Source organism: Lissotriton vulgaris, chromosome 4_1, assembly GCF_964263255.1.
Source record: "Lissotriton vulgaris chromosome 4_1, aLisVul1.2, whole genome shotgun sequence".
NCBI classification, from domain to species: domain Eukaryota; kingdom Metazoa; phylum Chordata; class Amphibia; order Caudata; family Salamandridae; genus Lissotriton; species Lissotriton vulgaris.
The window spans coordinates 868,578,776-868,650,864 of NC_141691.1; positions in this window are offsets into that span (position 1 = coordinate 868,578,776).

Below are 72,089 nucleotides of genomic sequence, written 5' to 3' on the forward strand. Positions count from 1 at the left end.
GACTTCATGACCCTCTAGGCTTGCTTGGGTGTCCTACAAGGACCCTCAAGGACTAAAATATATATATATATATTTATATTTTAGAAAATTGCGTGATATGCGTACTGTACGCGTAGGACGTGAAAAAGAAACAAAAAACAAGCCCACTTTATTGTTAATTAGCCCCCTTGCCAGAAGTGCGCCAGTAGCAGCATTTACAGAGTGGTGTAAAAAGGGGCGTAGCCTTGGATCACCTTTCTGCAATCCAGCTGTGTAGCGATTACTGGAGGTACCTGGTCGGCTAGTTGCCCCAAGGGACATTCAGTTTACAAGGGGACCTAATTTTCCAACTCAGAATTCACCAAGGGACACGTTTGCAGAGTGGTGGGGAAAGGAGGCGTGGCCTTTGTCCACCTCTGAGCAATCCCACTGTGTGGGTAAGAGGTAGTCTAGTTGGCCTCTAAAGAACCCCCAGCAATGAAGTGAACTTCAATGCCTATCTAAGAGTGCACCAGGGAGTGTGTTTACAGAGTGGTGGGCAAAGGGTGCGTGGCCTGCTATGAGAATTTAGCAATCCTGCTGTGTGGGACTAACTGGAGGTAATAGGAGAGGTAGTTGGCCCCCAAGGATGTCCTTGGGTGCCAAGTACTTCTCTTGTTACCTGCAGTAAGTCCCACACAGTGGGATTGCGAAGACCTCTTTGGAGGCCATGCCTCCCTTTCTTTAACACTCTGCAAACGCCCCTCTTAGCAGACTAAGGGATGGGGATTGAAGTCCAATTTACTCCGGCGGGACTAAAAAGCCCTCCTAGTACCTCCTGTAAGTCCTACGCAGCGGAATTCCTGAGCGCTGGTCGGAGGCCCAGCACCCTTTCTTCACCAGTCTGCAAACGTGACTACCAGTTAAAGAAGTGTTTGCCACTCAATAGGTTTAGCATTTGCGAGAATTAGAGCTATTGACATTGTAAATTCGAACGTTTTTTACTAATGTTTTTTGGAGGGGATGTACATTGTGTGAAGTGGAATTATGTGGTATGATGTGCAGTGAAATTATGTGGCTAGAAAGTATGTGGTATTTAGTGTATAGGAATTATCTAAAGTGGGAGTATGTGTTATGGAGAGTAATTTTGTGGTATGGTAGTTTGTGTTGTGGAGTGGTAACCTCAGTTGTAGTCTTCCTCATTTCCATAGAAGCTCAAATATGAACTGATACAAAAAAAGGAATCACTGAGGAGCACTTGTGGACCTAGGCAGTGGTATGAGTGGGGCCTCTGGAATTATGTGACTGTTTGGCTGCATCGACTTTCTCATAATTATACATTTTCTGCATTAGCCACATAATTCATTATCTGCTCCGCAATCTGCAGGTTTGAACAAATAAATCCTTGTTTCTACATCAAACGGCTCAAACGTTACCAAAAATACAATGACAAGTGTTACAGCATGGTGAAAGGCCCTTTGCAAACCTAGAATGGTCACCTGTTACTTATTGCTAAATGTGGGTATTAAAGTAGTACTAATGGTGTGCATGCCACTCTTGCTTCCTTCTGTACCTCTCTTGCCTCTTTCTGCATTTCTGTTGCTTCGTTCTGTACAGTTCTTTCTTTTTCTGCACTTGTCTTGCGTCTTTCTGTAAATCTTTTGTCCTTTCTGCACCTCTCTTCCCTCTTTCTGCATGTCTGCTGCCTCTTTCTGTACCTCATTTGCTTCTTTCTGTACCTCTCTTGGCTCTTTCTACACCATTCTTTCCTGGTTCTGCACCTCTCTTGCCATTTTCAGTACCCCTCTTATGTCTTTCTGTACCCGTTTTGCCTCTTTCTGCACCTCTGTTCCTTCTTTCTGCACTTCTTTTGTTTCTTTCTGATCTGTCTTGTTTCTATCTGCACAACTCTTGCATCTCTCTCCACCAGTCATCCCTCTTTCTGTACTTCTGTTACCTCTTTCTGCACGTATCTTGCTTCTTTCTGCAGGTCACTTGCCTCTTTCTGTACCTCTAATGCCTCTTTTTGCAGTTCTCTTGCCTCCTTCTTCACTTCACTTGCCTCTTTCTGTAACCCTCTTGCCTCTTTTTGCACCTCTCTTGCCTCTTCCTGCATCTCACTTGCTTTTTTTCTGCACCTCTTTTGCCTGTTTCCTCACCCCTCCTCCCTCTTTGTGCAACTCTCTTGCCTCTTTCTACACCGCTCTTCCCACTTTCTGAACCACTCTTGCCTCTTTCTGTACCTCTGTTTCTTCTTTCTTCACCTGTCTTGTCTCTTTCTGCACCCTTTGTGCTTCTTTCAGCATCCCAGTTGCGTCTTTCTGTACTTCTATTGCCTCTTTCCGCACCTTTCCTGCCTCTTTCTGTACCTCTGTTGCCTCTTTCTGCACTTCTCCTGCTCTTTCTGTACCCTTTGTGCCTATTTTAGCACCTCTGTTACTTCTTTCTGCACTTCTATGCCTTCTTTCTGTACCCCATCTGCTTCTTTATGTACCTCTCTTGCCTTTTTGTGTACCCCTCTTACCTTTTTCTGCACCCCTCAGGCCTCTTTTTGAACCTCTGTGGGTTCTTTCTGCACTGCTCTTGCTTCTTTCCGCACCTTACTTGCCTCTTTCTGCACTGCTCTTGCTTCTTTCTGCACCTTACTTGCCTCTTTCTGAATTTCTCCTTCTTTCTACACCTCTGTTGTTTGTTTCAGCAATTCTCTTGCCTCTTTCTGCACTTCTCTTACTTCTTTCTGCACCACTTATGCCTCTTTCTGTACCTCTGTTGCTTCTTTCTGCACTTCTTTTGCTTCTTTCTGCACCCTTTGTGCCTCTTTCAATACCTCAGTTGCTTCTTTCTGCACTTCTCTTCTTTCTTTCTACACACCTCATGCCTCCTTCTGCACTCCTGTTGCTTCTTTCTGCACTTCTGTTGGCTCTTTCTGCCCTGCTCTTGCCTCTTTCTGCACCTCTGTGGCTTATTCATACACTTCTCTCTCCTCTTTTTGCACCCCTATTGCCTCTTTTTGCACCTCTGTTGCTTCTTTCTGAACTTCTATTGCCTTTTTCTGCACCTCAATTGCTTCTTTCTGAACGTCACTAGCCTCTTTCTGTACCCCTCTTTTCTCTTTCTGCATCTCTTTTGTCTCTTTTTGTACCTCACTTGCCTCTTTGTGCACCTGTCGTACCTCTTTCTAAACACCTCCTGCCTCTTTCTGTACCTCTCTTGCCTCTTGCTGCACCTCTGTTGCTTTTTTTGCACTTCTCTTGCCTCTTTCTGCACCTCTCAGTTAGAAGTAGCTTTAATCCCCTTGCCCTATTATGTAGTAGGGCCTTACATGGGAGGTCATGCCAATCACAGGTGAACCCCAACCCACAGTGTACCCTACTGTTGTAGGTGTTTTCACTGTATTCCAAGTGTCTTTCAGCATACCACTAGCTCCGGGCCTGGTTAGTCAGAGTTAGTTACCACCAGTACCAGCCAGCAATAAGCTGGGTCACAGGATGACTTTGCAACAAGGCCTCTTTCTGCGCCTATGTTGGTTCTTTCTGCATATCTCTGGCTCCTTTCTGCACCGTTCTTCGTCTTTCTGGACTTCTGTTGCCTATTTCTGCATTTCTCTTGATTTTTTCTGCGCCTTTCTGCACATGTCCTACCTTTGTAGGTATAGTTAGAAATTAGCATTTAAAAAACCTTTGAAATTCACTGAAGAAACCATAGGTTTCAGTGACGTTATAGTTTGAAATTAACAAATAAAAAACCTTTGAAATTCACTAAAATAAACATAGGTTTCAGGGACGTTATAGTTAGAAATTAGCTTTTAAAAAACCTTATAAATTCACTGAAAAAAACCACAGGTTTCAGGAGCGTTATAGTTAGTGGGACATTTTACTCATACAAAACCAGAGAAACTCAGCCAGTATAGTTAGTTGAGCTAACTATAACTCACACCCCCTCAATGCACTGCTGATGATGTCACATATTACATCATTCATGACATGGTTAGTGACATCACTGATGACATCACTTATGACATCTCAAATTACATCATCATCCACAAGAAAGTGGAGAGGGTCAACTCTATATACAACTCCGCCACCCCGAACCCCCTAAGCTACATATACACACAAAAAGGGGTGGAGAGAATACAAAAAGCACAACAAATATTACCACAAAACAGAGAAAAATTCATCCCTTTTGGAAAACTGCCCTCGCTCACACACCGAAGTGTCTGACATGCTTCATCATCGGGTCTGCTTACAAAACGCCCTGGTGTAGCCACACTCAGGACGGAGCATAAGGGAAGGAGAGAAAAAGCAAAAAACCACAAGACACAATACAAGAACAAACACAACATAAATAGTGATTGATCAGTGAGTGTCACCCTGTGACTAGGACTAGTGATTCGACAAAGTGGAGATAATGGAAAAGTGCTCTAAAACTGGTTTGAGGATACCTTTTGAGCCTTTATTTGTGGGTTCCGCAACAAGGATTAAAAGAAAAAGGATCGGTAGTGTTTGATGAAGAAGATTTAAGTTCTCAAAACACCCCTCCTGGTGCTGCTTGCGTCGCCAACATGTTTCGACCAACTTACTGCTCCTCGAATGGTCACCCCGGTCTTCTTCAGGATGTGTGTTGTTTCCTAGTCCTGGTTATGGCCCAACCGCAATTCAGTCCAGGTGCCAAAGTAAACTGATCTCAAAAGTGATTTCAAATCTATCATCACGTGTGGAGACTCCCAACAGCGCGGAAAACAAATACTGAAACAACATGTAACAATATACATGTAAACATGAAATTGCCTGCATACTTCAGGGACACTTTGGATATTCTGAATTTGCTTAAAGACATCTCCTTTGATCCAGACACAGATTTTCAATAGGTCTTGATATAGAGGCATTGTATACAAATATCCCTCAGAGAGAAACCTTAAGAATGTTGGAGACTATTTTGTTTGATGAGGAGTGGCCTTACCAGACACCTAAGCCTTTGTACTACATCTAGCTGAAATAACTTTAACCAAAAATGTCTTTGAATTCGAGGGCACGATGTATTTACAAACACATGACACTTCTATGGGTAGTGTCTTCGCACCCAGCATGGCCGGACTATATGTGGGGGCTTTTGAACATCTGACGATTTTTGACACCACCGGTCCATGGTTTACCCACTTGAGGTTATGGCTACGTTACATTGATGACGTCTTGGTGATTTGGATAGGCGATGAACTATCAGCTGTCCGCTTTGTTGATTGGTTAAACAAGAGAAATCCCCTTCTCCACTTCACCTCAACGGTCACTAAAACAACCCTACCCTTCTTGGATCTATTGATTGAACCTAGTGAGGGAATTTTGAAAACTAAATTGTTTCTCAAACCTACAGATAGGAACGCCTGGTTGGCGTTCAAAAGCTTCCATCCTAAATCTCTACGGGAGAACCTGCTGGTGGGCCAGTTTTTTCGAATACGCCGTAACTGCTCAGACAGGGCTGACTTTATCAAGGAGGCTGGTGCCTTGTCCCATAAATAACAGCTTAGGGGATACCTGCCCAGGATCATCAAGAGAACCAGAAAACAGGAGTTTAATGTCGATCGTGACTCCCTCCTTTCCAAAACAATCAGACCTAAGACAAACAAACCAGTATTTGTATCAACTTTCAATACAGCATCCCAACAGATCAGACGTCTGGTTTTAAGAAATTGGAAAATCCTTAATAGAGGGGGATAAAGCATGGAGAAGCCTTTATTTTCCTTCAAACAGAGTCAGAACTTAAATGACCTTTTGGTGCATACGAGACCTAGAGCTCCTACTTGCACAACGGACACCAACATATCGTCAGGTTTACCTAGGTTGATGGGCCACACACGGTGTGGCTCATGTAGTGTATGCTACCTCACCTCTAGCACCAAACACATCGACATGGAGCTCCCTACTCCTTGGGAACAGAGGTCCCATACAAACTGTAATTTACAGGGGGTCATTTACTTGATTACATGCCTCTGTAATAAATCGTATGTGGGCTTGACAAGTAGGAATGTGAAGACAAGGATAACAGAACATCGAAGCAAAGCTAGATGTGCCAGGTTTAACACTAAACTGACAGCCCATTTCCTAGAGTTGGGACATATTGCAGATGATCTAAGGTGGACTGTAATAGAAAAACTACACATAGGAAGTGTGGTAAATAAATATTTACCGTCGGAATTTCTATGCGGTAAAGTTCAATAAAATAACTCAATCGGAAATGAGAGGCAGAATCCGTGGTATCTGAGTTTATAAGGGTTTTATTCCATAAAATGGAATGGTTCGAACCAGGGTATCATGTTCCTTTCACCATTAAGGATCAGGAAGGGATAGACAATTCTTTATTAACAGAGTACAATATATATAGTCAATGCATATAATGGTGATGGATACAGAAGGCGTAACAGCTGAGAGAAACGAGATAAGAACACATGTGCGTAACAGAAAGGCGTGCACGAGGGCGTACACAGAGGTGTGTGCTAGAAACGTCACATGAAAGTGTCACAAGTGGGTGGATTCATAGTGGAATCTTGCAGTGTCAGCAGAAATCTGTAGCAAGGATGCGCGCGCAGCAGCATGACGTGTAACTGACGTGAGGCTGGAGGGTGCAGGGGACTTGACATTTAGCACTAGAGGAAAGAGACAGAAGTCTGGCATGTCAGATCGACTCGTTCCTAAATCATATCTAATATCTTGTGTTTGGGGAACTATATTATCTAGAAGGAAAAGGTCTCTTGGGCAGAGACTACTCTATACTGACTATTAATGCGTGCATATGTGACTACGTGTCTGCATGTAATGCGAGGGGCCATGGGCCTACCATGGTAACGGGAGCAATGAATTACTTGCATGGAGACAGAGAGACCGGGCCCTTTGCTCTGCAGCCGGGGAATTGTTTATCTATTCTGCTAGACTGGAATGTGTTTTCGAGGAGCTGAGCTCGGCTATACTGATAACTTGAAGGCAAAATACTGTCTTTGGCAGGCAAGCAGGCCGAGCCGGGCACCGCTCGCCACGCAGGGAGTAGAACAGAGGTCAGGGATGTATCCCACGTTGCAGCTTTCAGGAGGCAGAGAGCAGAAAGGCCTCGATGGCAGAAATCAGGGCCTAGCTCTGCAGGGCTAGGAAAACGAGAAAGTGCACCATGAAAAGACGTTGGCAAGGCATACTTAGGAACTGAATTATCGATCCATTCATGGTGGATCTGAAAGAGGACATGTTAACGTTGGACGCAAATGTATTTGCGTCTTCATAGCTGGTCGAGGAGGGAAGTTACATGCACTTTAAGCTCGTACATGGAGACGGTGGGGTTCACGTTAGGGGACATAATTGACCATAAAAATTCATATTACCTCAGAAGGCATAAGGCGGATGACCAGCGGATTTTACTTCTCCGTGAACAGAAGTGGGTCTACCGTCTTCAGAGCCATTTTGTGGGACTCAACAATGACATACCGTAGCAGATCTGGGGTAGACAGTAGATGATCTGGTAAAATCTATGCATAGAGTACTTCTGTTGCCACACTGTTCTGGGAGCAGGACAGATCTGAACCAGAGAGGGGAGTCTTGTCCTAATGAGGGGAGATTTTTCATGTGGATATTGATGAACTGCAACTTCACACCTCTTTGTCCCAACCCTTCATTTAATTTCCTTTCTGTGAGTATATATAGTTCCTCCTTTTTGACACCTTAATATCTTGGTGTCTTGAGAGAATTTCTGCTCTCTTTGGCTAGCCGCCTCAATTATGAATATATAGATTATTGACAATCTCTCTACATATATGCATATAAATCTTTATACACCTAATGGGCCGGCGGAATGATCCTTTCCTTTTCAGTCTTACCGATCCTGAGGGGGCGCATATGCCTGAGGGGCACTACACTTTCCAGTATGTGGAATTTGATGAGCTGTGACCTTACACCCCTGTGGCCTAGCCCTTCATTTCCTTTCTTTGTGTGTGTATATGTATTTCTCCCTCTGTGACACCTAACATATCGGTGTTGCTTTAAAGGATTTTTTGCCCGTTTTGGCTGACCATCTTAATTATGAACATATGGATTATTATACTGGGCTTGAATTAATATATATACATATAAGTGCTCGCACATCGATGGGCCGGCAGAATCAGCCTGTATTATTCAGCGGTAACGTTTCCTAATGGAGCGCACAGGCTTGAAGGGGACTACATTTCCCAGCTTTATTCGTATGACGCCGGTGACGTCAGCACGCCGCACGTGTGATCATGTGGTGCGAGCAGAAACCATCGGGAACGCTACTAGGGGACTTTATATGCCAAACTCCCGGAGCTGCCATTGTCTGCGCAGCGCCATGGGAGCAGGCAGTGTGGTGAGGTAGTCCTACCGGAACAGTAAGGAGCTTGTTTGTTGCGCACAGTGTGTGTGTGGGGAAGGCTGCCCGGGTTACCATTTATATTGCGCAGCTTACCAACTTCAAGCTTGTCATATTTTCGACACCTGGCAATATGATGAATAGACGCCCGGGGCAGTGGCGGTTTGTATATTTAGACTTATGTTGATAACACCGAGAAGAAGAGTTTGATGTACGAACTTTCTCTTGTAATATGGAATACAGGTTGTGTTCTTGGGAGACATCCCTGCCGGGCGTCTTGTCGAGCTTATTATTATAATAGACTCGGTGAGTACACGTATGAGTGGGGTCCTTCTTATACAGATATACTTTTGACATACACCTAGGGAAATTTGAGATATATTGGAAGAGGCGTAGACATTTTGAGATATGACGACTCATTTTAATGCAGCACTATACTTATAAATATACTTTTTTCTTTTATACTTAATGCCCGGGGATGAAATGCATACAGCTCGAGGGCTTTGGAGTAGGATAACTAATGTCACTACGGATCATTGAAGGGGCACAAGTCATTACAATGAACGGGGTTGCTTGAGGGGTTACTTAGTCTCTGGCACAGAAATGTAAATATACATGTATATTGTTACATGTTGTTTAAGTATTTGTTTTCCGCGCTGTTGGGAGTCTCCACACGTGATGATAGATTTTAAATCGTTTTTGAGATCAGTTTACTTTGGCACCTTGACCGAATTGCGGTTGGGCCATAACCAGGACTAGGAAACGACACACATCCTGAGGAAGACCGGGATGACCTTTCGAGGCGCAGTAAGTCGGTCGAAACATGTTTGCGACACAAGCAGCACCTGGAGGGGTGTTTTGAAAACTTAAATCTTCTTCATCAAACACTACCCATCCATTTTCTTTTAATCCTGGTTGCAGAACCCACTAATAAAGGCTCGAAGGGTATCCTCAAACCAGTTTTAGAGCACTTTTACATTATCTCCACTTTGTCGAATCACTAGTCCTAGTCAAAGTTTGACACTCACTGATCAATCACTATTTATGTTGTGTTTGTTCTTCTATTGTGTCTTGTGGTTTTTTGTTTTTTTTCTCCTTCCTTTATGCTCCATCCTGAGTGTGGCTACACCAGGGCGTTTTGTAAGCAGACCCGATGATGAAGCATGTCACTTCGGTGTGGGAGTGAGGGCAGTTTTCCAAAATGGATGAATTTTTCTCTGTTTTGTGGTATTATTTGTTGTGTTTTTTTGATTCTCTCCTCCCCTTCTTGTGTGTATATCTCAAATGACATCACTGATGACATCATCCAGTGACGATGTGTGTCTATAGAGTTTAAATAAGTTATATATATATATGCCAAGGTGTGTTGAAGAATGAGTGGGTGTATCAGTGTCTGAATGGGGAATATGTATATATATATATATATATATATATATATATATATATATATATTCACTGAAAAAAACCATAGGTTATAGACCATATATAGTTAGGAATTTGCATTTACAAAACCTTGAAAATTCACTGAAAAAACCATAGGTTAGAGACCATATATAGTTAGCTGGACATTTTATTGGCAAAAAACCAATGAAATTCCATATATAGTTAGTTGCACTAACTATATATCGCGCACCCGCAATCCACTGCTGATGATGTCACATATTACATCATTCATGACATGGTCAGTGACATCACTGATGACATCACTGATGACATCTCAAATGACATCACTGATGACATCACTGATGACATCTCAAATGACATCACTGATGACATCATCTAGTGTCTGTGTGTTTTTGTAAAGTTTAAATATGTTTTACATATTGAAGAATGAGTGGATGTATGGAAGACTGAGTGTGTGTGTGGCTGGCTGGGAGGTGTGTGACTCTGTGCATATCAATGTGTACTTGTATCAGTGATTGTATAAGAGAGTAAGTATGTGTTAGTATATGTGTGAAAAGTATGGTGTTCTGTGTTTAACTGTATAGATGAGGAAATCAAAGTGTGATTGATTCTTCACAGGACTGACTAGGTGTATGAGTGCATATGATAGTGTTGTAATAATGAGTGACTGTATGTATGAGTGATTGTATGGGTGAATGGGTGAATGAGTGAATGTGTGTGTAGACGTAGGAATCAGTGAGTGCGTATGTAGTAACTGGTATTGGTGTGTCATGATGTCATCAGTGATGTCATTTGAGATGTCATCAGTGATGTCATTTGAGATGTCATCAGTGATGTCATCAGTGATGTCACTGAAGTATGGTGTTCTGTGTTTAACTGTATAGATGAGGAAATGGAAGTGTGATTGATTCTTTACAGGACTGACTAGGTGTGTGAGTAACTCCATGGATGAGTGGCAGTGTGTGAGTGTCTGCATAGGTGTATGAGTGCATATGATAGTGTAATAATGAGTGACTGTATGTATGAGTGATTGTATGGGTGAATGAGTGAATGTGTGTGTAGACGTAGGAATCAGTGAGTGCGTATGTAGTAACTGGTATTGGTGTGTCATGATGTCATCACTGATGTCATTTGAGATGTCATCAGTGATATCATCAGTGATGTCATTTGAGATGTCATCAGTGATGTCATCAGTGATGTCACTGACCATGTCATGAATGATGTAATATGTGACATCATCAGCAGTGGATTGCGGGTGCGCGATATATAGTTAGTGCAACTAACTATATATGGAATTTCATTGGTTTTTTGCCAATAAAATGTCCAGCTAACTATATATGGTCTCTAACCTATGGTTTTTTCAGTGAATTTTCAAGGTTTTGTAAATGCAAATTCCTAACTATATATGGTCTATAACCTATGGTTTTTTTCAGTGAATTTCATTGGTTTTTTAAAAGCTAATATCTATAGCTGTAAAATATATTCTTTATTACGTGACGTATCACGTAGCCACGTGAGACGCCTCATGACGCGTCGCATAACCGTGACGTATCGGTTCTGCAGCGCAAACAAAACCCGTAACGTAAGCGTGCCGGAGCACGCTTACAGATATATATATTTTTTTTAACCTTAATTAGACAAAATCCACACGTGCACATATCTTGAGGCCTTGCAAAGGCACATCAAACAAACAGTCCCTACAATTTTGCCAAGTTTGCTGGAAATCTATTCCCTTAATTTTTTTTTTACTGTTTCTCTTGGTTTTCCCCTTGTTACGCTTACCGGGACGCTACCCGGTACGCGAACCGGACGCTCCAAAAACACAAGATGGCGGACTCCCGTTACGCTGCCGGTTAGCTGCCCGGTTCGCGTACCGGGAAGCGCCTCTACCGCGAAAAATCGCGGGGGACTTTAATATCCCCCTCATAAATCCTAGGGGGTCAGGAGGGGTTTACCTTGCCCCCTTTCCTTCATTTCCGCCTTCTTTTTTCACCACATCTTGTCTCTCGAACCTACCGAGAGACAAGATGGCGGCCGCTCCGGACTGTTTACAATGTTGACAGCTACGCTGCCGGTTAGCTGCCCGGTTAGCTGCCCGGTGAGCTGCCCGGTTCGCGTACCGGGACGCGCCTCTACGGCGTAAAATCGCAAAATTTTTTGCCCCGCGGGGCACTTTAATATCCCCCTCATCAATCCTAGGGGGTCAGGAGTGGTCTACCTTGCCCCCTTTCCTTCATTTCCCCCTTCGTTTTTCACCACATCTTGTCTCTCGATCGTACCGAGAGACAAGATGGCGGCTGCTCCGGTTTGTTTAGAATGTTGACAGACACCGGAGAGCCAATCAGATTCGCTTCGCGAAGTTCCGTTACGCGTCAGGTACGCGAACCGGGGCGCTAACCGGAGCGCTGTCACAGATATATATATTTTTTTAAACGTTAATTTCTCAAAATCCACTGGAGCACATATATTGAGACATAGCAAAGGCACGTCGGGCAAACCATATCTACAATTTTGCCAAGTTTCATGTAAATCTATTCAGCCGTTCGAGCTAAAAGTGAGTCCAACCGCCCTATGGAAAAATGAATGGGAAAAACGCGTTTTGGGACCCCCCTTTGTTCTCGGCCCCCCCTTGACGAAACCCCACCAAATTTTCAGGGGCTGCTCAGAAAAAAAATGTGCCATTTTCCTGAAAATTTCAGCCAATTCCGTCCACAAACGCCAAAGTTATTAGACATAGAATTTTCAGAAATCCCATAGAGAAAAAATCCTAACTATATATACCCACTGGCTATCGCCAGTAGGTAATATACATATATAAACATATGTAATCTGCATATCTATATAAATATAAATGCATGCATACATATACATATATGCATACATATGCATGTTATTTACATGAAAGTTTTAAAAACACTAATAAAAGCAAAGCTAAAAAGCCACCTCATTACAAACAGAATGGCTTTAACTTAAACGAGGGCGAGATCTATTGCATTTTCAATGCTTGTTTACTTTGGTTCTATCAAGAAGGCATTCAGATGTGTCACACATTTGCCATAAATTCTGAATGTTAGCACTCTAGTTGCTCATTAGATCACTGTAGTAAAGCTAGTGCTCACCAGGGAAGTCTGCTGCTAATCATGGTTTGCAGCCATTTTCCCGCATTTTTTATCCCGCAGGCTTTCAGTCCGCATACCATTATCCCGCAAGGTCATTGAGCTCGCATACCATTATCCCGCATTTTTTCAAAACGCATGTGCATTTATCGTGCATGCCTTTACAAAGAATTACGTTTTAAAGGCATGTATGGTAAATGCATTTGCGTTGTGAAAACCACGATGACGAGAGAGGTAAGTGGGTTTGTGTTAATTTTTTCGTGGGTTAGTGATTGTGTAGTGTAGTGTAGTGTTGTGTAGTGTAGTGTTGTGTTAGTGTAGTGTAGAGTTGTGGTGGTTGTTTAGTGTAGGGTCATGCTGGGGGTAGTGTTTTAGGGTTTAGGGTTGTGTTGTAGTGTTTGCGTAGTGTAGGGTCATGCTGGGGGTAGTGTTTTAGGGTTCAGGGTAGTGTTGTAGTGTTTGCGTAGTGTAGGGTCATGCTGGGGGTAGTGTTTTAGGGTTTAGGGTTGTGTTGTAGTGTTTGCGTAGTGTAGGGTCATGCTGGGGCTAGTGTTTTAGGGTTTAGGGTAGTGTTGTAGTGTTTGCGTAGTGTAGGGTCATGCTGGGCGTAGTGTTTTAGGGTTTAGGATAGTGTTGTAGTGTTTGCGTAGTGTAGGGTCATGCTGGGGGTAGTGTTTTAGGGTTTTGGGTAGTGTTGTAGTGTTTGCGTAGTGTAGGGTCATGCTGGGGTGTAGTATTTTAGGGTTTAGGGTAGTGTTGTAGTGTTTGCGTAGTGTAGGGTCATGCTGGGTGTAGTGTTTTAGGGTTTTGGGTAGTGTTGTAGTGTTTGCGTAGTGTAGGGTCATGCTGGGGGTAGTGTTTTAGGGTTTTGGGTAGTGTTGTAGTGTTTGCGTAGTGTAGGGTCATGCTGGGGTGTAGTGTTTTAGGGTTTTGGGTAGTGTTGTAGTGTTTGCGTAGTGTAGGGTCATGCTGGGGTGTAGTGTTTTAGGGTTTTGGGTAGTGTTGTAGTGTTTGCGTAGTGTAGGGTCATGCTGGGGGTAGTGTTTTAGGGTTTTGGGTAGTGTTGTAGTGTTTGCGTAGTGTAGGGTCATGCTGGGGGTAGTGTTTTAGGGTTTTGGGTAGTGTTGTAGTGTTTGCGTAGTGTAGGGTCATGCTGGGGGGTAGTGCTTTAGGGTTTTGGGTAGTGTTGTAGTGTTTGCGTAGTGTAGGGTCATGCTGGGGGTAGTGTTTTAGGGTTTTGGGTAGTGTTGTAGTGTTTGCGTAGTGTAGGGTCATGCTGGGGGTAGTGTTTTAGGGTTTAGGGTAGTGTTGTAGTGTTTGCGTAGTGTAGGGTCATGCTGGGGGTAGTGTTTTAGGGTTTAGGGTAGTGTTGTAGTGTTTGCGTAGTGTAGGGTCATGCTGGGGGTAGTGTTTTAGGGTTTAGGGTAGTGTTGTAGTGTTTGCGTAGTGTAGGGTCATGCTGGGGGTAGTGTTTTAGGGTTTTGGGTAGTGTTGTAGTGTTTGCGTAGTGTAGGGTCATGCTGGGGGGTAGTGTTTTAGGGTTTTGGGTAGTGTTGTAGTGTTTGCGTAGTGTAGGGTCATGCTGAGGGTAGTGTTTTAGGGTTTAGGGTAGTGTTGTAGTGTTTGCGTAGTGTAGGGTCATGCTGGGGGTAGTGTTTTAGGGTTTAGGGTAGTGTTGTAGTGTTTGCGTAGTGTAGGGTCATGCTGGGGGTAGTGTTTTAGGGTTTAGGGTAGTGTTGTAGTGTTTGCGTAGTGTAGGGTCATGCTGGGGGGTAGTGTTTTAGGGTTTTGGGTAGTGTTGTAGTGTTTGCGTAGTGTAGGGTCATGCTGGGGGTAGTGTTTTAGGGTTTAGGGTAGTGTTGTAGTGTTTGCGTAGTGTAGGGTCATGCTGGGGTGTAGTGTTGTAGGGTTTTGGGTAGTGTTGTAGTGTTTGCGTAGTGTAGGGTCATGCTGGGGGTAGTGTTTTAGGATTTAGGTTAGTGTTGTAGTGTTTGCGTAGTGTAGGGTCATGCTGGGGGTAGTGTTTTAGGGTTTAGGGTTGTGTTGTAGTGTTTGCGTAGTGTAGGGTCATGCTGGGGGTAGTGTTTTAGGGTTTAGGGTTGTGTTGTAGTGTTTGCGTAGTGTAGGGTCATGCTGGGGGTAGTGTTTTAGGGTTTAGGGTAGTGTTGTAGTGTTTGCGTAGTGTAGGGTCATGCTGGGGTGTAGTGTTTTAGGGTTTTGGGTAGTGTTGTAGTGTTTGCGTAGTGTAGGGTCATGCTGGGGGTAGTGTTTTAGGGTTTAGGGTAGTGTTGTAGTGTTTGCGTAGTGTAGGGTCATGCTGGGGGTAGTGTTTTAGGGTTTAGGGTAGTGTTGTAGTGTTTGTGTAGTGTAGGGTCATGCTGGGGGTAGTGTTTTAGGGTTTAGGGTAGTGTTGTAGTGTTTGTGTAGTGTAGGGTCATGCTGGGGGTAGTGTTTTAGGGTTTAGGGTAGTGTTGTACTGTTTGTGTAGTGTAGGGTCATGCTGGGGGTAGTGTTTTAGGGTTTAGGGTAGTTTAGTTGTTTAGTGTATGCTAAAGGCATATTCGTTCTAAAAGTTTTCGTTATTTTAATTTGCGGCCTAATAGTACATGCAGGATTTTTTTTGCGGACTGATGGTATGCGGGATTTCGTCATATATTCGCTAATCATACTTTCTATGGCAAAATGAACCCCCTCATTTTGTTCCTTTTTAAATTAAATGTTTTAAGAGTTACCACTTTATTCCAATCAAGATGGCTTCAGGTGTGCCATACCTTTGTAATAAGTAGGACTGTTAGCACTCTAGTTGTTCTTTAGAACACTCTGGGACAATCTGTCATTGGGCTATAGTTGGGCTACATCTGGCTGATATTTGGGCTACATTTGGTTTTTTGTCTCTGGTGGCCATCTTTGGGCTACATTGGGCTACATTGGGCTACATTGGGCTACATTTGGGCTCCAACATATATATAGCCCAATGTAGCCCAATTTATATTTTTCAAAGTTAATTTTCGTAAAAACCACTGGAGCCTATATCTTGAGACATAGCAAAGGCACATCGGGCTACCAGTCCCTTCAATTTTGCCAAGTTTGGTGTAAATCCATTCAGCCGTTCAGGCTAAAAGTGAGGCCAACCGCCCTATGGAAAATTGCATGGGAAAAACACGTTTTGGGACCCCCCTTTTTTCTCGGCCCCCCCTTGACGAAAACCCCCCAAATTTTCAGGGGCTGCTCAGAAACAAAATGTTCCATTTTCCTGAAAATTTCAGCCAATTCTGTCCTCATAAGCCAAAGTTATTCGACATAGAATTTTCAAAAATCCCATAGGAAAAAAATCCTAACTATATATACCTACTGGCTATCGCCAGTAGGTAATATATATATATATTTATGTACTGGCGACTGCCAGTAGGTAGTTACAGTTCAAACCTAGTTTCCATAGGAAATCCGCAACATTCTATTTGGAATAACTTTGGCGCCGGTGGACGAATCTTCGTGAATTTCTCCAAGAAAATGCCCTGCTCCGCTCCTGAAAGTTTGGGGGGATTCGTGAAGCGGGGGCCGAGAAAAAGGGGGGTCCCAAAACGTGTTTTCCCCATGCAATTTTCCATAGGACCTTTAGCCAGGGCTACAGCCCGAACGTCTGAACGAAATTACACCAAATTTGGCAAAAAGGTAGAGTTCAGTTCACAGATCATGCTTTTTGTTCAATGGTGTAAATCCGTTCAGTAGTTTCTGAGAAAATCATAAGTAAAATCATAAGTATATCTATAGGAGCTTACTGTAAGCTTACTGTAAGCTTACTGTACTCTGTACCTTCCCGAGCACGAGCGGAATGCTAATTGGTTGTCAACACTCCAAACCAGGAACTGTTGGCAGCCTTCGGGGGCCTCTGTAGAACCGAGGCACAAGAAAGCAGAGAAACAAACGTGGAAAATGCAAATAGGGGGCAGGGTAGAAACACCCTTACCCCCTAGGCCTGCTCAGGGGGTCCCACAAGGACCCCCAAGGCCCCCCCCCCCAATTTTTTTTGTTGTAAATCGCGGGGTCCGCGTATGGTACGCGAACTCAGCGAAAAAAAAAATCCCTGTCTGCTTTTTTTAAAATTAGCCCCCGGGGGACCAAATCCCAGGGGCATATTTAATAAAAAGTGTGGGTGGGCCCCAATCCCGCCCCACACTGCCCCGGGGACCGCCACCCCCCCGGGGCAAAGGTATTATGCTAGCGGGGGGGCACACAGCCCCCACAGCCCAGGGGACCGCCATCCCGGGGCAAAGACATTATTGATGGGAGCCTCTAAGTCCCCCCGAGCCCTAGGGACCACCACCCCCGGGGCTTCATTTTTAATAACAAATCTTGTGTCGGTGGGGCTCAAGCCCCCTACACACCCCGGGGACCACCACCTTCCTGGGGCAATAATATGCAAATAGAGGGGTCCGTGACAGACCCCCCACCCCCCGGGGCTTATTACATGTTGGGAGCCCTCAATGGCCCTGGGGCCACCACCCACAGGGCTGGCTCCTGCAGTGTCCCGGGGGTGCCTACCCCAGGACACTGCTGTTTGCTGTGGTAGGACGGGAGCCTCGCGGCTCCCACCCTACCACAGCAAACTGCTTTGATTTTTGAAAGAGAGAGCAGGAAACCTGCTCTCTCTTTCAAAAATCAAACCCTATTGCTTTTCTGTATGGGGAGCAGCATGTTAGCTGCTCCCCATGCAGAAAAGCAATGCCGGCTCCTGCAGGATGCGAGGAGCCGGCAGGGACCGTGGGGGGCTTGGGGACCCCTCACGGCCCCCAACGAGGAAGGCCAGGCCCCAAGGGATGGGGCCCCCGGGGCCAGAAGTGGCCCAGGAGGGGGGCCTTGCGGCTGCCCCTCTCCACAAAAAAAAGAAAATATTTTGGCCATGCCCCAGGGAATGGAGTCCCCAGGGCCGAAATAGACCACGGGAGGGGGGCCACGTGTCCCCCTTCCCTATTAAAAAAAATATATAGTAGTAATTTGGGGCAGGCCCTGGGGGATGGGGTCCCGAGGGCCAAAAAATAAAAAAGGAGGGCCGATACACAGTCCCCCTTCTTAAAAGTTTTTTTTAAAAACAACAGGATCGGGAGGAGGCCACGCCACCTTCCTGCACCTCTCTGCAAACACGACTCCAGTGTGGGCCAGGGGGCTCCCTTCCAGAGACCTGCCTGCAGTCTCGCTGTGTCTGCCTCCCTGTTCCCAGCCCCTTCGCCGCATTTTGCGTGCGTGTGTTTTGCGTCAACTGTATTTGACCTATATGTTTTTCCTTTTCTAATTGTTTATTTCCTTTTTGTATTTAACCTATATATTTTCCTTTTCTAATTGTTTATTTCCTTTTTGTATCTCGTCTCTGCTGTCCCCTGCACGCTGTTGGGTAGGCTTTGTTGTTGTTCCCCTGTGCCCGCCCCGCTCCCCGCTTCCCGCCGCCGTCCAAGCGGCCATGCCCCCTTTTCATTCTGTGCCCTCCCCGCTCCCGCCTCCCAGCTGCTCCTCCCTCCCTCCCACTTGGCCATAAATGGCGGACGCGCGGCGCAGGTGAGTGTGACCTGTTCTCAGGACACCCCTGCGTCGCGAGGCCAACAGCTGTGTGTGTCCCTCGCCTCGCTGCTGCCCGCAGCCTCACTGTGTCTGCCTCCCTGTTCCCTGCCCCTCTGCCACATTTTGCGTGCGTGTGTTTTGCGTCAACTGTATTTGACCAACATTTTTTTCCTTTTCTAATTGTTTATTTCCTTTTTGTATTTAACCTATATTTTTTCCTTTTCTAATTGTTTATTTCCTGTTTGTATCTCGTCTCTGCTGTCCCCTGCACGCTGTTGTGTAGGCTTTGTTGTTGTTCCCCCGTGCAGGCCCCGCTCCCCGCTTCCCTCCGCCGTCCAAGCGGCCACGCCCCCTTTTCGTTCTGTGCCCTCCCCGCTCCCGCCTCCCAGCTGCTACTCCCTCTTTGCCATAAATGGCAACCGCGGGTACGCGCAGCGGTCACGCACAGCAGGAGCGCCGATTGTGCGCTGAAGGCGCACCAAAGGCAAGCCCGTCCGCGCCCATCCGCCCGCGCCCAGTGCCAGGACCCCTGGTCCTCAGCGATGCAAGACGACCCGACAGACCTACAACACCGCGGCCCTCAACGCACTCAATGCCGGCCGAAACCCCACCTGCTGCTGTGCCGCCCCAAGACGCACTCACGGACCCTTCACCTGTGCAACCTGCAAGTTCTCCTGCCTCCGAACCAGCACCACGCCCGCCAAGCCAAACTCCTGCAGCGACCGCAAGTGCATCCTGATCAACACCCGCTCCGTCCACAGACAAGTCGTAGAACTCTGAAGCCTCCTCGACACAACATCCCCAGACATCGCCTTCCTCACTGAAACATGGATGAACGCCTCCTCAGCCCCTGACATCCCCATTGCCATCCTGGATGGATACAAGATCATCAGGAGGGACCGCATCAACCAGACCGGAGGAGGCATTGCCATCGTCCACAAGAACACCATCCGCATCACGACCGACGACGACGACACCCTTGCCACCGCTGAACACCTCCACTTCCAGATCACACCGACCCAAAGATGACCCTCAGAGGCACGCACGCAATTCAGCGAAGACATCACGGACTTCATCAGCCCACACGCCCTCCCCTCCGCCGACTACATCCTCCTAGGAGACCTCAACTTCCACCTGGGGAACAACAAGGACCGCAACACCACCACCCTGCTGGACAACCTCGCCAACCTCGGACTCAAGCAACTGGTCAACACCCCCACCCACTACGCCGGCCACACGCTTGATCCCATCTTCTCATCCAGGAAGCACATCAGCTTCAGCCACTCCACCGAACTCCACTGGACCGACCACAGCTGCGGCCACTTCAGATTCAGAAAAACCACAACCCACCACCTTCCGCAACAGGTTCCTCACAGAAGCTGGAGCAAGATCACCGCCGACCAGCTCACCACCTCCCTCAGCCAGAACCCACCCGCCAACACATCAGACGTCAACGTAGCAGCCCGTAACTTCACGCAGTGGCTGACCTCCTGTGCCGATGACCTCGCACCATTGAAGAACCCTCCCAGCAGACCCAGAAGCAAGAAAGCCCCCTGGTTCACTGACGAACTCAAAGACTCCAAGAAGACCTGCCGCACCCTCGAGAAAGCCTGGCTCCACGACCGGACCACTGACAACATGACCGCCCTCAAACACGCCACCCACAAGCACCCCTAGCTCATCGGCACCACCAAGAAGAAATCACTGAAGGAGCGACTGGACAACAACGCCCATGACAGCAAGGAACTCTTCAGCATCGTCAAGGAGTTCTCCAACCCCAGCACCGGCAACAACGACATCACCCCTTCACAAGATCTCTGCGACTCCCTCGCCTCGTTCTTCCACCGCAAGATTGTCGACATCCACAACAGTTTTCGCGCACCATCCACGCACCAAACCACCGAACCAACGAACCCCACCGCCACCCTCGGCACCTGGACTACGGTGACCACCAAAGACACAGCCCGCATGATGAACACCATCCATTCCGGCTCTTCATCCGACCCCTGCCCCCACCACGTCTTCAACAAGGCCGACTCCACATCGCACCCCAACTCCGGGACATCATCAACACCTCCTTCAACACCGCCACCTTCCCGGAGAGATGGAAGCATGCCGAGCTCAGCACCCTACTGAAGAAACCAACAGCGGACCCCACCGACCTCAAAAACTTCCGACCCATCTTGCTCCTCCCTTTTCCCACCAAAGTCATCAAACATATCGTCAACAAACAGCTTGCCGCCTTCCTCGAGATGAACGGATCCCTCGACCCCTCGGAGTCCAGTTTCAGAGCCAACCAAAGCACCGAGACCGCCCTCATCGCAGCCACTGACGATATCCGAGCCCTGCTCGACAAAGGGGAAACAACGGCACTCATCCTCCTGGACCTCTCCGCAGCATTCGACACTGCCTGCCACCGCACCCTAGTCCAACGCCTCGACAACACTGGCATCCAAGTGAAGGCACTGAAGTGGATCATCTCATTCCTTGCCGGAAGAACACAGAGAGTCCGCCTCCCCCCGTTTCGATCCGAGGCCACCCAAGTCATCTGTGGAGTCCCGCAAGGATCATCACTCAGCCCCACCCTCTTCAACATCTACATGAGACCTCTAGCCGCCATCGCACGCCAACACAATCTCAACATCATCTCCTATGCCAACGACACCCAGCTGATCCTCTCCCTTACCAGAGACCCCGACACCGCCAGAACCAACCCACATGAAGGGATGAAAGACGTCGCCGAGTGGATGAAGAACAGTCGGCTGAAACTGAACTCATCCTGGGACCATCACCCTCCGCCTGGAACGACTCATGGTGGCCCCCAGCCCTGGGCACCGCCCCCAAGGCAACAGACCACACACGCAACCTGGGCTTCATCCTGGACTCCTCCCTCTCGATGACCAGACAAGTCAACGCCGTATCCTCATCATGCTTTCACACCCTTCGCATGCTTCGCAAGATCTTCCGATGGATCCCGACCAAAACCAGGAAGACAGTCACCCAGGCACTCGTCACCAACTGCCTGGACTATGGAAACACCTTCTACGCCGGAACTACAGCCAAGCTACAGAAAAGACTCCAACGCATCCAGAACGCCTCCGCCCGACTCATTCTGGACATCCCCCGGCGCAGCCACATCTCCGGCCACCTGAGGGACATGCACTGGCTCCCCATTGACAAGAGGATCACATTCAGGCTCCTCACCCACGCACACAAGTCTCTCCATGACCTGGGCCCCAAGTACCTCAGCGACCACCTGACCTTCTACACACCCACCCGCCAGCTACGGTCTACCTGCCTCGCCCTCGCAACCATACCACGCATCCGAAGAGCCACCGCCGGAGGCAGATCCTTCTCCTACCTGGCGGCCAAGACATGGAACTCCCTCCCCATCCACCTCCGGCTGGCCCAGGACCACCTCGCCTTCAGGAGACAACTTAAGACCTGGCTGTTCGAGCAGTAGCGGACCCCTTCCCCCAAGCGCCTTGAGACCCTTCCGGGTGAGTAGCGCGCTATACAAATGCTGTGATTGATTGATTGATTGATTGACCTGTAAAGAGGCCATGCCCCTTTTTACACCTCTCTGCAATGGAGCCCTCTGGCACATACTGGAGGTTCCTAGTGTGCTAGTTGGCCCCCAGGAACCCCCAGTATGCAAGGGGACTTAATCCCCCAACTTAGAACGTGTTACGGGGCATGTTTGCAGTGGTGAAGGTAGGGGGTGGGGCTTGAGGTGACATGTGTGCAAACACGTCCTGTGGCGCGTTTTAGGTTGGGGAAATATATTTTTTTTCAATCCAGAGGTCCCCTAGGGGCCAACTAGTCCAACGGTTACCTCTCTACAACGCAGCTCCCTGGCGCAAGCTGGAGGTACCTGATAGGCTAGTTGGCTCACAGGTGACCTCAGGATTGAAGAGGAATATATTCCCCAACCTAAAACGCGTCAAAAAAAATTCCCCTAAAATCAGCCGAACTACGAATTCTGATTTACTCACCTGTTAAACAAGAGAGACCTCAGTGCTGCATCTTTCATATCACTACTGATCCTGAAAAGTAATTCTAATCGTAGTTACAGTAACTTGAATTTCCTTCCATAGGCAAACATTGACATGTTTTACTTGGAAATTCTTCTAAGTGTGCAAGTTTGGAACTTTAAAAATTCCTCTAAAATCAGACGAAGTACGAATTCCGATTTACTCAGCTGTTTTCAGGAGAGACCTCAGTGCTGCATCCTTCAGCTCACTACTGTTCCTGAAAAGTAAATTTAACTGTACTTACCAGTAACTTGAATTTTCTTCCATAGGATATCATTGCCTGCTATATAAAATATATATAAATAACAAAAATATAAAAATAAAAAAATATATTACAATTTCAATATTTTTAAAAACATTTATTTTTCAATTTATATAAAAAAAATGTAATGTAATTTAAAAAATAAAATATCTAAAAATAAATAATTTAAAATAATGTAGTAAATCAGTATAAAAAATATAACAATTAATACATTTAAAAATTATCATTTACAGAACCTTTGAAATTCACTGAAAAAAACCATAGGTTTCACACACGTTATAGTTAAAAATTAGCATTTAAAAAACCTTAGAAATTCACTAAAAAACCATAGGTTTAACAAATGTTATAGTTAGCTGGACATTTCACTCATACAAAAACAATCTAATTCCCCCGTTATAGTTAACTATAACTTGCACACCCGAAATGCACTGCTGATGATGTCACATATACATCACTCATGACATGGTCAGTGACATCACTCATGACATCACTGATGACATCTCAAATGACATCACTGATGACATCACTTATGACATAATCCAGTGAATGTGTGTCTTTCTGAAAAAGATATATGTATATCTAAAAGTCGATGGAAGAATAAATGTGTAAATAATTGTCTAAATGGATGTTTTTTTTGTAAAAATGATTGTATAACTGACTTTTTAAGTGTATCTTAGTGAATACATGTATTAGCGAGTAATGTTTAAATATGTAAATATCTGTATCAGTGTCTCAACCCCTAAAACCTATAGTTTTTTGAGTGAATTTTAAAGGTTTTTTAAATGCTAATTCCTAACTATGTAAGGCCTGAAACCTATGTTTTTTTCAGTGAATTTCAAAGGTTTTTTAAATGCTAATTCCTAACTATATAAGGCCTGAAACCTATGTTTTTTTCAGTGAATTTCAAAGGTTTTTTTTAATGCTAATTCTTAACTATATATGACCTGAAAGCCCACCATGAATCTCCAGTATGCGCCAGGGGGCTGCATTGCACAGAGGTGTAATGAGGCTATGCCCCTTTTTACACCTCTCTGCAACGCAGGCCACTGGCGCGTTTGCAGAGGGGGACTAATTCCCCTTGCATACCGGGGTCCCTGGGTCATATCTGCCCAAATGCCGATATTCCAAACGATTGAAAATGAATTTTATTGAGAAACATTTGGATTTGAATTATCATGTCCTATACTTTGGAATTTTTGCAAAACTGACTTTGAGGATGCTATAAATTACTCAAGTCTGCCCGAATTGTGTGGGTAAAATTGATACCTAGTCACTTTGAATAAGAATGTACTTTCGTCTCGTCTAACATTTGGAAGAAATATCTAGTTATATGACAACAGGATACCAACTAAGTATGGGCGAATTTTGCGAATCTGGCGTTCGCGAATTTAGCGAATTTGCGAACTCGCAATCCGCAAAATCCGTGAATTCCCGCGAATTTGCGGATTTTTTTTTGTGTTCGCAAGTGTTTCTGCCAGTTCGCGAGGATTTGGTAGTAGTTCGCAATTGCGAACTTACTTATCGGCTCGCAACGGTCGCGACTATGTTGTTTCTACGTCTGGTTCATCATCACAGCCTCCCAGCACCCTCTCTTTCACCACTGCCACCCTCTCTTTGACCCATGCCACCCTCTGTTACATCAATGCCACCCTCTGTTACATCATCACTGTAGAAGATGGGGGGAAAAGCAAGCACACCTGCCCTGCTTCAACTGACATGAATTAATTTGGGGTTAGTTTATTAACAACACCTGCCCTGCCCCAACTGACAATAATGAAATAGGGGGTAATTAATGTGTCACTGAATTTGAAGTTCCAGCCTGGCACCTGCTTGTCTGCTCCCTTAGCTGTAAATCAGGAGTCAGGACCTTTGTGGCATACAGTTAAGGTCATAGCAGGGTCACACAATTGTTGCAAGCAGGTAACCGAATTCTGGAGGGCCCATTCAGGAAGCACAACAGGGAATCGTTACAAATCATGAGATTGACCTTTTGCACCTGCTCATTTGTTTTGCTTTTGCAAAAATCGTTTTTCGGTAATTTCGCGCTATTTGCGAGGCTCGGCGTCGTGCGAAACCGACCGCGGAAGCCGCCAATTCATGCGAATGAGCTTTATATTTTTTTTGCAGCGTGTTATTTCGCGAGTTTTTTTGCAGTATTCGCGAGCCGCTTGCAGCGCAACACGCGAATTTACCCCAAGGTCGAGTACGGGCGTGGCCATTTTGTTTGCGTGACGTATTTCCGTTTCCGCCCGCTATGTATAATCTCACGAGGTAAGCGCATTGCGAGTACAAGTTCGCAAGAGATCATGAGGAAAATTGCGTGCGAACTTACTTTCGCGCTCGTGAACGGGCGGCCATCTTGTTTTTTATTCATTTCCTGTGTCTGGGCATGGTGTTTATCCTCTTGCTATCTTTGCCATCCTTTGCTTGTTTTCAGTTTTTTTTCGAACGATTTTGCTTCTTATCTATCCCTCTCTTTTCCTAGCTGTATATTTTTGTCTTTTCTGCTATTTTTGTTTACTTTTAAACTACTTTTTAAACTCTTTTCTTTTCTTCTTCCCTATCCTATTCCTTCTTAATTTTCTACTTCCTACCTTACCTGCCCAGACCATGGTGAAGCCAGGCGCCGTGAAGCTGCCCAGGCACTTGAGGGACGCAGCGCCGGCAGGGAGGAGGAGTCCTGGACCCCGTGCCAGGACAGCATGCGGGCGATTGAGGGGGGAGCAGGTGACCCGACGGGAGATCTTCAGCCCAGAAGAAGTGGGCGCGCTGGTCTACTTCGTCCAGCGCCGCCTGCCCAGGACCATCGCGGGAGGCGGCAGGATCGCGGCCGGCTACAACATCCGGGAGCGCCGGAAGCGGTGGCAGAAGGTGTGCTGGGCAATGTCCCAACTCTCCGGGGTCCAGCGCACCTACAGCCAGGTCACCCACCGCTGGACGGACGTCCTGGACAGGGAGCGCGACCTGCTGGACCAGCTGGGCTTGGAGATCCCCGGGCTTGGTGAGTAGTAGTAGCTATTTCATCACTCTCTACTATGTTTTCTCCTGCTCTGTGTTGTTGTATTGCAAATATTTGTTTTTTACATGGAGCAAGCCAATAATGCTGCTGACGATTACATTGTAGTTAAATTATATTTCAAAATCTTCTGTGCATTTCAGGTGCACTGCTCTCCTTCTCAGTGGCGTTGCTACTATGCTTATTTGTTTTCTATTTTGTGGTCTCATTGGCCTGAGTAACAATTATGTATGAGTGTACTTTACAGAACTGCGTAATACTAGACACAAGGGGGCAGATTACATTTACAAGCCCCTTGCACCACGTTTACGTTGCCTTGCGTGACTCAACAGCGGCGTAAACGTGGCGCATCCCTGCGAGTCATTTACAGCGTGACGCATCTAGGGAGATGCGTCACGTTATAAAGCCATGGGCCTGAGCTACAATGGGTGCGTTCCTAGTATGCAGGGTGGGCGGTCCTGCGGCTGTGCGCCTCGCAAAAGTGCCTGCGTGAAATCTACAAGATTTAACGCAGGCACTTCTGCGACGCTGCTACGTCAATTCAATTCCTTATGCTTGCTTGAAGCAGGCGTAAGGACTGACACAGCATGTTAAGTATTGGGTGGCCCTGAGCATTACTGGAGTTGCATTGCGTTGGCGACGTGACTCCAGCGATGCGCCGCTCTTATGTGACGAGATGCGTCACGCAAGTGCCTACCCATGCGCCAGGGCGTGCCGCATTGTAAATGAGGCGCATCTGCCGTGTCGCAAGGGTAGTTTTGCGTGACACATTTGATCTGGCGCATCTCTGGAGATGCGCCAGAACGCGTAAGTAAGTATGCCCCTAAGGGGCAGAATTGCAATTACCGTCGCATCCCTGCAAAGTAGCAGGGATGCACCAGTAATTGTGAGGCCCGCTACCACCACCAAACATGGTGCGCCGTATTTGCAATGCAGCGCACCATGGGCCCAAAACGTCACCGAAGCTTTACTGCTGGAGTTGCGTCGCAACGATGGCGCAGCTCCAGCAATGCTCTGGGGTACCCTATCTCCCCAATGCTGGGTCAAGCCGTACGTCTGCTTCAAGCAGGTGCAGGGTTTGTGTGACGCATCATTGTCCTAAAGGTGACTGATTGAAATTTCGTAGATTTCCCTCAGCCACTTTTAGGATGTGTTCCAGCGCAGGAATGCCCTCCCTTGCGCCTGAACGCCCCCTGATGGCGCAGAGCTTTATAACGGGATGCATCTCCCAAATGCGTCACGTTGTTATAATATTATACGGCGCACCATGGCGCCTCTTTTGTTTAGCTGCTGCGTCACAAAAGTCACGCAAGAACGGAGCAAAAGAGCCGCAAGTGGCTTAAATCTGCCCCTTCCTTTGTACCCCTGACAATAAGAAAAATAGTGGCGGTGGATTGATAGTTTGACTATTTAAATGAATGGTTATGTAGCAGGCAACTGTTAGTGTTGTCACTGATCTGACTGAAATCACAATGGAGTTTGTCTGTCACTTTGCGTCTTGCCTGCGGACTGCTGCCTGCCAGTCCTAGGTGAACCTTTCAGTACTTTGTTTAGTGAGTTACCTGACTTTCGAAGTCGCAGGTCCGCAAATCAATGAAAACTAACCCTAATCAATATAATTTCAAGGAAATATTTTGTTATTGTTGTTTTGAAATGTTTGATTTGGTTGACATTGACAAGCAATAATCATCCATGTTTTCTGTTCTTTCTTTCATGTTGTACGTCAGCTCCCCCCAGGGGCGAGGGGACACAGGAGCAGCAGGCGGCAGATGCTGTTGAACAGGGCCAGGATCGGGCAGGCGAGGGCTCCTTTGCTGGCCCCAGTAAGTTTTCATTTTAGACTAGTACCTATTTTTCCTAGCGTTCCTCATTTGATTTTTTCAAAATCGTCTTTGATCTTCTTGTAGACTGTATCTAAATTCTTATCCTGCCTCTACTATGACTCCCTGTGGTATTACTAGATTATTCTTATTAGTCTGTCTGTGTAGCTAACTAAGATTGCACGGTTGGCGAAACTCCCATTCTAGTCAGCAATAGCTCTATCAACTTAGTGCAGTGCAGTCCTCTGGGATTGTCCATAATGTCTTTTGAAGTGTTCTATCTGCTCTGAAAATTCCCAACTATAAAATGTGAATGACCACCAAGAAAGAATAAGATACTACCTTTTGGTTTGGATAGGAGGACAATCCATACCACTACTGTTGAGGGGACAATTCTTCTGCAGAAACAACTGTGGACAATAAATAGTGCATTGCTTATCAATTATAATAGGCGTGGTTAGAGTTTCCACATAACTCTTTGATAACAGACTTTGAACCCCCAATGTCCTTACTGACTGACTACATAGTGTGGCACAGTCATTTACCTCCCGAATTCATCGATGATTGATCCCCAATGATGATTATCCAACGTAGCTCAAGACTACGGAGTCAGAGTCAAGAAGTGTCAGAGGCACGGACTCATGCTTGCAAAAATTGCAAAACCTTACGCTCAGTCACTCTAGTCTGGACCAAAAAACACAGAGTCTATTTAAGTTTAAAAGCTTTATTAAAAGTAAACACATTTATTAAAATGAAGTCATAATAAAAAAAACTAAACGTTTAACTGAGAATGGAAAAGTGGTTAGTGCTGACGATTAATTGAAGACATTTCTTGTGGTCGAGCCGAGCTCTCACCTTGTTTCAACTTGATCTTGTTGTTAGAAGTCCATCTTCTGTCTGTGTGGAGAAAAATGGTGCGTGTTAAAAAGCCAGCCTTCATCAGTTGTGCCAAAAAGTGCAGCAAGACAACACCCTTCCCTGGAAAAAGCTTGCCAACTCACCAAATCTCCTGCCCACCGCAGAGAAATCTAAACCTTCATTGTCTGGAGACACAGAATCCGACTAAAAAATATTTTGCAACTGGATTTCGGAGTGCTGTGGGCCGGCCAACTCAGAGAAAGTCAGGAAAAAGCAGAATAGAAAATCAGCTCCCTGGTTCTCCCTTGAAATAAAAGCAAAACGTATAGAGGTTAGATCTCTCGAAAAGAAATGGCGTCAAAACTATGATCCAAATGAGGCTCTTGCCTATAAAACCGCGAGGAAAATATATCACTCCATGATAAAAAACGCCAAAAAAGACCACTTTCTTCAAAGAATTAACCGGTCCAACAATAACCAGAAACAAATCTTTAAAATTGTTGACGAGTTCATGAACCCAAGAATCCTCAGGCAAGAAATACCACCCTCACTAGCTCTCTGTAACGACATAGCGGACTATTTCGAACAGAAAATACTTACACTTACGTCCAACTTCCCTGACCCTCCTGAACCCCCCCCCTATAGCGCAACAGTACCAATGAACAACAAACCCCAGTTAAAAAATTTTACTCCCATTAGTCTTGACGAATCCAGACTAGCCATACTCTCGAGCAGATCAGGTTCCCCGTTCGACCCATGCCCTCCAATGCTGCTCCACACTCTGGTGGACACGGTAAATCCAGCCATAAATTCTATTATAAACTCCTCCCTGTCTACTGCAGCCATTCCAGCTGAATGGAAGCTCGCGGCAGTTAAGCCTCTCCAGAAAAAACCCTTACCCGACCCCACCACACTTTCCAACCTTCGCCCTATCTCGTTGCTCCCGCTACTGTTCAAACTGACCGAAGCGGCGGTCAATAAACAGTTGACAAAACATCTAGAGGAAAACCACCTATTCCACCCCAATCAGGCGGGTTTTAGGGCAAAACACTCCACAGAGTCAGCCCTCCTACATACTGTAGAGACCCTCAAGATGGCACTGGACCACGGGAAAAAGGCCGTCCTGATCCTGCTCGACCTGTCGGCGGCCTTTGACACGGTCTCACACCCCGTGTTGATAGGCCGCCTGACAGAGTCAGGGCTAGCAGGAACCGTCCTCGAATGGTTGAAAAACTTCCTAAACCATAGGAGACAAGTAACCGTGCTAGGAAAATACTGCTCGGATGAAAAAACCATAAAAACAGGGGTACCACAAGGCTCAAGCCTGAGCCCCGTGTTGTTCAATCTCTATATGACCCCCCTGATAGAACTCATCACATCCTTCAACATCAGCACGATATCTTACGCTGACGACACTCAGCTCATCCTAGTACTGGACAGCAACTCCTCCAAAGCAGAGGAAAATTTACGAAGCTGTCTGACGGCAACCTTTGATTGGATGCGAACAAACCACCTCAAATGTAATTCAGGTAAAACTGAAATCCTCCCTTTCGGCCAAAACAACCTCTTTTCCCCCTCCAATTGGTGGCCTCAAGACGCCGAAATTCCCCCTAATACCATCACGTCAGCTCGTAACCTAGGGATAAGGTTTGATGAAGCCCTATCCTTTAAGCAACAAGCAGGTACAGTGGCAGGGTCCTGTTTCAATATCATTAAAGGTCTTAGAAGATTCTTTGACTTCCTTCCCTTAACAGCTAGAAAGACTGTGGCAGTAGCCCTCATCACATCACGCTTGGACTACTGCAACAGCATCTATGCAGGCGCAAACAGAGCTGTTTTGCACAAATTGCAGATGGTGCAAAACGCCGCCGCCCGCCTGGTGCTACGACTACCCAGGAAATCATCTGCCTCAAAAGCACTCAAAACCCTGCACTGGTTACCCATCCACAAAAGAGTGCTATTTAAAATCCTGCTCATTACTTTCAGAGCCTACCACCAATCAGGACCGATATACCTGTCCCAAAGGTTTGGAAGATACACTCCCCCTCGATCACTCAGATCATCCAACCTAAACCTACTCGCAGTCCCCAAATTCAGACTAACCACAAAAGGTGGAAAATCTATCGGAGTACTGGGAGCCAAAGCTTGGAATAAGCTCCCACCACAAATGCGCCTGATCCAGTCCGAAAAAGTTTTTCGTAAAATGCTTAAAACATGGATCTTCAATATTGAAGACTCAATCTGCTTAGCGTTAATCTAAAATCTCTTTCTTCCCATAGACCAGGATCTATATTTTAGGATCTACCTAAGCAGCTTCCCTTTTTCCCTCTCTGTCGGGACAGTGATGTCTAGCGCCAAGATGCTCCCTGGAGTGTAAGTGCGCTTTAGAAAAGCCTATTCACATTCACATTCACATTCACAATCATCCTGGACTCCTCACTCTCGATGACCAGACAAGTCAACGCCGTCTCATCATCTTGCTTCAACATTCTTCGCATGCTCAAAAAAACATTCCGCTGGATCCCCACCGAAACGAGAAAAACGGTCACCCACGCACTGATCACGAGCCGCCTGGACTACGGAAACACCCAATACGCCGGCACCACCGCAAAACTCCAGAAAAAACTCCAACACATCCAGAACGCTTCAGCCAGGCTCATACTAGACATCCCGGGTAAAGAACACATTTCAGGTCACCTGAAAAATCTCCACTGGCTTCCCGTAAATAAGAGGATTACTTTCCGCCTCCTAACCCACGCACACAAAGCACTCTACGAACTTGGACCCGAATGCCTCAACACACAACTGTCCTTCTACACCCCCTCCCGTCAGCTACGATCCTCCAACCAAGCCCTTGCCACTGTACCTCGCATCAACAAAACCACCATGGGAGGTAGATCCTTCTCCTACCTGGCAGCTAAAACCTGGAACTCACTTCCCACTCACCTTCGCCTTACTCAGAACCACCTAGCATTCAGAAAGCAACTTAAAACTTGGTTATTCGACAAGTAATTCCCCACCCTTCCTCAAGCGCCTTGAGACCCCATGGGTATGTAGTGCGCTATATAAATCTATTGACTTGACTTGACTTGACTTGACTTGACTTTCACCTGTTAGCGCCCCTGCATCTCTAATCTGACAATCACTGCTCCCACAGCCCCCACAGAGCAGAGTGGAGATGCAGGGCCACAAAGAGGTGAAATAGAACAAAGCCTCTGCCCTGTGGGGCCGGGCAAGCAGTGATTGTCAGGGTGGAGATGCAGGGGCGCTACAACAAACAAAGCCTCAATAATATGTTAATGGTCTTTTAAAGACCTGTTAAGTACTTTGGTGTGGCTGTCTGTGTGTGCGCGTTGAGGAAGCTGTCTCAGCCCAGGCTGAAGGCTGACACAGACAGACACACACAGTGAGATGACAGAGGGGGAGGGAGAGGGAGGGCAGGAGGGAGAGAGAGATGGAGAGGGAGGGCAGGAGGGAGAGCAGGAGGAAGAGAGATGTATGTAAATGCTGGGTCTGGTGGCTCAGTGGATGAAGGCATCTGCTGCAGGGACCTGTGTGCAACCTCATGGTCACAAGTTTTCGTTTTGCTTTAGCCCCGCTGTAGGAAGGTGGATATCTGACTATGGTTACCCCCAAACTTTTTGCCTGGTGTTTAGCTGGTTTTTGACTTAGTTGGCCTGGGATCCTGCTATTCAGGGCCCCAGGCTGATTGCTCTCTCCTTAAAATGGACTCCATGTACCTTAGGTGCATAACACAATTGGAATTGGTTCACCTTATAGGCCCCTGTAACAGTGTACCATAGGTACCCAGGGCATAGGTGTAGCCAAGGCCTACCAGGGGCTGCAGCATGTATTGTGCCACCCCTGGCCTGGCCTCCATATTTGACACAACTGGCTGATCACTCAGCTGGGGTAAGTTGGTGTAATCACCTCTTACTTAGGTACAGTATGCCTGTGCCTAACCCTAAACTGGACACATGTGTTCCTATCAGCCACTCCTATGGAAGGCCTCATCAATCCTGGAGGCAGAGTGCTTGGAAATATGTGAGATGGTGCTCTGGCATGAGCTGAGCCTGTCTGCAGCTGTCGGGAACCACTCCCTAAGCTGTTCCGGGATATTGCCATACCATATACTCTTAAGTGCATTATAATCCTCGCGGTTAAATGCTATCTTTGGTTTGGCTTTATCAAAACATGTCGAGTAAGGTGTCATACGAATTGGAATACTATCCCCTCGCCAATTCTGGCGACGGGGATAGCATTCCACCCTTCTAGAGGGATACGACATGTGTGTAACCCTAACCCCGGTTAAAGTTAAACAGAGCCTCAGCTTCACAAAATGGACGCTGCCACCACAGACACAAGTCTGGCCTCCTGCTGCTGACCGAAACTCGGCAGATGGTGGCCTGGACAAAGGGTTTCCTGCCTTGGGAGGTGCGAGCACCACCCCAGACAGGATTTTGTGTATTGGGTAGGACAGGGCTGAATAGAATCAGACATGCCCGGGGCACACAAGGTGTCCCCGTGCATAGGCCAGCCCAAACCGGTTCTGGGGCCTTCCAGCCCCAGTCCTGGCGCGGAGCTGGACAAAGGAAAGGGGGTGTAACCGCCCCCCTTCCTGGTTCCTCCCAGAGGAGGGACCTAGTAGGTGATCCACCCCCTAGATTGGAATAAGAGGGGGAGCAGTGCCATTGCACAGCAGATCATCCCGAAATCAACTTAAAACTAAGAAGAAGACTGGACTTCGACATTCTGCTGCACAGAAGACTGAAGAAGAATCTCCCTTGTGGCCAAGGAGTGACCACCCTGTGAACACAGGCACCAACCAGCAACTCGACGTCTGCTTTGCCGCCGCCTCCCGCCGGAGCCCGAGCCCAGAGCCCGACAAGAACCAGATTCCCAGACCTCTCAGAGCCCGATCCACAGTCCCTGCAAAGAAGGGACCCGTGGAGGCACCGAGTGACGTGGGACCGGACCTCTTGGAAGACACTCGAAAAGCTGACTGCGCAGCTTCTGAGGCATCCTCGACGTTGTGCTTTGGGGACTGAGAACCCCCACCACCGAGCAGCCCTTGCACCGAAGATCAGCCCCCCAGCATCTCCACGATCTGCGTGGGGCCCTTTTGCACTGTGCCACTCGACGCGCCATCCCGGCCACTAGCCACGCGGCCAGCGGCCATCTTGGCGACGAACCCGAAGATTTAAACAGCAGGTCTGGTTGCTCCAGACCTACCCAAGCTCCTGTGAAAAGGAGCACCCGCTCTGACCTTGCTGGTCCGAGTGAACAGCATCTTTCAACTTCTGCGTGGCTTGCATTTGCCAAGGCCTGTTTGCTCCGATCAGGTCGCCGACACCGCCAACAGCGAGAAGCCTACGTGGGACAGCTCGTGACCGACTCCTGGACGTCCTCGATCCCGGGTATCCACGTGGCTGCAGAAAGAAGCTACCCGACAACGCCTGTTTGCACCCGACATCACCTGGTTCCACTCTGGTTCCACGGCAGTCACTGGCTAGTGACTTTGAACACTGTCCCCTCTGCTTTCAGGTCTTCACATCTACAGATCCACCCTTGGATCCACCGGAACTCTTCTCATCGAGCCGCCTGCAGCATCTCCTGCTCCAAGCACCATCGACCAGCGTGACGAAACCCGACACATCTTCGACCCTGTGCACCCGCTTCCTGTGGGTGAGGTAACTCAGCTCCGCCGGTGCTCCTGCACTGGTACACATCCCAAGGGCCTGTGTTTTAAGTTTCAGCTCCGTAGGTCACTCGGAAGGTTCCTAACTTTCTAACTTTGTGCTTTTTACGCACCATAGACTTTGTATTGTAAAGTGCGTGCACTTTGAACACTGCACCCGAGTCCCGTGGGCCTCTCCCGACTTAGTTAACTCCAGTCTCGAATAGCTCCAGCGATTCCCAAGGCCCTAGGCCTCTTCACTTTCCTCCTGGTATCTCTTATACCACTTATTTAGTATATGGTTTAGGTGGCCCCTAGGGCTCATCCATATTGTGCAACTTTTGTGTATTTTAAACTGTCTTGTGATTTAACGCTTGTGCTTCTGTGCTCATAAAGAGTCCAGGGGATTTTAATAGTTAATAAATCAATATATATTTTCAATATATATCTGTGTGGTGTCCCTTTCATTTGGTATTCAAGGGGGTTGTGTATGGTATAACAGCTGGCTTCACATGCCTTTCAGAGTTTAGCCTAAGACTGCTTTGTCCACGTTACCACTAGGATAACTGGTCTACAAGGTTGAATTACAACCATCATCATAAGGGTTGCTTGGCATGGTACAAAGTGATCACTAGAACTAGTGAGCATTATATACCAGGCCAACTTCTCACATTGGTGAGCAGCGGATTGGGATCTGAGCTTGCTGTTGTTTTACCATTACAATCTTTGAGATTATCATCTGAAAGATCACACAGGTACCTGCTAGGTACATATAAAACAAGACTAGTATACTTAAGTTCTACTGAACTTAGTTGTTGTAGAGCAAAGGGAGTAGCACACCCTAGCTACAACTACTAGATAGGTTTAGTAGGTAAACACCAGTGTAGGTAGATTGCAACACATCCACCCACACTAGAGCAATGTCTGGAACAGAGGGGTCCAGTGGACTTACTCCTGTTGAGAGTGACCCTCCAAGGGCACCATCCCAGTTTGCTATTTTTCCCTTTAAGGAATTAAGACAGCTTTGTGTCTTAAGGGGTCTGAAGACAGGGCCTTCCCCTACTACAGACCACCTAAGAGAGCTCTTGGATCAGTCTGAGGCTCTAAAGACCTCTAAAGCAAACCCCACAGGGGATGCTGAAGGAGGCCATCCTTCAGAGGATGACACTGTAGACCCCCCTGCCCCTATCATCCTAGTAGATGAGGATGCCTCCACCACTGGAGCTCCTCAAGTAGATATAGAGGAAGAGGAAGAAGAAGAGGAGGAGGAGGTGGAAAGCAGTGAGTCAGATGATGACAGAGATAGTCAGGTGCTGGTCAGTAGACTGAACCAGGCTAACTTAAGTCAACTTGGGAATGAATCAGGTAACAACCCATTCAGACCCTCAGGTGGACTTAACCAGGGCCATAGGAGGAGAAGGCATCACTCAGGTGAATCCAATACCTCCCATGTCTCTAGAGGCTCTCATGGTCACTCCAGAAAGGAGATGACTAGCCCTCAGAGAAGGGAACATGAGGCCAAGATGAGAGAGGCTGAGCTTAGGATCCAGAGGCAAGAGTTAGAGGTTGCCCTGGCTAAGGAGAAACTTGCTAGAGCAAGACAGCCTAGAGAGAGTGGGGTAATAGAACCCACTGGTGGCAGCAATATCCACAAGGATAAAGACAGGTCTTTTGATAATAGAAACCTGAGTAAGATTGTGCCCCCCTACAAAGCTGGGGATGACATCCATAAATGGATTACTGCAATGGAGAGAGCCTGCAGAGTACAGCAGATCCCTCAGGAGCAGTGGGCAGCAATCTTGTGGCTCTCCTTTGAAGGTAGAGGCCGAGACAGACTCCTCACAGTTAGTGATGGGGATTCTAGAAACTACATGGTCCTGAAGAGTGCTCTGATTGATGGGTTAGGTTTAACCACTGAACAGTACAGGTTAATGTTCAGAGATACCCAGAAGACACAGACTCAGGACTGGTCTGAATTTGTTGAGTGTGCCACTAAGGCTCTGGAGGGCTGGTTGCTGGGAAGTAAGGTTACTGACTATACAGGATTGTATAATTTAATTATGAGAGAGCAAATCTTAAGTAATTGTCAAAATCAGCTTCTACATCAGCACCTGGTTGACTCTGATCTGACCTCCCCACAAGAATTGGGTAGGAGGGCAGACAAATGGGTCAGAACCAGGATCAGGCCTAAGAACCAGGGTGGTGACCAAAAGAAAGAGACTACCAAGCCTCAAGAGAAGGGTGGGGATAAAAGTAAGGAAAAGACTTCCCCAGGGCCCCAAAACTCCAAGAATGGGGGTGGGTCCCAAGACACTTCTACATCCCAGAAAAAGCCTTATTGTCATACCTGTAAACAGGTGGGGCATTACAAAACAGATAGCTGTTGTCCCAAGAATGGCAATAAGGAGAATATACCTCCAGGTAAGGCTCCAACACCTCCTGTCACTGTTAGCAGTGGTCCCCCAGGTGGTGGGAGCACCCCCAAGAATTTGGGTGGGTTTACTTTTGGAGGACAGGTGGACTCTGGCCTATCCAGGTCCCCTAACTCAGATACTCTTGTCTATGAGACTGGCATGGGGTTTGCCAATTTCACAGCTTGCCCAAACACTTTGAGCAAGTATAGACAGGAGCCCCTCATCAATGGCTTGAAAGTAGAGGCCTTCAGAGACACAGGGGCTAGCATCACCATGGTGGCTGAATGTCTAGTCCCCTCAAGGCAACTTTTACCTGATGCCAAATATCAGGTGACAAACATTGATGGTATAGAATCCAATCATCCCATGGCAGTAGTCAATCTTAGCTGGGGAGGTGTCACTGGCCCAAAGAGAGTGGCAGTGTCAGCAAACTTGCCTGTAGATTGCCTACTGGGAAATGATTTGGAAATCTCAGCCTGGGCTGAGGTTGAACAGCAAACCCATTCTAGAATGGTAAATCTCCATGGAAAGGTTAGTGGGGCTGTGATGGCTACAGCCCCAATTCAAGATGTCCTTCCTGAAAAGGTTGGGAGGGCTGAGCAAACCTCAGCCCCATCTTTAGATAACTTCCCTCCTGGAAAGAGTAGCAGGGCTGTACTAGTAACAGCCCATACCCAAACTGAGTCTCCTCCTGAAAAGGTTGGTGGGGCTGTGATGGCCACAGCCCAAACTCAAACTGATACATGGGTAGTGAAGCCTGAAATGATGGATCACTCCACCCAAACAGAGAGCATTGAGGAGGAAGAGAAATCTCCCTCCCACCAGACTTTAGGAAAGGATCAGCCTCCTCAGGGAACTGATCTTACCCCTGATGAAGGAACTGTCCCAGAGGTTGTTAGGCCTGGCCTAACAGAGCCTCTGATGGCAGTGGACCCTTCTCAGGTGGGACCCAGTCTGAAGCAGGTAACCTGCCCCTCTCTACCTTGCCTTACTCAGCCCAGGGCTGCAGAGGACAAGAAGGACAGTGAGACCCAAAGGGCCCCCTGTCAAATAAAGCACCCCCATCAACAGATTAGGGTCACCGAAACTAGTAGCCCTAGTGAGGTGCAAACTTTAAAAACTCCTGAGGGATCCCCCTTAAAAGTAGTTAGGGACCTCCCCCAGATGGATATTGTTGGGCACAGCCAAACCTGGGACCCTAAGGGCCCAAACCTGAACTGTCCCTCCAGTAAGCCAAACAGAGGGACTCAGCCTCCAGCTTTAGGTAGCCAGAGGTTGACCCTGAGAGCACAGTGCAACTCAGTCAAAGAAAGAAAGGCACACATGGTGGAGAGTGATTGGAGGAAGCTGAGCCCTACAGAGGAGACTCACTTCAGTACTCCATCCCAACACCAGCCTTTGACTTTGCAAAGACACACCACAGGTAGAGATTCCCTATGGTGGAGACCCTCAGATACCCTTAGGGTGAGGGATTGCTTAGTGGACCATGAGACAGGGGGTTACCAAGCCAGAGCTGGTACTTCCTTATATGGCCACTTAGGCAATATAGGCTTACCTGGTCAAGGATAGCCTTATCTCCTTTCGTTTGGGGGGGGGTTATGTAGGAAGGTGGATATCTGACTATGGTTACCCCCAAACTTTTTGCCTGGTGTTTAGCTGGTTTTTGACTTAGTTGGCCTGGGATCCTGCTATTCAGGGCCCCAGGCTGATTGCTCTCTCCTTAAAATGGACTCCATGTACCTTAGGTGCATAACACAATTGGAATTGGTTCACCTTATAGGCCCCTGTAACAGTGTACCATAGGTACCCAGGGCATAGGTGTAGCCAAGGCCTACCAGGGGCTGCAGCATGTATTGTGCCACCCCTGGCCTGGCCTCCATATTTGACACAACTGGCTGATCACTCAGCTGGGGTAAGTTGGTGTAATCACCTCTTACTTAGGTACAGTATGCCTGTGCCTAACCCTAAACTGGACACATGTGTTCCTATCAGCCACTCCTATGGAAGGCCTCATCAATCCTGGAGGCAGAGTGCTTGGAAATATGTGAGATGGTGCTCTGGCATGAGCTGAGCCTGTCTGCAGCTGTCGGGAACCACTCCCTAAGCTGTTCCGGGATATTGCCATACCATATACTCTTAAGTGCATTATAATCCTCGCGGTTAAATGCTATCTTTGGTTTGGCTTTATCAAAACATGTCGAGTAAGGTGTCATACGAATTGGAATACTATCCCCTCGCCAATTCTGGCGACGGGGATAGCATTCCACCCTTCTAGAGGGATACGACATGTGTGTAACCCTAACCCCGGTTAAAGTTAAACAGAGCCTCAGCTTCACAAAATGGACGCTGCCACCACAGACACAAGTCTGGCCTCCTGCTGCTGACCGAAACTCGGCAGATGGTGGCCTGGACAAAGGGTTTCCTGCCTTGGGAGGTGCGAGCACCACCCCAGACAGGATTTTGTGTATTGGGTAGGACAGGGCTGAATAGAATCAGACATGCCCGGGGCACACAAGGTGTCCCCGTGCATAGGCCAGCCCAAACCGGTTCTGGGGCCTTCCAGCCCCAGTCCTGGCGCGGAGCTGGACAAAGGAAAGGGGGTGTAACCGCCCCCCTTCCTGGTTCCTCCCAGAGGAGGGACCTAGTAGGTGATCCACCCCCTAGATTGGAATAAGAGGGGGAGCAGTGCCATTGCACAGCAGATCATCCCGAAATCAACTTAAAACTAAGAAGAAGACTGGACTTCGACATTCTGCTGCACAGAAGACTGAAGAAGAATCTCCCTTGTGGCCAAGGAGTGACCACCCTGTGAACACAGGCACCAACCAGCAACTCGACATCTGCTTTGCCGCCGCCTCCCGCCGGAGCCCGAGCCCAGAGCCCGACAAGAACCAGATTCCCAGACCTCTCAGAGCCCGATCCACAGTCCCTGCAAAGAAGGGACCCGTGGAGGCACCGAGTGACGTGGGACCGGACCTCTTGGAAGACACTCGAAAAGCTGACTGCGCAGCTTCTGAGGCATCCTCGACGTTGTGCTTTGGGGACTGAGAACCCCCACCACCGAGCAGCCCTTGCACCGAAGATCAGCCCCCCAGCATCTCCACGATCTGCGTGGGGCCCTTTTGCACTGTGCCACTCGACGCGCCATCCCGGCCACTAGCCACGCGGCCAGCGGCCATCTTGGCGACGAACCCGAAGATTTAAACAGCAGGTCTGGTTGCTCCAGACCTACCCAAGCTCCTGTGAAAAGGAGCACCCGCTCTGACCTTGCTGGTCCGAGTGAACAGCATCTTTCAACTTCTGCGTGGCTTGCATTTGCCAAGGCCTGTTTGCTCCGATCAGGTCGCCGACACCGCCAACAGCGAGAAGCCTACGTGGGACAGCTCGTGACCGACTCCTGGACGTCCTCGACCCCGGGTATCCACGTGGCTGCAGAAAGAAGCTACCCGACAACGCCTGTTTGCACCCGACATCACCTGGTTCCACTCTGGTTCCACGGCAGTCACTGGCTAGTGACTTTGAACACTGTCCCCTCTGCTTTCAGGTCTTCACATCTACAGATCCACCCTTGGATCCACCGGAACTCTTCTCATCGAGCCGCCTGCAGCATCTCCTGCTCCAAGCACCATCGACCAGCGTGACGAAACCCGACACATCTTCGACCCTGTGCACCCGCTTCCTGTGGGTGAGGTAACTCAGCTCCGCCGGTGCTCCTGCACTGGTACACATCCCAAGGGCCTGTGTTTTAAGTTTCAGCTCCGTAGGTCACTCGGAAGGTTCCTAACTTTCTAACTTTGTGCTTTTTACGCACCATAGACTTTGTATTGTAAAGTGCGTGCACTTTGAACACTGCACCCGAGTCCCGTGGGCCTCTCCCGACTTAGTTAACTCCAGTCTCGAATAGCTCCAGCGATTCCCAAGGCCCTAGGCCTCTTCACTTTCCTCCTGGTATCTCTTATACCACTTATTTAGTATATGGTTTAGGTGGCCCCTAGGGCTCATCCATATTGTGCAACTTTTGTGTATTTTAAACTGTCTTGTGATTTAACGCTTGTGCTTCTGTGCTCATAAAGAGTCCAGGGGATTTTAATAGTTAATAAATCAATATATATTTTCAATATATATCTGTGTGGTGTCCCTTTCATTTGGTATTCAAGGGGGTTGTGTATGGTATAACAGCTGGCTTCACATGCCTTTCAGAGTTTAGCCTAAGACTGCTTTGTCCACGTTACCACTAGGATAACTGGTCTACAAGGTTGAATTACAACCATCATCATAAGGGTTGCTTGGCATGGTACAAAGTGATCACTAGAACTAGTGAGCATTATATACCAGGCCAACTTCTCACACCCGCCCCCTCTGACACCGCCCCCACCAGTGCGGCCCTCGGCCACAAACTACACTGTAAATTTAGCCCCTGAGAGAAAGTTTGTGAGTACCCATGATCTAGAGAGAGTAGACGGTCAGTGGATGAACTAAGTGTAACTTTGAAGAGCATGTAACACAGCACCCGCACGTCCGTTCCAGTGTAGGAAAGGCAAGGAAGAGAAGTTGTAATTTTGTCCAAATACTACCATCAATAGTAGCAGTAGTTTGTATTGCAAGCACAGCATAGATCCGGTTCTTACGGTGGCCACTCCCTACCTCTTAATAAGTTTAGTAGTACTCAGTCATTCATGTGTGGATGTATCACTGGTCACTCAATAAAAAGCAAAGCACCTAAAGTCATCCCATATGTAAGCAAAAACATCCCATGTGAAGTGATAGATAATCAGATTATTTATCTTCTTCATTTTTCCATTTCTAGTACTCATTTGCACTGTAGGGTGAAAGTTAAATTAATTAAGCAGTAGCCCTTGTAACAGAGTATTCTCAGTGCCACCCGTAATAGAAAAGTAAGAGCTTCACCACCTGCATGTACTGGACAGGTACAGTAACGCAAGTCTAGGTCACTCATCATGGCGTTTGCTCTTTTTCTCGGGTGCAAGTTCACTGCGCTGGCATATTGCCGGCATGCAGAAGATAACGTACCAATTTTCCTAAACAAGAGACAAGAAGAAGAATAAGACTGGTGTACTTTCATAGTCGACTCCAATGGAAGTCCATAGTGCTCGTAGAATTTGTTCCTTAAACTCCCACTAATGTTAGAGCAAGGATGAAGAAGTGGGAGGTTAGATAGATACTGGCCTCAATAGTTATGTAATGCGCTAGCAAGTTGCTAGTTGTACTGCAACACAAATTTCTGCTGAATGATTGAGTTAATCTTAAAGAGCATTGGTTACAGACTATGTCTTTCTTTCTTCATATAGATGCTCCTTCCAAACAAACAAGGAGGAAGGAGCTGGCTAGAGCGGCCCGGCAACGGAGGATCGCTGCCACTGTTGCAGAATATCGGCGGCTGGTGGCCCTGGGGGACGACGAAAGTGTGCAGTCGACCACAACAACAACGTCGTCTGCATCGGCCTCCGTGCCCCCACGGGCTGCCACCCAGCACAGTGCTCCAGCCAGACTGAGCCGGGCTGCCAAAGCAAACACCACCGCCGAGCAGCAAGGACAACGGCTGCCTCTCACAGCCATTGTAACTGCAAGGCACGCCTGCGCCGCAGTACCCTGAGGGTGTCCCGCCTTCAGCAGGAGCTCCACCACTTTACAAACGTGTTGGAGGGGCTTCGCGTAGAGCACGCCTTGCTCCGCCAGGAGTATGATGCCCTGGCCCAAAAAGTAAACAGCATCCCCCCATAGTGTCCCTTGCCCCTTTTTTAGAGACTTTTGGGGGGTGGGAATCGGGAGTTGGGTTTGGGACTTTTAAAGGACAACCGTTGGGGTTAGGGAGGGTCTTGCGGGAGATTATTTTGTTAGGGATATAAATATACTTTTTCAAACTTTATCTGAGCATACCTGTTTTTTACTGCTTGCCTGGTGGGTGGGGGTTTAACAGTAACTTTGTTTTCCTGAAAGTTTAGTTCCATTTTCTTCCTTTAAGTGTAAATGCCCAAATGTTTTCAACACTAAGTGCCTCTCACAGAGTAAGTGAAGTGAATTCAAGAGTCCTAGGACTATAGTAGTACTACCGTCAGTCTCTCGTCTCTCCTAATACTCCATTATACTCCATCCCACCAAACGCTTATCTTACCTGTAATTTGTGTTTGAAAGTAGGGCTAGACCCAGGGCTGGCTCCACGGGAAACAGCGAATAAGGTTGGCGATCCTGGGCGGATAAAATTTCCTCATAGCGGTGGTACTAGTGGTGTGACACAGTGGCAGTTGCATGCCTATGAAAAAAAAGAAAATGAAATCTGGTTTGTCCTCCTGAGCAATACAACGGTACAATAGAGAATATAGCAGGTGACAGTATATTAGAACAGTGCCACATTGTAGCCTAACAAATGGTAAAGTATAACTACTAATTCGGTTGAAGTTCGTTGACATTAGCCATGGGTCTTTGTCAAGCAGAGTAAGAATATATCCTTGGATTTCTTCACCAGCCTGTTGCTATCACCTTATCCTCCCCAGCAAGTGTGTGGATTTATTGCTGTAATTTAGTCACACATCAATCAAAACCACACAGCCCGGGGGAAGAGGGTTAGGGTTTGAAAAATGGATGGGTACGGGGGTTTTTGGGAAAGGTTTTGGGAGACAAGAAAAAATAGCACAGCATGGACAAACAATTGTGAACATAAACAAATCTTTGGGTACAAACCTATCCATCAATCTTTGAAAGGGCATGCACTACTGCATGCATGTCAGTGAAAAGTAAGTAGTACTTTTGACAACTGTGGAATAAAGAATGCGACAGTACAGGGCGTGTGTGGAAATATTGATAACTATATTCAAGATAAGGTCTCTGTTGCCAGATACCTGAGAGCCTTGCTGGTCACTATAAATCCATTCACAACACTCAATGGGGTTGGTCTGGAAGGTATAGTAGATAGAAAAGGAGAAATTGCTCTTTTTCTTGGTGTCCCCTCACTCACCAGGGTTGCCCCTTGGTGACATGCTTCATCATTGGGGCCATCCCAGTCCTCTACGGGCTGGGACGTGCTGCGACTTGCGAATTACGTAGGAGCACTTACAAATGACTATGTGTGGTGCAGATGTGATAGTGGAGTGGACTAAGTGATGTGTTAAGGGATCAATTTAGAAGCAGAGAGAGATCCAAGAAATGCAGTCACAGTCCTAGAAAAACACAATGGATACTGTATCTGTATGTTGTTGTAGTTGTCCTGTTGAATTTGGTAAGTAAGTTGCATGCAGAAAAAAATTCCTCTTATTAGCGGTACTCCTCCATTGCAGCTGACGCTTCGTCCATCGATGTTGGTGACCAGAAGACACCCTGTCCACTGCCTGCCTGGCGGATGCTGAATTGCGGCTCGCTAATGTGAAGCCTGACTCCATCCTTTTTTCCCCATTGCACAGACTGAAACCCGGCCTGTAATTATTCAACGAAAAACAGGAAGTGATATAATATTACAACACCACTGATAAATAAATATAAGGTATGTAGGCTGTGGAGTGCAAAAAGTCACACTTTGATTTTCCTAGTAGACAGTACAATATTTTTGACAGTGCGTACTCTGTCTGAGTCACCTTTTGAAGGATAATAAAGTATGGGCAAATTAATGTAGCGGATCTTTCCCCTCAAGCTAGGTGTACTGTAAACTGTGTTTTAGAACAAAATTAGATCTTCCCAGCAGTGCTCCCACCCAGACCCTTACTAAAGCCAGTCGCAAAAATGTAGAAGACCCCCAATCAAATTGCAAAAAAAGAGGCCTAGCAGAAAACTGGTGACAAAACGTACTTTGAAAGTAAAGTAGGCCCAAATACCCCCTTACCCACCGTGGATTGCATTCAAAACACTTGCAAGCAACCAAGCAAAAGTATCCATAGCCAGCATCGCTCCAAGACTCGAAAACCCCCCACCCAAACACATGCAATAGAAATACTGCTAACCCTAACGAACCGTAAGTTAAGAATAGTGGCAAAGGCTTTCTTTAACTATGCCAAATCCCCCCTTTCCCACCATGGATTTTCTTCAAATGACTTGCAACCAAAATTACACATTCTCACGAGTGCTCTAAGACCCCCGAACTCAGTTGCAAAAATCTAGAACACCCCGAAACACATGCAATCCTGCTGCTAGGGCTAACCCTAACGAACCCTAAGTTACAAAAAGTGCCAAAAGGCTTTTCGGCGTGGATTTTGTCCCAACCACTTCTACCCGGTATTAGACCTTCCCAGGAATGGCCCAAGACCCGCCAACCCACCCGCCAAAAAGCATAACACCCCCAAACAGGCCAAAAGCAACATCTCCTACTTACAATATTTCTCGGCCTTCGGTCCAAACGCGCTGCGTAGCTAGGCCATAAGTCCGGTTTGCCACCACGGATTTCCTGAAAAGCAAATGCAATCAAGATTAGAGTGTCCCAGCAGTGCTCACAGACCCCAAAACTCACCCACAAACAGACGGAACCCCCCCTAAGAGCACCTCAAAGGCAAGCAAGTCATCAAAAACACAAAAAAAATTCCGCCTGGGATTTGGTCCAAACCACTTTTATCTGGTATTAGAGCTTCCCAGCAATGGCCCCAGAGCCGTCAACCCAGGAGAAAACGAGTAGAAAACCCCCAAACAGCCAAAGAGCAAAAGTACAAAAATGGGGACTTAGTCATTTTTTTCCAAATTTCCCAAATCACTCCGCGCGCGCTCTGCAGCTAGGCCCTAACTCCCCTCTGCCACCATGGATTTGCTTCAAACCTCTTGCAAAGTAAAGTATCCATAGCCAGCAGTGCTCCCAGACCCCGAAACCCACCCACAAACACCAGGAAGCCCCCCAAACAGGCCCCCGAAAACGCTACATTGAGCAAAATGTCAGAAATAGCAAAAAAAAAATCGGCGTGGATTTTGTCCCAACCACTTCTACCCGGTATTAGACCTTCCCAGGAATGGCCCAAGACCCGCCAACCCACCCGCCAAAAAGCATAACACCCCCAAACAGGCCAAAAGCAGCATCTCCTACTTACAATATTTCTCGGCCTTCAGTCCAAACGCGCTGCGTAGCTAGGCCATAAGTCCCGTTTGCCACCACGGATTTCCTGAAAAGCAAATGCAATCAAGATTAGAGTGTCCCAGCAGTGCTCACAGACCCCTAAACTCACCCACAAACAGACGGAACCCCCCCTAAGAGCACCTCAAAGGCAAGCAAGTCATCAAAAACACAAAAAAATTTCCGCCTGGGATTTGGTCCAAACCACTTTTATCCGGTATTAGAGCTTCCCAGCAAAGGCCCCAGAGCCGTCAACTCACCTGCAAAGAGGTAGAACAATACCCCCACAAGTGCTGAGTCTTTCTTCATTGGGCGTAAACCAGCCCTCTGCTTTGATGGAAATAGGAGTCTGGAGGAGGAGGATAGAGGAGCATGTTCTTCTGAACTTGTGAACCTGAGGAATGCAGACTGCGGCACCTTCAAATCAATTAGCAAACAAGTGAAGACAGTTCTGCTGATGGGCTTGTTTTTGTGATTATCTGATTAAAGTTTGAATTATATTAACTGTGCACAACAAAGAAAGACAGACACACAGGAATAAAAGTGAATAAGGACGAAAAAGAAAGTTATTGATTCGTTGTCTCATTTTCAGGGCTCGGTATCACGGTCCGTGAATAAGAATAAGGCTTCGTCATCATACTCTGCGAATTCAGGCAGGGTGAGGTCAGTGTCACCTGACAGAGTAGAAATTCCCTCATCTATGTTGCTGTCCACCTCGTCTTCATCCGGCGCGCTTTCTCGTACTCTGAAATCTGGTGGTATGAGGTGCTGATTCATCTTGATCATTGTTAACCTCTCCACATTTTTGGGCGAGAGGCGGCTCCGTTTGGAAGTTACAATGCCACCAGCAGCACTCAAAACACATTCAGAAGACACGCTTGCGAGTGGGCAAGACAAGTAGTTTAAAGCCAGGTTGGTGAGCTGTGGCCACAATTCTTTTTTCCCATGCCAATACGCCAATGGGTCAGCATTAACATAGACCTCTGTTGAGTCATTCAGATAGTCCTTGACCATCGAATCAAGGTTCTCCTCCAAGGTTCCTCCACTTTGCTTAGCTGTTGCGGTGACCTTTTGAGAACCAAACCCAAGCCGAGCTAGCCAATCCTCTTCAGCCTCCAATGTTACTGTTGTGTCTGGTGGTGCAGATGATCCGGATGCCGGTCTCTTTAAAGGCTGAGAGGTCACTTGTGCCGCAGCCACAGGTGCAGAAGAGGATTGTTGTGACTGAGGATGGCCTGCTGATGCTGATGTACTGCCTTTTCCTTCAATTTGCTGCCGTTCTCTTTCAAACCTCTTGGCTGAGGAGGCTATCCACTGTTTGTACTTTGTAACATCTTCATCAGCAAAAGGAAAGAATGCTTGGCCTGCCAGCGCCTTTTTGTAGCGTGGATCCAGAATAGTAGCACAAATGTAATGCTGGTTTGAGTGGATCATTTTAAGACGTTCATCACCTTGTAGGTGCTCTAATAATTTCTCAGCCAGAACAAAAGGGTCTTGGTTTTTTTCATCTTTTTCAAACACAGAACACACCTCCTTCAGTTGGTGCTCCAGCATGTACAACAATGGGATAGCTTTTCCCAAATTACAGTCCTCCTTGCTGACTGCACGCGTGAAGAACTCAAAAGGACGAAGCATGAGTGTCAGGCTTTTAACTATGTTCCATTGCGCCGCACCCATCCTCAGGTCCTCCTTCTGAGCTGTACCCTGTGTTAAGAAATAGTGATCGAGTACCGTATACTGCTCATACAGACGCTCAAGCATGTAGAAGGTTGAGTTCCAACGTGTTACCACCTCCTGGATGAGTGCTTTCACTGGCATTTGACGTTCATATAGCAGGCTCCTCAGATGCTTCCGGGCCTTAAAAGAATGGCTGAAATGGTTGCACATTTTTCGGCAGGTCTCCACTACTCTGTACGCTGCACTGTCTTTATCACCCAAGAATTTTTTGACAACCAGGTTTATACAGTGCGCCAAACACGGCACTCTGAAATAGTCACCCAGCTGCATGGCCTTAACTATATTGGAGCCATTGTCCATGGAAACATAACCAACCTGGCGTTTTTTTGGGGACAGCCAGTCAAGGACCTTTGTGTTGAAGACATCCAAAATGTTTTCTGCTGTGTGACGTTTCTCCGAACCAAACATGGCTAGTGTTGCATGTTTCCGAGCAGCTTTAAAAACAATGTCTGAGTCAACACCTGCGTTTAGCTTTGCTTTAGCCCCTGAAAAAGAGACCCAGTGTGCAGTGATGCACATGTAATCAGCGCCTGCGCCACTGGTCCACATGTCTGTTGTCAGATGTATAGTGTGAACAGCACTCTTCTGCAAAGCTGCCCCAATCACCTTCAGAACATCTTCATGTAGTGCTGGAACCGTAACTCGGGCAAAATAGAACCGGCTAGGAACCTTCCATTTAGGGCAGAGCGCTGCCACTAATTCTAGAAAACCAACCCCTTCTACAAAAGAAAAAGGGAGAAGGTCCAGAGCTAGCATTTTAGCCAGCTTAGTGTTATACAGACGCGTCAGTGGGTGGTTGCGTTCATATTGCGCTTCTGTAAACAACATCTTTTTAATGTTGCCCTGGACCAAGGATTTACGGGATGATGATGATGATATCTTCGACCCAGTTACGTTCGCTGATTAACTTTTTCGCATTGGTGTCTCACTCTCTCCCACACTCTTAGTGTGGCTCACATGTGGTGTGCTGCTGACAGGGGTACTGGGTGTAAGTGAAGTGTTTGACACGTCTTCTTCCTCCTTGTCATCATCAGATGAAACATCAAAGGTTTCATTTCGTGCAATTCGGGCTTCCTTGATCGCCTGTAGGTGCGCAAACCATTGGACAGCGTGCTGTCTCTCAAGATGACCTCTCTGGCCTCCGGTACCATAGTTGGTACCAAACTTACCACGACTAACTCGAAGCTTACAAATGCTACAAATGGCTACGTTTTCCTTTTTTGGGCAAACACTAAAGAAGTCCCAAACTGCTGACTTGAAATGTCTTTGGGGGCCGGAGGAGGCGGCGATACTGGTGGTGGTGGTCCTGCTGCTAATGCCAGATGAAGTGGAGGATGTGGATTGCCGAACTTCAGTACGTTTTGCACTTTCACCACCACTACTTGAGGTCGAGGTGGATGGAGGTCCCTTCTTGCGAGAAAGAAATATGGAAGCGGTAGGTGTTGGTGTACTAGTTAACTCCAAATCTAATGCTTGTTGTGTTTCCATTTCCATTGCCTCCTCGTCGACATCATCATCACGCTCAGCAGCTTCTTGGGATAGGGTCAAAATGTCTCTTTGCTGCATGCCCGCTGGGGCTGCAGTGACCTTTATGATGACTGGCTCGTCGTCATCGTGAGAGGCTTCATCAGCAGCAGTATCCCTCACTTCTTGTTGAGCCTCATCACACTCCATAGCTATGAGTTTTTCGACGACCTTCCTTTTACGCTTAGGTACCTTTGTCAGATCATGGTGTGCCTCACTCTCAGACGGCAGTGGTGCTGGTTCCCAATTGGGATCCGTTTCATCAGAAGGAGGTGGGCTTGAAGAAGATGTAGACACCAACCTTGATCTTTTCCTTGCTAGGGATGTGGAAGACAATGAATGATCATCAGGAGGAGTGGCTTCCAATGATACCTCGGCTTGATTGTCGATTTCCTGATGTGCCCCTACTTCGGGAGGAACAACTATTGTGGGCACTTGTGACCCTCCATGCACCTCTGCTTGCGCATCTCCTTGCGCTGCCTCTCCTTCCACATATACTTGGGCTTGTACTTGCACATGGTGTTGTTGTTGCGGCTGTGGTTGTTCAACACTTGTCAGATGAGTTACAACAACCTGTGTTGATTCAGGGACATTGCTGCTACTTTCTTGCGATGAGCCAACATCACTGGTCGATGGTGATTGGAGAAGTACACTGACTGCCTCTGAAGCACTCAAGGGCTTTGACTTAAGTTGGCGTGGTGGTGGAGGCACTGAACCCAATGGAGCGGGGGTGCTGCTCCCAGCTTGGTCCCCAGCAGATCCTGCTGCTGCTGCAGGCGTACTTTTTTTTTTGCTCCCAAAAAAAGCGGCGGCCGGCACACCAGCCTCCTTGGTAACTTGCTTCTTCTGCTCCTTACTAGCAACTTTCTTGCTAGAGGAGCTACGGAGACCTTTTTTTGGGGCCATCTTCTTCAGAGCAGGTCAGACAGCAGGCCGCAGCTGCACGAATTGTAGAGTTGTCTGAGGCCAGACGTGACGTCGCGTGACGTTATGCTGCACACACACACCGCTGCAGGACTTCTTCCTGGCACTGGTGGTTCTCTTGAGTCTTGTGCACCTAAAAGCAATGGAAGACAGAGGAACATCAGTTCAGTTATACACCCCAAAAAAATCGGAAAAATCACAGAAAAATCAGCCCATGCCATGATGTTTAAATTCAAGACAACCCACAGAAAGACTAGGCACATGCACCACTCACTACCCCTGGGCCCTGGGCATAATGGATGAAAGCTAGGCATAATGGGTGCAGGCCTGAGAACACTGCCTGCATTCAAAATGGCCCCCTCCATCACAGCACATGGCCAGGGCCTGTAGCAGCACTCAAAATGGCCCCCAACCACATGGCCTGTCCATCCACAACAGGCCCAAAAAACGAAAATCACAGAAAAATCACCACAATCCCATGCCATGATGTTTAAATTCAAGACAACCCACAGAAAGACTAGGCACATGCACCACTCACTACCCCTGGGCCCTGGGCATAATGGATGAAAGCTAGGCAAAATGGGTGCAGGCCTGAGAACACTCCCTACATTCAAAATGGCCCCCTCCATCACAGCACATGGCCAGGGCCTGTAGCAGCACTCAAAATGGCCCCCAACCACATGGCCTGTCCATCCACAACAGGCCCAAAAAACGAAAATCACAGAAAAATCAGCACAATCCCATGCCATGATGTTTAAATTCAAGACAACCCACAGAATGACTAGGCACATGCACCACTCACTACCCCTGGGCCCTGGGCATAATGGATGAAAGCTAGGCAAAATGGGTGCAGGCCTGAGAACACTGCCTGCATTCAAAATGCCCCCCTCCATCACAGCACATGGCCAGGGCCTGTAGCAGCACTCAAAATGGCCCCCAACCACATGGCCTGTCCTTCCACAACAGGCCCAAAAAACGAAAATCACAGAAAAATCAGCACAATCCCATGCCATGATATTTAAATTCAAGACAACCCACAGAACGACTAGGCACATGCACCACTCACTACCCCTGGGCCCTGGGCATAATGGATGAAAGCTAGGCAAAATGGGTGCAGGCCTGAGAACACTCCCTACATTCAAAATGGCCCCCTCCATCACAGCACATGGCCAGGGCCTGTAGCAGCACTCAAAATGGCCCCCAACCACATGGCCTGTCCATCCACAACAGGCCTAAAAACGAAAATCACAGAAAAATCACCACAATCCCTTGCCATGTTTAAATTCAAGACAACCCACAGAAAGACTAGGCACATGCACCACTCACTACCCCTGGGCCCTGGGCATAATGGATGAAAGCTAGGCAAAATGGGTGCAGGCCTGAGAACACTCCCTACATTCAAAATGGCCCCCTCCATCACAGCACATGGCCAGGGCCTGTAGCATCACTCAAAATGGCCCCCAACCACATGGCCTGTCCATCCAAAACAGGCCCAAAAAACGAAAATCACAAAAAAATCAGCACAATCCCATGCCTTGATGTTTAAATTCAAGACAACCCACAGAAAGACTAGGCACATGCACCACTCACTACCCCTGGGCCCTGGGCATAATGGATGAAAGCTAGGCAAAATGGGTGCAGGCCTGAGAACACTCCCTACATTCAAAATGGCCCCCTCCATCACAGCACATGGCCAGGGCCTGTAGCAGCACTCAAAATGGCCCCCAACCACATGGCCTGTCCATCCACAACAGGCCCAAAAAACGAAAATCACAGAAAAATCACCACAATCCCATGCCATGATGTTTACATTCAAGACAACCCACATAAAGACTAGGCACATCCACCACTCACTACCCCTGGGCCCTGGGCATAATGGATGAAAGCTAGGCAAAATGGGTGCAGGCCTGAGAACACTCCCTGCATTCAAAATGGCCCCCTCCATCACAGCACATGGCCAGGCCTGTAGCAGCACTCAGAATGGCCCCCAGCCACATGGCCTGTCCATCCACAACAGGCCCAAAAAACGAAAATCACAAAAAAATCAGCACAATCCCATGCCATGATGTTTAAATTCAAGACAACCCACAGAAAGACTAGGCACATGCACCACTCACTCCCCCTGGGCCCTGGGCATAATGGATGAAAGCTAGGCAAAATGGGTGCAGGCCTGAGAACACTCCCTACATTCAAAATGGCCCCCTCCATCACAGCACATGGCCAGGGCCTGTAGCAGCACTCAAAATGGCCCCCAACCACATGGCCTGTCCATCCACAACAGGCCCAAAAAACGAAAATCACAGAAAAATCACCACAATCCCATCCCATGATGTTTACATTCAAGACAACCCACAGAAGACTAGGCACATGCGCCACTCACTACCCCTGGGCCCTGGGCATAATGGATGAAAGCTAGGAAAAATGGGTGCAGGCCTGAGAACACTCCCTGCATTCAAAATGCCCCCCTCCATCACAGCACATGGCCAGGGCCTGTAGCAGCACTCAACATGGCCCCCAACCACATGGCCTGTCCATCCACAACAGGCCCAAAAAACGAAAATCACAGAAAAATCAGCACAATCCCATGACATGATGTTTAAATTCAAGACAACCCACAGAAAGACTAGGCACATGCACCACTCACTACCCCTGGGCCCTGGGCATAATGGATGAAAGCTAGGCAAAATGGGTGCAGGCCTGAGAACACTCCCTACATTCAAAATGGCCCCCTCCATCACAGCACATGGCCAGGGCCTGTAGCAGCACTCAAAATGGCCCCCAACCACATGGCCTGTCCATCCACAACAGGCCCAAAAAACGAAAATCACAGAAAAATCACCACAATCCCATGCCATGATGTTTAAATTCAAGACAACCCACAGAAAGACTAGGCACGTGCACCACTCACTACCCCTGGGCCCTGGGCATAATGGATGAAAGCAATCAAAATGGGTGCAGGCCTTAGAACACTCCCTACATTCAAAATGGCCCCCTCCATCACAGCACATGGCCAGAGCCTGTAGCAGCACTCAAAATGGCCCCCAACCACATGGCCTGTCCATCCACAACAGGCCCAAAAAACGAAAATCACAGAAACATCACCACAATCCCATGCCATGATCCAGCCCCTCCATGATGTTTAAATTCAAGACAACCCACAGAAAGACTAGGCACATGCACCACTCACTACCCCGGGTGAAAAGGTCACAACAGGCCAAAAAAACGAAAATCACAGAAAAATCAGCACAATCCCAAGCCACCCAGCCCCTCCATGATGTTTAAATTCAAAACACCCCACAGAAAGAGTCAGTGCACCCACCACTGAGTACCCCTGGGCAAAAGGCCCCAAAACAGCCCAAAAATCGAAAATTCCAAAATTGTACTTGCAGCAACTGTAATGCCCCAAACAAACTTACTTGTGAAATTTCTAATCCAAAAGTGATCCAAAGAAAGTCAAAAAGGCCTCAAATCCAAATATCCAGCAGCATCCACAAAAAGTAATCCTTCCAGCTCCAGATCCAAATGAAAAGTGACCAGGAGATGGACAAAGCACTGGGAGGAGCCTGCAGGACAGGAACAGGAAGTTGAAGACTGTGGAGCACTTCCTTCCTCCCACCCCCCCTCCCCAAAATGGACTCCTCACAAAAAAAGTGCAGGCAAATGTCAACCTAAGGAGTTATTCAGATAAAAATCATCATTTCAAGAAGGTTTATGCTGCTTGCTGGTGGATTTCTTGTGCAGAATTGCAAATTTTATATTTTCGCGTGTGCGAGATTGTTGCATCTCGCCGCATCTCAAAGCTCGCAATTGCGAAGTACCGCGATACGTGATCACGGCGTACTCGCGTTGACAAACGCTCGCTGTAAAAGTTGGCAAGCCGCGATTACGTAATCGCGCTTGCCAAATTCCCGCGGGATCCCGCAGCAAGATCCAAAATGGCACAGCACTTGCAAAATATCAAGAAAAATAACTCGGCAAACGATGATAAACGCAGCGCGCCGCAAAATTGTATCACCAAGAAAAAAAAAATCCGCTGCGTGCGAATTTGCGGATTTTGCGGGAAATTCGCAAATCTCGCGGATTGCGAATTTACCGAAAATCCGCAAAATCCGCGAGCGTAACGGATTTTCCGCCCATACTTAATACCAACATAACTTAAAGGAAATAAGAATGCCCTGAAGAAGTTCTGTTGTACAGAACGAAACGCGTCGGCTGGCTGTAGTACATAAACTTAAGGAAAATAAAAGCATTTGAATATACACCAAGATTCAGCACTTCAATAAGGACTCTAAGTGATATGATTTGATTGAACTTATTGTGCAAGTGGTGCTGTGCCAAACTTTGGAATATTCTCCACTACTCTCTACTACTTACTCTCTTCTACTCCACTACTCTCTAATACTCACTCTCTACTACTCATTTTCTACTACTCTACTACTCTCTACTACTCTATCTCTACTACTCACTCCCTACTACTCACTATCTACTACTCTCTACTACTCACTCTCTGCTACCCTCTACTCTCTACTACTCACTCTCTACTACTCTCTCGCTACTACTCACTCTTTAATACTCTCTACTACTCACTCTCTACTACTCTCTCTCTACTACTCTCTACTACTCAACCTCTACTACTCTCTACTATTCTCTCTCTGCTAGTCACTCTCTGCTACTCTCTACTACTCACTCTCTTCTACTCACTCTCTACTACTCACTCTTTACTACTCTCTACTACTCACTCTACTACTTACTCTCTACTACTCTCTACTACTCTCTACTATTCACTCTTCTACTCTCTACTACTCACTCTCTGCTACTCTCTCTACTACTCTCTACTACTCACTTTCAACTCTCTATTACACACTCTCTACTCTCTACCTCACTACCTCTCTCTACTTCTCTCTCTACTAGTCTCTACCTCTCTTCCTCTACCTCTACCTCTCTACCTCTACCTCTCTACCTCTCTCTACACGCACACATATACACATATATATATATGCATATATATGCATATGCCTTTATATATATGTATGTGTATATATATATATACATACATATATAAACATATATAATCTTGTGGTAAATAAAATTACCGGGAGTTTTTTTCTATACATTAAATGACAATAAAGGATAGCTCAATAAATGAGAGGCAGAGTCCGTGGTATCTGAGTCATACAGGCTTTATTTAAGCATCTCGAGACACTGGACATCGGGTTCCATCACCACTAAGGTTCAGGAAGGGATATTCAACATTTTATTAACATCTCACATATAATATATAGTAAAACTGTATAATTGGAATGAATACAGTAGGCGTAACAAGTGAAAAGAGAAGAGATAAGAACACATGGGCGTAAAAGAAGGCGTGTACAAGGGCGTACACGGAGGTGTGTACTGGAAACGTCACAGAAGTGTCATAGGTGGGTGGATGCATAGAGAAATTCTGCAGGGTCAGCAGAAACCTTTACCCTGTGTGCGTGCGCAACTGAGCATGACGTGTAACTGGGGAGAGCTGGGGGGCTTGACTTTAGCACTAGTAAAGGAGTCTGGTGTCTGGGATGTCAGAACGACCTGCACCTATAGCATATCAGATATCTTGTGTTTGGAGGATGTGTTGTCTGAAGTAAAAGGTCTCTCGGGCAGAGGCCGTTCAATACTGAATGCTAGTGGGTGCATACGTGTCTTGGTGCAATGCGCGGGGCCATGGGCCTACCATGGTAACGGGTTTGTTAAATCACTTGCAAGGAGACAGGAAGACAGGGCCCTTTGCTCTGCAGCCGGGAATATATTTACCTATTTCACTAGACTGGAATGTGTTTTTGCGGAGGCTGAGCAGATAACTGTAGGCAAAATACTGTCTTGGCAGGCAAGCCAGGCCGAGCCGGGCACCGCTTGGCTGGGCAGGAAGTAAGGCAGAGGTTAGGGATGCATACCTAAACTGTAGCTTTCAGAGACAGAAGAGACTCGGAGCCTCAATTAAGGGCCTGGCTCGGCTGAGCCAGAAAAACGTGGAAAACGTGTGCTTCGCGTTATTCAAAAGTGCACCATGTAAATGCATTGGAAACGTAGGCTTTGAGGCTGAGTTATGGAGGGCCTGGTAGATGACATGTTAACGTTGGACGCAAATGCAATTGCGTCTTCATTTCGGCCATGGAGGGAGAATGCATGGATGTCATGCACATACGTTGAACGTTGGGGTACACGATAGGGGACATACTTGGCCATATAAAATTCAATTTTCCTCATTCCCTCCTTGTCCCCTACGTTCCCTTCAGGATATATCTATCTTCATGAGACTATCTATCTGTTCGTATAACATCATTTGCTCGTCTTTTTTCATTCTGGAACGGGAACGTGAACTTGGGCGGGGAATACAAGCTGTGGCGCACAAGCCGCAAATCGCTTGCCCACATTGCAGACAGAGACAACAACTGAATACTATAAGCAGTATTATTCCTAGGAATGACAGTACTTTCCATCCCCAGGCGGATATCACACTCCAGAGCCAACCGGACCATGTCCAGGTGCCTGGATTTTGGTGTATCTGGTGAGCTATGTTATGAAGCCTTGTTATTGCTTTATATACTGACGGTGCGTTATTAGGAATGAAAATACAACAACTGGATCCGATCACTCTACAAGCTCCGCCCCTATCGGCCAGGATGACGTCAAGGACAAGGCGGTTTTGAAGAACAACAAGTCTCATAGCAGACTGCTCTTCGGTCAGGTTACCTAAAGCAAAAGTAGTCTCATTCACTACTGCTTCAAGGGTTCTGGTCAATCTTCGTATTATCTTACTGTTCTGGACGGGACCTATGAACCAGAAGTATCCTTTAATATAATCCTTATACTGGTCCCATGCTGACTCAGAATAATCGATAACAGGAGGAAGGTCTCTCTTATGTCTTACATGCACAAGATGGGTATCTCGATGATAATTGGATGGTGCTAGAAAAACAGGTGGCAATAGGAATGCGATATAACATGTTCCATCCCAATCTAATGGCAGACGTACATAAGCTGTCTGACCACATATAAAATAGGAATGGCGGGAAGCTTTGAAAGTAGACTTTCCTTTATCACTGAATTCGACCACAGTATTACAATCAGTGTGTCCTAGATGTACTGAACCATTCTTTCTAACGCATAATTCACCCTTTACTGGTAAAACTGTTATAAACGGCAAGTCTGAATTAGTCTCGGACTGAACGTTCAGAATCGTGAGGTTAAGGGTAAAATTACCTAATCCATACACTTCATTTTCTAGATCGGTCTCTGTCCTTTGGGGAAAACCTTCCTTGTCTGGGAAACATACTTTATTCATAGCTATATTCAGGTTCCCCCATATCCAATTACCTTGGGAAATTTTGGACTCACTGTCTAAAGAGGACATTAAGGTAAACCATGCCCCGCACAAACCATTGTGTGTAAACGTATAGGGAAAAAGGGGCAGAGCTCCCTTGTATTTCTGATAGGGAGGGAGTCGGCCACATACCCAGCAATTCGTGGCATTGCTGGTCTGGTGAGAATGGTGTAACATACGGATAAAAGTGTTGTTGCGCAGTGCTAGACGATAGGACAATTCGTGTGGGGGCAGATCACTAAAAGTGTGCTCTATAGTGTCATTGAAAGAAGAATGTACATGTGGGCCGGAAGGAGGAAAGAAAACATGTAACGTCCAGCTTATACATATGATCATAGTACTCAGAAAAAACATAAAAATCAAAGTGATAATACATCTGCTATGGATGTTTTTGCAGTATTTGTCTCTCTTCTCATTTCGCCTATCTCTCTGACTATTTGGGTCTATCTCATACATGTCAGAAACCTGTCTAACCGCTTCACCCGAGGGGGACTTAAACAATTAAACGCTGTCTGACTTACTAGACCTCAACATTGTTTTATACTCCTGTTGCGGAGTTTTCTCTAACAAGGGGAGTTTAGTGTCGGTATCGGGGCAGTCCTTGGGAAATGTCTTTGGACACAGTCCATGAAAACGCTTGATGTGGCTGGAATGGAGCCACCCTTTTCTTCCCTCAACCTTCACCGCGGTCCTCGTGGTCATCAACACCAGTTTCGGTTCCTTCAACCTGGGCTCCAGAGGGCTTGAGCGGTCGAAATTACGTATGCAGATCAGGTCTCCCGGAACTATTTCATGCGGTTTCACTTGGGTGTTGTCCGGGAAAGCAGCCGCGACCTGTGAACGACAAGAGAGTAGTGCAGACATCAAGGAAGCCAGGTAATCTGTCAGCATATTACTATCGACATCAGTTATCTTGCGCGGTATAGGCGTACCCCACATATTGGGGGGTCTGCCGAAGACTACTTCATAGGGAGATAGTCCGGTTCTGGAATGGGCTACCATACGCATGTAAAAGAGGGCAACCGGCAGGGCTACCATCCAATCTACACCTTTTTCTGCACAGACCTTTGCTAACCGTGTTTTCAGAGTCTGATTATGTCTCTCAACGAGACCAGCTGCTTCGGGGTGTCGTACGCAGTGAAACTTCCACTGGTATCCTAACAGGAGTGATACCTGTTTCATGAGTTCGGACGAGAATGGCTGTCCATTATCTGAGTACACGACACGGGGCAAGCCGTATCGCGGGAAAAATTCACGGACCAATTGTTTGGCAGTGGTCACGGCAGTGTAATCTGGGACTGGGTACGCTTCTGTCCATCTGGAAAGGGCACATACAACTACGAGGACATACTTGAATCCTCGGCATCTGTCCATCTGGATATAATCCATCTGGAGGACTTCGAAAGGATGCTCAGGAGGATGAAATCCACCTTGTTCCACGGGAATGCCTTTGCCTGGATTGAACTGACAACAGATCATGCAGGTACGTACTTTCTGTTTTGCTGCTGCACGTAAATGCTTGTTGAACCAAATATTCTGGATGCTATCTAGCATGGCTTTTTCTACTAAGTGTGCTGGACTATGTGCTGTGTTAATGATAACTTGAACCATAGAGTCGGGGAGAAACCATGTGGCTTTTCCCTTCGTCATCCATCCCTGATCTGTCTGGACCCCTCCTTGTTCTGTCCATTTCTTGATTTTGTCTGGAGTGGCATGTGTCTGTATGTCGTGTACATCTTGGGTGGGATCCCTGACTGTCATACAAGGCGTCAGTGGAGTTACTTCAGTCTTTGTCGTGCCAGTCGGATTGTCCGTATGAGTCTGAGCTGTGAGTTTAGCTGTTCGATCTGCCAGGTCGTTACCCTGGGAAATAGTGTCAGTGACTTTAGTATGTGCTTTGCACTTCATGATGGCAATGGCTGTAGGCAAGTGTATTGCTTCTAACAGAGCTTGAATGAGGGGACCATGCTGGATCTTGGCTCCATGGGAGGTCAGAAAACCTCTCTCTTGCCAGAGAACACCGAAGTCGTGAACGACTCCGAAGGCATACTGTGAATCTGTGTATATGTTTACTTTCATGTTCTTGGCTCGTATGCAGGCTTGGGTCAGAGCGATGAGCTCTGCTGCTTGGGCGGACAATGTGTCAATACGATGTGTTTCTAAGACTTCAGTTTCTGTAGTCACTGCATATGCGGCCACTAACTCTCCTGTACTTGTTCTCATACATGAACCATCCACATAAAGTGTCAGGTCTGGGTCGGACAATGCAATGTCTGTCAAGTCTTGTCTTGGCTTCGTTATGGTGTTAATGACTTCCACACAGTCATGTGGTGCGGGATCTGCTGTAATCGATGGTAACAGTGTAGCAGGGTTTAGTATGTTGCAACGTCTGATCTCTATGTGTGGCTAAAACAGTGTCAGTTCATAACCTGTCAATCGTGCTATGGTCAAGTGCTGAGTCTGTGTCCTGTTTAGGAGAACTTCCACGGAGTGTGGAACCTGTACTGTCAAGGGATGTCCTAATACTATGGAATCGCTTTGTCTGATAGCTAGGCACGCAGGCAGAGCCTGGGCTACTGGATGCAATGTACTAGAAAAATAAGCACAAGGCTTGTGTTTTCCTGCTTGATCTTGTGTGAGAACAGATAATGCTGTGCCATCGCGTTCAGTGACAAAAAGTGTAAAAGGTTTGCTGTAACATGGTGTCGCTAAAACTGGTGCTTGACATAGAGCTTTCTTCAGTTCATCAAAAGCTAGTGTATGTTCCTGAGTCCAAGGAAGGACAGTCGAAGTCGCTGCCTCCTGTGTTGTCAACTGTAAGAGTGGCTTGGCTAGATATGCATACTGGGGAATCCATTGTCTACAGTAAGAAGTGAGGCCAATGAAGGCCCGTACTTCCTTTTGTGTCTTGGGCTGTGGAAGATGTGCAATTAACTGGATGCGGTCTGGTGTCAACTGCCTACTCCTCTTGGACAGCAAGTGTCCAAGGTAAACCACTTGCTGGGCACAGAATTGTAGCTTTGAAGGGGACACTTTATGCCCCTTTTCGGCCAGAAAATATAAGACTGTCAGTGATGCACATTCACAATCTCGTTCAGTTCGTGCGGTGATCAATAGATCATCAACATACTGAAGCAGGGCAGTGTCAGTAGGCATGTGAATACAGTCTAGTTGTCGTTTCAGTGCTTGGCTGTAAATACTAGGGCTTTCTGTGAACCCTTGAGGAGCACGTGCAAATTTGAATCTTCGGACACTTAAACAGAATCCGAAGAGATACTGGCTTTCTGAATGAATGGGGACACTAAAGAAGGCGTTCTTGAGATCGATGACAGTGAAGAACGCAGCTTCGGAATCAATGGCCGTCAATAGAGAAGAAATGTCTGGGACCACTGGGTACTGGGGAATTATGCATTTGTTTAATTCTCGAAGGTCAATCACCAGTCTGTAGACCGGTGGTGCATTAGGGTCAGTTCGTTTAAGAATCGGGATGATTGGAGAATTACACACATTGGAGTCAGTTTCTACAACCACTCCTTGTGCAATGAGTTCGTCAATAATTTTCAGCAAGGCTGCTACAGCCTCGGGTGGTAACTTGTATTGTCGGATTTGTGGCAGTACAACTCCTTGTTTGAGAGTGACACAATAAGGTGTAATATGCATGCAACCTACATCAGTTGGACCTTGCGCCCATGAATGCTGTGGTACATTCTGTAATCTTGGATCAAAATCTCTTAACACATAATGTCCTTTAAAATCACGTAAAAACAATCTCACCCCTTCCGGAGAACAACAAATCACTGCTCCTAGCGCTTTCAATGTTTTTATACCAAGCAAGTTTTCTGGACATGATTTCGTAAGTAACAAGTCTGTAGTACGAGACAATGGACCAACTTCTAGGGAAACTGGCTTTGACACTTCGTTAACAATAGGCTTTCCTGAAAATCCCAGGGAAACATTCTGTGAGCCTGAGAGGGGTGCCCCTGGAACCTCGTCATGACTGATGGTAGTTCTGCTCGCCCCTGTGTCAATCAAAAATGTTCTGTCTTTCCCTAATACCTGACTATGTACATAGGGACCCTCTTGATCTACAGGAACCTCGATAAGGGGCAAGCCAACCTCCCTCTCTAGGCTGTTTCATGAATACTGTTGATAATCTGGGTAATCTGACTGAGCATACTGGTACATTTGCTGTGTGACATGTTGCGTGGCAGCGATGGGTTGGGGTTGGGGTACAGCTACTGTCTGTTGTGTGTTCTGAGGAGGTTGCGTGTTCTGCGGAATATTCTGTGGAACATGTTCTTGTCTAGGTGGACGCGGTCTTTCTTTCGTCTTGCCTGTAGCTATATTGTATCTCAAAACGGCACATTTGTTTATATAGTGACCTGGCTGTTTACAATAGTTGCAGTTCCCTTTAACAGGAGCTGCAGAATGACTGGACGGAGCCATACCCCTCTTTTGACTATCAGCTGGGACAGACTGAGCAACTAGTACTTTCATTTTCGTGTCTTTAATACGTCTCTGTTCATGTTCATGTTCCTCTCTAATTCGATTCTGGTGATACTGTAACATCTGTAACATCTGGGAAGGACTATTTGCTTGCCATGTACTCTCGACTTTCAGTACTCTATTTTTAACTTGCGGTAAGGAATTCTCTACTAATTTGGTCACAAAAAGATGTGGGTACGATTCACTACTTGTCTTGAGGCCGCTATTAATAATAAAACATTTCTCAAATCTGGAATAAAAATCACTAGTGTCTTCGTCTTGTTTCTGTTTACAGGCTGAGATTGCATCCCAGTCTTTCTTTTTAGTTGTCAATAATCTTGGCAAAACCTGTACTAATAATTCTGGTAATCCTTTAGCTTTTTCCCCAAGACCAGTGCCAGGGATTCGCGTATTTTCTTCATTTTCTAATTCTGCCCAATCAATCTTTTTCTCTCCCACCTCCCATTCTTTTTCTTTGAGTTTTTCGTAAATGCCGGCAGGCAACAATACCTTTAACATTTTAAGGATATCTGGATACATATACTCCCCCATACGGAGCATGTCTTTTAGTTCACGGTGAAACCCTGCTGGATCTTTATCATGACAGGGCACTAATTTTTTCATTTCCAATAATTCCATTTTGGTCAAGGGTGTGTATACGAATACTAGTCTCAGCTCACCCCCGTCTGTACGGACGGGATGGACTTCTCGTAAAGGATTTTGTCTGTCTAAGTAAAGGGTTTTCCTTACTGGGGGTGGAACAGGAACGAAATGTGGAGTCAGGAAAGTCCTGTACTTATGTCGTTGTTCTAGAATGATATTAATTAAATCGGTACCTAGGCCTCTCCATCTCTTTAGGAGTAACTCTTCCAATACATTATATAAGGGACCTGGATCAGAATGCTGACCTTCGTACAATGTAATGAGATGTTGAATCATGTACATACCAGCTAATCGCTGTTCATCTGGGGAAAGATTAAAAAATGTTTGCGCTACTGAATCATCTTTATATACGCTAGTATTGCCAGCCCACTGTACTGCTGACCGGGCTAGTTCCTGTTCAAGCATGGTACTAAGTTCACTGTAACCTATTCGTTGTTGCAGTACTTTATCAGTTGCTTGGAATAGATGTTCAAGAGAACATTGTTCTGGTATGGGAGAAAGAAAACTTTTCTTGTTTTCTAGGCGTATGGGTTTGTCAAAGGGGTTCGCCCTCCCTACATACGCTATTCTATCTGCACTCCCAGTTTCTATATCATCGTCTTCCGAGACTTCATCATCCGCTTTCTCGGCTTCTCTCGCTGCTTTCTCCCTTGCGTGTATGTCTAGAATTTCTTTACGAATCTTTCTATACATGGATTCTATACAACCTTGTTTACTATGTTTTCCGTCAGCTATGTTGTCACTCCATTTTATCAGAACTTTCATCTCTTCTTGATCTTTACCTGGCTGGTCTTGTTCCCTTATCAAACAATTTATCAGAAACTGTAAGATCATATTTTGAATCTCCACCTTCCTGTGTGCCATGGCCTCGTGAATACTTTCTGGTTTCTCTCCTGTTCTAATAAAGTGATATATGTTGTCTAGATGTTCTCTCATGTCTGGTAAAATAGTCAAATAGTTCGTAACACGTCGTATACGTATTGAATATAGTATCATCTGGTCTTCGCCTGGTACTGGATCATATCTGCAATCAGTAAGGTACTGTTTAAGGGCTGAGTATGTAGTTACTTTTGGCGTGCGTTGTAATGCTGCTTCTCTGAGTGTGGTTCGTTTTACTTGAGGCGGGGTGATAGGGAGACCTCCTACTGCCCCTCCTGAAGTGTGATCGTCAACCATTACTGGCTGTGCTGTTACTGGTGGTAATGTAGCTGGTAAAGTAGGTGTAGGTAATGTAGGTTGGCCCTGGGTTACAGGTGTATTAAAAGGATTCAAAAAAACACCGTGACCTAGTCCGCAAGGCAATCGTTTTATGTATATCTGTGGGTATACGTGGATATGTCTAAAGATCATTCCAACACACCTTTGAGTTTAACAATAGGTGTATTACTCCAGATACTTGCCAGTAAGTCATAAAAGTAGCCAATCTCTGATACATCTAACTTTAGACAACACAGGACATACATTCACAAGAGAGACGACACATGAAAAAATGTGTGAGTAGCTAGAAGACACCTCACGGGCGCACCACCATTGGGGCCCCTGGTTGGTACTCACCAGGGTGGCCCTGTTCTCATCATTGGTATCAACTAGCTTAACGTAAACGTGACCGACTCCCAAAAGGAAAAGACAGTGAATGGTGCAGTGAACACAAACTTATATGTGACAAGGACTAACAACGTTCAACATATAACAAAACAAATACTGAGCGCACAAGAATAAGGACCTCTTTATTTGTATTCTCCTGTCCGCTAACAGTAAACACATATATAAAACAAAGAGAGACGCGAATACTCCCTATCGATTCGCTTACAACTCGCTGCCGACATGTTTCACTGGATAAATTTTCACGGGAGGATAGACTGCACTTACCGAGTGGGAGTGGGTCCCCGACTTCTCAAAATAGATGAATGTAATGGTATGAAAGTCGAAGCTGTAAGCCAGCACCCAAACCGCAGTACTTTGCTGGCAGTGGCTTTTTTTAAAAAACATCTTTGCCCTGAAGAAATTGCCTGAATATTGACCATGGCAATGAAACATGTCGGAATGATCTTTAGACATATCCACGTATACCCACAGATATACATAAAACGATTGCCTTGCGGACTAGGTCACGGTGTTTTTTTTTTGATTGCTTGAGCGGAGGGCGACCTGGTCCTGTAAATCCCTCTGTACTCCTAGTATATGAATGGATTAAAAGGATTGCCAGGACCAGTGACAGGAGCAGTGGCAGGAGAGACAGTGGGGGGAATCGTGTCTTGAACAGGGTTGTGAGGATGAACATTTGGAGGAGGAGTTCTGTTTGCATATTCTGGGACAGTGTCATCTAAGTAAGAAGAAAGGAAAATATCCGCTGCGGTCTGTTTATGACGAAGTTTAGTAGGGACCAATGGTGGCGGTAAATTACTGGGTACTTCCGGGGTCGCCTTAGGCAGGCCCTCGGCGAGAAGGGGATACATGCCTTTCATAAGGGCATTTCTTTGTCTGTCTAATTGTTCTGCTCTAACTCGTTCACCTTCTTCTAGTAGTTCTCTTTCTTTAGCTTTTTCAGATTCTTCTCTACTTTTCTCTGCTTTCTTAATTTCTTTCTCTGTTCTTCTATGCGCTTCTTTACGCCATAATTCTATGGCATCTTTCTGGGATTGTCTGGCTTTCTTTTTCCACAATGCTTCTTCTACTCTCATGATGCATTCAGCATCCCATGTCCCTGAAACAGGCCATCTATATTTCTCTTCCAGATCCTTGGTATAATCAACCCATAAGTCTAAGTACAGTATGGCATCTAAGCCATGTTTCTGGTACATAAAATGTCCGGGAGTGTCCCTAGGCGGGACGGGTACTGCTTCTTCGAGTATCCCTTTCTTAGTTCCTATCTGACGTAATTTCGAGAACAGCGGCATATTTGAACTTACTTGGGCGTGAACACAATAAACACAGTAATGAATAGCAAACAATCATTCATACCACGACATTAAACACATTAAAACATTTCAGACTGTTACCAGCTGGTACATGGAAAAAAATAAACTCTGTAAAACTCGAGAAACAATACTAGAATACTGGATTACTAGATGCACTGCTAAAACAGTACAGACATACCGGTCCCATAAAGAGACACGTCATACCGTATCCACCTAAGTGAACACGTCTGGACCGGGTCTGTGTACCCAGACCCGTCTTGACCGGGCACAAATTATTGAACCCGTCTAGATGCGTTCCCAACAACGGTACTCACCGGGAAGCAGAACTGAAGGCCTCGGAAACGCGACACTGGACTGGACTGGACTGCTACGGCGTCAGGCTGCTACTACGCACTACGCATGCGCTTCGGAACAGGTGGGCCTCCGGATACCTCGGACCTTGCTCTCTCGGCTTGGGCTCTGGTCGGGACTCTCCGCATTCCTCACCGCCTCGTCTGGATGCCGGACCGCAGTCTCCGTCTCCTCCGTGAGCCTGAGGGAGTTAGCAGGAAAACCCGCAGGTGTGCACAAAGGGATCCGTCACGGCTGTAGAAGGGGTCAGGGGCCTGCGTTACATCGCCGGCGCGTGATGAAGGGGAGGGGTCCCTATTCGGGCGCCAGATTATGTGGTAAATAAAATTACCGGGACTATTTTTCTATACATTAAATGACAATAAAGGATAGCTCAATAAATGAGAGGCAGAGTCCGTGGTATCTGAGTCATACGGGCTTTAATTAAGCGTCTCGAGACACTGGACATCGGGTTCCATCACCACTAAGGTTCAGGAAGGGATATTCAACATTTTATTAACATCACACATTATATATAGTAAAACTGTATAATTGGAATGAATACAGTAGGCGTAACAAGTGAAAAGAGAAGAGATGGGCGTAAAAGAAGGCGTGTACAAGGGCGTACACGGAGGTGTGTACTGGAAACGTCACAGAAGTGTCATAGGTGGGTGGATGCATAGAGAAATTCTGCAGAGTCAGCAGAAACCTTTACCCTGTGTGCGTGCGCAACTGAGCATGACGTGTAACTGGGGAGAGCTGGGGGGCTTGACTTTAGCACTAGTAAAGGAGTCTGGTGTCTGGGATGCCAGAACGACCTGCACCTATAGCATATCAGATATCTTGTGTTTGGAGGATGTGTTGTCTGAAGTAAAAGGTCTCTCGGGCAGAGGCCGTTCAATACTGAATGCTAGTGGGTGCATACGTGTCTTGGTGCAATGCGCGGGGCCATGGACCTACCATGGTAACGGGTTCGTTAAATCACTTGCAAGGAGACAGGAAGACAGGGCCCTTTGCTCTGCAGCCGGGAATATATTTACCTATTTCACTAGACTGGAATGTGTTTTTGCGGAGGCTGAGCAGATAACTGTAGGCAAAATACTGTCTTGGCAGGCAGGCCAGGCCGAGCCGGGCACCGCTTGGCTGGGCAGGAAGTAAGGCAGAGGTTAGGGATGCATACCTAAACTGCAGCTTTCAGAGACAGAAGAGACTCGGAGCCTCAATTAAGGGCCTGGCTCGGCTGAGCCAGAAAAACGTGGAAAACGTGTGCTTCGCGTTATTCAAAAGTGCACCATGTAAATACATTGGAAACGTAGGCTTTGAGGCTGAGTTATCGTTTCATTCATGGAGGGCCTGGTAGATGACATGTTAACGTTGGACGCAAATGCAATTGCGTCTTCATTTCGGCCATGGAGGGAGAATGCATGGATGTCATGCACATACATTGAACGTTGGGGTACACGATAGGGGACATACATGGCCATATAAAATTCAATTTTCCTCAATCTGAATATCTATATAAATACAAATATAAATGCATGCATACATATACATATATGCATACATATGCATGTTATTTACATGAAAGTTTTAAAAACACTAAGAAAAGCAAAGCTAAAAAGCCACCTCATTACAAACAGAATGGCTTTAACTTAAACAAGGGCGAGATCTATTGCATTTTCAATGCTTGTTTACTTTGGTTCCATCAAGAAGGCATTCAGATGTGTCACACATTTGCCATAAATTCTGAATGTTAGCACTCTAGTTGCTCATTAGATCACTGTAGTAAAGCTACTGCTCACCAGGGAAGTCTGATGCTGGTATTCAAAGTGCATGTTTCAGTCTGCATGTCAGAATTTTTTTTAATGAAATTGAAGAGGATTTGAGAAGTCACTCAAAATGTGCCCTAATTTTTCTTTGTGAAGCACTAATCATACTTTCTATGGCAAAATGAACCCCCTCATTTGTTCCTTTTTAAATTAAATGTTTTCAGACTTACCACTTCATTCCAATCAAGATGGCTTCTGGTGTGCCATACTTTTGTCATAAGTAAGACTGTTAGCACTCTAGTTGTTCTTTAGAACACGCTGGGACATTCTGTCATTGGGCTATACTTGGGCTACATCTGGGTGATATTTGGGCTACATTTGGGCTCTTTTGTCTCTGGTGGCCATCTTGGGAGACTGCATGTCAGAATTGTTTAATGAAATTGAAGAGGATTTGATAGTCATAGTTGTTCTTTAGAACACTCTGGGACATTCTGTCATTGGGCTATACTTGGCCTACATCTGGGTGATATTTGGGCTACATTTGGGCTCTTTTGTCTCTGGTGGCCATCTTGGGAGACTGCATGTCAGAATTATTTTATGAAATAGAAGAGGATTTGAGGAGTCACTCAAAATGTGCCCTATTTTTTCTTTCTGCAGCACTAATCATACTTTCTATGGCAAAACATACCCCCTCATTTTATTCCTTTTTAAATTAAATGTTTTAAGAAATGCCACTTTATTCCAATCAAGATGGCTTCATGTGTGCCATACCTTTGTAATAAGTAGGACTGTTAGCACTCTAGTTGTTCTTTAGAAGACTCTGGGACATTCTGTCATTGGGCTATACTTGGGCTACATCTGGGTGATATTTGGGCTACATTTGGGCTCTTTTGTCTCTGGTGGCTATCTTGGGAGACTGCATGTCAGCATTTTTTAATGAAATGGAAGAGGATTTGAGAAGTCACTCAAAATGTGCCCTAATTTTTCTTTCTGCAGCACTAATCATACTTTCTATGGCACAATATACCCCCTCATTGTGTTCCTTTTTAAATTAAATGTTTTAAGAGTTACCACTTTATTCCCTTCAAGATGGCTTCAGGTGTGCCATACTTTTGTCATAAGTAAGAATGTTAGCGCTCTAGTTGTTCTTTAGAACACTCTGGGACATTCTGTCATTGGGCTATACTTGGCCTACATCTGGGTGATATTTGGGCTACATTTGGGCTCTTTTGTCTCTGGTGGCCATCTTGGGAGACTGCATGTCAGAATTATTTTATGAAATAGAAGAGGATTTGAGAAGTCACTCAAAATGTGCCCTAATTTTTCTTTCTGCAGCACTAATCATACCTTCTTTTGCAAAATATACCCCCTCATGTTGTTCCTTTTTAAATTAAAAGTTTTTAGAGTTACCACTTTATTCCAATCAAGATGTCTTCAGGTGTGCCATACCTTTGTAATAAGTAGGACTGTTAGCGCTCTAGTTGTTCTTAAGAACAATCTAGGAGGCTGCAGTAGAACACAAAGGAATCAACTGACAGTCCCTGTCCTTGTTGGATGTACATGTTTTACTGAGAATGTTAGACTTCATTCTCACATGACTGAGAAAGATAATGTGAATTTACAGAAAATATGCTATCAGTTTAGCTTATAGATCCCCTTCCAAACCACTGTGGGAAAAGCATGAGATAATAGTTTTCTTTCAAACATGATTCATGATATCCCAGCAGAAGGCTTTTTCACATGGTAAAATCACCTTAGAACACACCACAATTCCTAAAATGAGTATGGTACCGTCAACAAATGATTTATAATGTAACTAAATCCTAAAACCTTCAATTTACTACAATGCTTTTTTAATGAGGTGCTATCATGTATATTGGCCCCAAGATGGCTGCCAACACTTCTTGGATGAAGTGCTGACAGCCAATCAGATCTCACAATGAGATGTGTGGTTAGGCTCTGCCCAGATATATATGTGTTTTTGAAGGTAAATTTCATTAAAACCACTGGAGCAATTTTCACCAAATATAGCAAAGGCACTTCTGCGTACCAATCCCTACAATTTTGCCAAGTTTGGTGTAATTACGTTCAGCGGTTCAGGCTGAAGACTTGTCAGAACGTCCTATTGAAATGAGCATGGGGAAAACACGTTTTGGGACCCCCCTTTTTTCTCAGCCCCCACTTCACAAATCCCCCGGAAACTTTCAGGGACAGAGCGCAGCGGAGCTGGCCAAAATTTTGGAAAATTACACGCAAATTCCTCAACCGGCGCCAAAATTATTCCCAATAGAATGATGCAGGTTTCCTATGGTAGCTAGGTCCTAACTATATATACCAACTGGCTATCGCCAGTAGGTTATATATATATATATATATATATATATATATATATATACAAGTATATGATGCAGTGCAGAGGAGGTCAGGCTGGATGCTTGCATAGAGTTGGGCATAAGGAGTGGGCTAGGGGCATGCCTTGTGCCAAACCCTCACTGCGAATGACCATGCATCTTGCGCAGTAACCTTGCCCATTTGAAGACGTTGCTTCACAGGCTACATTAGAATATGATGAAATACACACAAAAAATTATAAATGGTAAAGTGACACTATAGCTAGGTATAGTAAAAAGTTCTGAACTTGTGTGACCAAGAAGGAAAACAAGAAGAAGCAAGCGGCAAAGGCGGAAGGTACAATCTGAGAAACTGCATAGTGATCAGGAAATAAAACTGCCAGGTCTCTATTCTCCTGATCTAGTACTAAATCTATCAAGAAACACCCTATCAAAAGCAGAGAATGATCTTCTTAACAAAGGGCTCACGTTCTGTCTGGAAATACATCAGGACCCTATTGAAACAAGGATAGATCTCCACAAACACGTGAGAAAACTCAAGCTCAAAAAATTCTTCTCCAGAAAACCATCTAGATTAACAAGTGATCAAGACCAAGCTATACAAATGGAGGATTCAGAGACATACAATATTGCAGAAGTGCCATACATTAGAACAGCATATGAGTTGGCAAATGAAACAAATGACTCCCAGATAACGGACACCCAGTTCTTGGAAGAAATGGGGGTACAAGGAAATAAACTAATGCCTACCCCATTTCAAAAAGAAGTCAACATTTTGCCCTGCTCTCCATCCTGGGAACAAGATCAATATATTCTATGATTTGGTAATGGGAGATCTAGGCACCATGCAAAAAGTCTCAAATCGTAACACCTGTGAGAACCTAGCTAAGCAAGAGCGCATGGCTATGCATACACTAAAAACAACAGTGCAATTGAAATCAAGCCGAATGACAAAGACGGAAATATCGTAGTGATGGAGAAACACCACTACGTGGAGAAAGCTATGTAACAGTGGAATGAGGAGAAGAATGATAAAACTCTACAGAAGAATCCTACACATGAGCTATCAAGATATAAACAAGAAGCTAGACATATGGCAAAGTAAGGGACTAATAACAGAAGAAGAGAAACAATGCCTGATGGTAGACAATCCAATTACCACAACGATTTACTTTATCCCGAAAGTCCACAAAACATTGATCAGGCCGCCTGGATGTCCAATCATTTCAAACTGTGGGAGCCTGTATGAAAATGTATCATCCTATGTGGACCACTTTCTGGCACCAATAGTTCCCACACTCAGTTCCTACATCAAGGACATTGGGGATTTCCTACGGATATTAATGCACACCCGATGGCATCCAACATATTTATTGGTAACAATCGATGTGGTGTCGCTGTATACCTCAATTGACCATGAGAAAGGATTACGAGCAATCCAATATTTTTTTAAATAAGATCAATTAATGAGTTGGAGCATTCAAAGATGAATATTGACATGATAACCATGTGTCTTTATAACAACATCTTTATTTTCAATAAGAAAATCTATGCACAATGCTGCAATATTGCAATGGGAGTTTCCTTCTCTCCAAGCTATGAGAATCTCATGAAGGGATGGTGGGAGAGGAACATAGGTTGGAGAGAAGGAAACGACTATCATATGGTGAACTTAGCCCTTTGGCTTCGTTTCATTGATGATCTGTCCATACTGTGGAAAGGGACAGAAACAGAATTTCAAACCTTTTTTTCAGTCTTAAACGAAAATGATGTGGGCCTAAAATTCACTTACACTATCAGAGCCAGGGAAGTTGAGTTTTTAGATACTAAGGTCTACACCAAAGAAGAGCTGCATGCACACAACTGTGCACAGAAAAACTACAGCCACGAACAGCCTGTCACACGGACTGAACTTCCATCCCCAAACCTGTAAAAAAAGCATTCCGCACGGAGAACTATTGCGGATAAGAAGAAGCTGCTCCGAAGATCAAGAAATGGAAAATACATTTTCAGACACTAAAAAACGTTTCCTAGAACGGGGATATAAATATTCGGTCATATAGAGAGGAGAAGCTAAAGCCAGACAGAAAACGAGGGCGGAAACATTGGTGAACAGAAAAGAAAGAGAAGAGAGAGAAAGAACAAATGAAAATAAAAGATGCATGTCCATCTTTAATGACACTAACTGTTGTGATTAGATAATATTGCCACTGCTCGAGACTGTACCTATATGTGAATACTCCCCATCCACTGGTCTAAATGAGAATGACACTGCCCTTCAAGTCTTCTCTTTCTTTAAAACTAGAAGGATTTTCCCCAATTGAATTAAAATAACAATCTGAATATTCAACTGGTTGAAAAGGGACATTTCAATGTATAACAGAAGTCATTGGAAGGTTACACTCACACACACTGGCAACACCAAACAGGCAACGGTCGTGACATAATTGCCATATGGAAGACCGAAAGTTTTGAAAAGAATGGCTGCACAATCCAGAAGGCAGTGGTGCCGCTG